The sequence below is a fragment of the Oryx dammah genome, unplaced genomic scaffold, assembly GCF_014754425.2.
Source record: "Oryx dammah isolate SB20612 unplaced genomic scaffold, SCBI_Odam_1.1 HiC_scaffold_28, whole genome shotgun sequence".
NCBI lineage: Eukaryota > Metazoa > Chordata > Mammalia > Artiodactyla > Bovidae > Oryx > Oryx dammah.
The window spans coordinates 11,544,879-11,614,031 of NW_024070212.1; the positions used below are offsets into that span (position 1 = coordinate 11,544,879).

The 69,153-nt window shown below is 38.7% G+C and overlaps 2 protein-coding genes and 1 pseudogene across 2 annotated transcripts; 1 reads left to right on the forward strand and 2 right to left on the reverse strand.

Moving 5' to 3' along the window:
- Nucleotides 1-26,687: 26,687 nt before the first annotated feature.
- LOC120855442 lies at nucleotides 26,688-27,618 on the reverse strand (annotated as a pseudogene).
- A 14,381-nt stretch (nucleotides 27,619-41,999) lies between these two features.
- Nucleotides 42,000-42,875, forward strand: LOC120855646 (serine/arginine-rich splicing factor 7-like). Its single transcript, XM_040230188.1, has one exon. It carries the CDS (start codon nucleotides 42,100-42,102, stop codon nucleotides 42,814-42,816), a length of 717 nt encoding a protein of 238 aa, XP_040086122.1. The 5' UTR covers nucleotides 42,000-42,099; the 3' UTR covers nucleotides 42,817-42,875.
- An 11,818-nt stretch (nucleotides 42,876-54,693) lies between these two features.
- Nucleotides 54,694-58,020, reverse strand: LOC120855647 (T-cell surface glycoprotein CD1b-2-like). The gene is made up of 6 exons (XM_040230189.1): nucleotides 57,954-58,020; nucleotides 57,440-57,706; nucleotides 56,500-56,778; nucleotides 56,001-56,279; nucleotides 55,405-55,498; nucleotides 54,694-54,782 (listed from the first exon to the last, which is right to left on the reverse strand). The coding sequence occupies exons 1-6, from the start codon at nucleotides 58,012-58,014 to the stop codon at nucleotides 54,761-54,763; spliced, it is 1,002 nt and encodes a 333-aa protein (XP_040086123.1). The 5' UTR covers nucleotides 58,015-58,020; the 3' UTR covers nucleotides 54,694-54,760.
- Nucleotides 58,021-69,153: the final 11,133 nt, after the last annotated feature.

Sequence of the window (69,153 nt, forward strand, 5' to 3'; positions counted from 1 at the left end):
CAATTATTTTAATTTGCCTCTACACAGTCAGAAAACACGAGCAGAGCGACATTTTTCTGATTCACCCTTGCGTATGCCTGAACAAACTGCTGTTTGGGTTAAATGGCTTGATCAATGGCAGCCAGAAATACTTAAGTTCCTAGGCAAGGGATATTGTCTTGTCATTTTAGATGATGGAACCGAACAGTGCATCCCACTCAGAAGAGTCAGAAGACGGGCAGGCCTTGCTCCACACCCCCTGACCAGTAACAGCACTAAAATGGAAATTGCAACAGATGACATTGAAAGACGGCAAGAAAATGAAACGTCCCCGACGCAATGTGCCTTTTCCGACCTGGGCACAAATGAAAAATCTGTTAAGACGAGCTGAGGATGCTCTATTGATGACCAACAGTGAGGTAACACCGGAAAAAACTGTCACTGGCCATGATGGCCGTTTTAACCTGTGCTTCTGGGGTAAGTAGTAATTACACCTATTGGGCTTATATCCCCAACCCGCTTCTTTTACAAGTGGTGGATTGGACAAAATTATCTCCTGTGGTTTCCACAAATGATAGCTTACATTTTCCTGCCCCCTGGTCAGATTTAGGACCACGAATAAAAGAAGGAAAGACAGTTAACTTAACACTTAAGTATCCAGTGCTCCCCATCTGTTTCAGCACCCTCCCTTTGTGTCTCCATCTGTATCCACAATGGTGGGCTTACTCTTTCTCAAATGGCTCTTTCCGTCTTGGAATGTTCACTACCATGACCTTTGTTCTCAACTGGACAGAGACTACCTACCATGGACAAATAGCCAACTTCACTCACTTTCTATTTAGGCCTTCTGAGCCTCCTTGTGACAACGTATCTTGGAAGAAAAAAATCGTCTGTGCCGGAAATGGACTGGTCCACCTGTAGAAGAAGGTTTGGAAAAGTCTCTGTTCATGCCGACATGACTTTTGTAGATTGGAGGCCTCATGGACTCTTTGTGAATAGCTCAGAATCACAAGAAAATAATAACACGTGCCAATGGTATAATGTTTCAGCACCACATTTTAACAGAACACAAACAGGACTCTGGCATCAACACAATGAACTTTTGAACTGGTACAACAGAGGTCTTTCACCTTCCAGACCCCAGATAATCAGTCCAGTCCTGGGGCCTGAACACTGGCATCTTTGGAAAATTCCTGCTTGCTTGTCTCAGTTTAGCGTCTTGTATGCTTATGCACATGTTCCCATTCCACAAAATTATACTATTGAGTATAATTATACCGGTTATGTTCGAGCTTGTGTAAATGTGCCATATCTTTTTGCCATTGGACAGTTTAGGAGTAATGGCTCAATTCTATCCTGCACTGAGTGTTGTTTGTATACCTGTTTAAATCATAGTGTGCCAATTAATGTTATTAAAGACAGTGATTTTTAGTCCGGCAAAGGACTGACTTATGGGTTCCAGTTAAGCTCTCTGAACCCTGGTCAGATTCCATGTTATTGTCTTTTATTCTGAGAGAATCCCTAAAAAGAAGCAAACACTTTATTGGCTGGATCATAGCTGCTATAGTGGGTATTATTTCAGTCGTAACCATTGGTACAGTTTCTGGAATGGAATTGTATAATTCTGTTCAAAATCATGATTTCATTACTGCCTGGAAAAAGGATTCTCATGATCTCTGGGTCCAGCAAGCTCAGATAGATCAACAAATACAAATACGCTTAGATGACCTACAAGCTGCCCTTGTGTATGTGGGGGATGATCTACATGCTTTACAGGTACAATTGCAGTTGCGGTGTCACTGGAATTTCACTACTTTCTGTTTGACCAATATGCCGTACGATGCCACTAAATATCCTTGAGAACAAATACAGTTACATCTTTTAGGTTCAAAATCAAACAGTAGTCTAGATACAGAAAAACTGAAGCAACAAATCACGTCTACCTTCAACAACATTCCCCCTGTGTTATATAACACTGACTTCTATAATACACTATCCGCTAGTACTTCCTTTCTAAATCCAAAAGATTGGGTACCCCATACCATGGCTTCTTATGCACTGATCTTTTTTTATTGTTTGTTATTGTTCCTATAGGATTCCAAACATTATGTGCTCGAGCCACCGCCACCCAAAAAGCAAGAGTAAAAATGGCGGCAACAGTCCTTGCTCTTAAGGAAAAAGGGAGGAAATGTGGAGGAGCTGGAAGGCTTTGAGCAAATACTGAGAATGTTTTTGCTCCTCTCACGATGAAGGTTGGAAGCTGGAACGAGCATAATAAAGGGTTATGAGCGTTCACCGAGTGCCTGAGGCTGGGAACAGATAACGAAGGGTTATACGCCCGGCCTTGAGGCAATCGAAGGCTTCCTTCTGACCACCTGTTTCTGGGAGCAAGGACTATTGTTTCATGATAAGACTCCCTTTAGAGTTTTGCGAAAGCTATGTTATGTCTTGGGCAGTGGGAACTGTATTTTATGCTTGAATGCTTTGATGTTTATCGAGAAAGGCTAGTGCAAGTCTGCTTTATGCTCTGTTCCCTGAGACCATAAAACTGCGCAGCTGGATAATACACTTTGTCAGTCCACTAGAGGCTGTTCCTGAGTGTTCTTCTCAGAGCGCGGTTTGCCGACCTTACATGGCCCCATCACTTGACAGCAAATAAATGGGGAAAAATGGAAACAGTGACAGATTTCATTTTCTTGGGCTCCAAAATCACTGTGGACAATGACTGCAGCCACAAAATTAAGACACTTGCCCTTGGAAGAAAAGCAATGAGAAACCTAGACAGCGTATTGAAAAGAATAGACATCACCTTGAAAACAAAGGTCTGTATTGCCAAAGTTATGGTTTTTCCAGTAGTCATATACAGATGTGAGATTTGGACCATAAAGAAAGCTGAGTGCCTGAGAATTGATGCTTTCAAACTGTGGTGCCGAAGAAGACTCTTGAGAGACCCTTGGACAGCAAAGAGATCAAACCAGTGTATCTTAAAGGAAACCAAACTTGAATATTCATTGGAAGGATGGATGCTGAGCTGAAGCTCCTATACTTTGGCCACTTGATGTGAAGAGTCGATTCATTGGAAAAGACCCTGATGCTGGGAAAGATTGAGAGCAAGAGGAGGAGAAAGGGGCAACACAGGATGAGATGATTGGATGGCATCACTGATTAAATGGACATGAGTTTGAGCAAACTCCAGATCTGTGATGAACAGGGAAGCCTGGTGTGCTGCAGTCCATGAGGTCACAAAGAGTCGGACAGGACTGAGAGACTGAACAACAACGACAATGTACAGATGTAAGAGTTGGACTGTTCAGAAGGTTGAGTGACAAAGAATTGGTGTTTTCTAACTGAAGGGCTGAATAAGACTCTTGAGAATTCCTTGGACTGCAAGGAGATCAAACCAGTCAGTCTTAAAGGAAGTCAACCCTGAATATTCATTGGATAGACTGATGATGAAGCTGAAACTCCAACACTTTGGCCACCTGATGGAAGGAGCTGGTGAATTGGAAAAGACTCTGATGCTGGGAAAGATGGAAGGCAAAAGGAGAAGGGAGTGGCAGAGGATGACATGATTAGATAGCTTCACTGATTCAACGCACATGAATTTGAGCAATCTCCAGGAGACCGTGAAGGACACTGAAGCCTGGCATGCTGCAGTCCATGGGGTCACAAAGATTTGACACAATTTAGCTATTAAACACCAACATCAAATCCTAGCCATTGTTTCTGGAGTTTGAGTTTCAGGCTTCCCAAACTCCACAGATCTGGAGTTTGCTCAAACTCATGTCCATTTAATCAGTGATGCTATCCAATCATCTCATCCTGTGTTGCCCCTTTCTCCTCCTCTTGCCCTCAATCTTTCCCAGCATCAGGGTCTTTTCCAATGAATCGACTCTTCACATCAAGTGGCCGAAGTATAGGAGCTTCAGCTCAGCATCCATCCTTCCAATGAATATTCAAGGTTGGTTTCCTTTAGGATACACTGGTTTGATCTCTTTGCTGTCCAAGGGTCTCTCAAGAGTCTTCTTCAGCACCACAGTTTGAAAGCATCAATTCTCAGGCACTCAGCTTTCTTCATGGTCCATATGAATCCTGTTATCATACATTTATCATCAAGCTTCCCTTTACCTTCTGGTATGGCAAAGGTGTTCCAGACTCGTAGAAACTTATTGCTCCAAACTAGAAATCAGCCATTTCTCCAAGGTACTTTGGTTCCTTGCAGTGGGAAAATATTATGTGAAAGCCTTAATCTGAGTTCTTAGCCTTCATTTTAGTGTTTTTTAAGTGCCCAGGACCCTTTTTAAAGTCTTAATATTATGATTTTTTATTTATACTTGCAATTCAAGTTTAAAACTACAGAGTTTTACTCATTTACTCATCAACTTTTCCACATAGAAAAATTCTACTTTTCTGTGAATCAACACAATTATGTACTCACTTAAACCCACTATATGCTATATTCCATACTATCCACCTGTCTCACTACACACCATATCTCACCAGCCTACACACCCAAGATAGCTTTAGAATAACAATAAAAACACTACACACAAAAACAGGATTTGGGCCAGAGATCCACCAAGAGCAAGCTCTTCTCTCAAGGAACTTATAAGCAGAAAGAAAAGAAAAACAATAAGAACCATAGTGTTCTGGGTATGAGTAAAGTGGATCTATGCAAGATACCAGTCAAGGGAGGGTTACTTCCACTGTAGCACTAAGGAAGGCTTTCCGGAGAAACAAGCTGCTCAGCTAACCATTATAGCCAGAAACTCATCCAGGCCACGATGGAGACATTTTGTTAAAGATGCTCAGCAGCTCTGCAAATACAGTTATCTCAGCATAATTACAGTTAGTTCAATTTGAAAAATGATATTTCAGCAGAAGCAAAAAAAAAAGTTTTAAATAAGAAGTCAAAGGTGTGTCACCATGAAGTTGTGTACATTATTTCATTTATTCCAAGGTATGTTCTTTCTCACAAATCACATCTATGAAATCTAAGTGGATCCTGCTAGTGATATTGTCTCATAGCAATTTTCATTTATGTTTCTGCTAGGGTATAAATTATAATTTATCTTACAACCTACAGGAACAATGATTTGATCAAATATGATGATCATTTGATAAAATATGATGAGATTGATTCCTAGGCTGACAACTTGAGTTTCAGGGTTCCTGGATACTTATTTCAAATGGAAAAGGAGACATTCAGGTATCATGAGATATTCTGAGAAGACCTGTTAAGAACACAAGCAAAAAGTTGCTCTTCTTAACTGATATTTATCCACTGTTCATAGCAGCATTATTCACAACAGGCAAAAAGTGACTGTTGAATTAACCCAAGTATCTGTTGAGAGATCAACAGGTAAACAAAACAATCTTTAACAGGAAAGAAATTCTAATACAGATCACCACATGGATGAATTATGAGGACATAATGCTAAATGTAATAACCATTCACAAAAAGGCAAATGATTCCACTTCTAGAGGTACCTAGAGTGTAGAGATTCATATAGACAGAAAGTAGAATGGTGGTTGGCAGGGTCTGAGGGAGCAAGGATTAGGGAAAGTGGTTTAATGGGCATAGAATTCTAGTTTTTCAAGATGAAAAGAGTTCTAGAGATTGGCTGCATAAAATGTGAATGTACTTAAGACTACTAAAATACATGTGTAAAAATGGCTAATGCAGTAAATTTTCCATGATGTTATTTACTGCAATTTTTTAAAAATAAATTTATTTACAGATGGAAGTTGGGGAAAGTTTCTAGTGGAAATATTGAGGCTAAAAAGGCATAATATTAATGGATAAAACAGAGGGAAAAAATAAAACGATGGACAGAAAAGAAAGATTAAAAAATAAAAACTCACCAGCATCTCCAAAACACCCATTCTCTAGTTCTCCAGGCCTTCTTGCCCACCCGAGTGTCAACACCCACTTTTGTGCTTACCTGCTTTTGAGGATTGGACATCTCTGATTCCCTTTCTCATATTCCCAGATGTCATATTCTCACAGCCACTCACAGTCTGTTCTTCAGTTTATAGTCCTTCATTCTTACCTATTGCCTGCCTTAGTTCAGCTGTTTTCATTCCTCTGGCACTGGAGTCCCAGAAATGAATCTCAAACTCTCCCTCTGTCACTCTTTCTTCCCCCTCTCCTTCCCTCCCTCCTTAGCTCATCCATCAAGTTTCTCCCCTTCCTCAGGACTGCCCTCCATTCTTGAAGACCACCTCCTCCCATGCCCAGTCGGGCCCCAGTTCCTTCTCACCCCAGTACAGGATGATGTCCTGGTCTCCTCGACTGCTGTGCTTCACTCAGCAACTCAGGACAGCCGCCTCCCCAGCCGCCACATCCAGGGTTACTCGGAGATACCAAGTCCAGTCAGCACTGGGCATGATGTCTCCTTGCTGAGTGCCAGGCTGCTCCTGCTCACCCCTCATCCACCTCACCCGCACAGGTTTTGGGTAGAATCCTGAGACATGGCACACCAGCAGTAGGCGGCCAGGCCCAGGAGTGGGGCCACTGGACAGCCAGGCCTCAGGCTTCACTGGGGTAGGAAGGAGCAGTAAGAATGTCAGATTATGACTCTAATCCAGAGCCTGGGAATTCGGAAACCCAAAAATTTGGATAGTTGCCTCTTCCACTCCGATGGGAATCAGATCATTTATTGATTAAACACCTCTCAACGTAGGTGTTCTCCACTTTTGAATTTAAAGAAGGTGGTGGGAGGTAAAATAGAAAAGTCTTGGGGAGAGAACAAGACTAACCTTGCCTCTGCAGTTCTGCCTTCCCTGCATCGAGGACACCCAGGAGATATCGAGGACAGGCTTCTGAGATGAACGACTGACCTGAACCGAACTGATTGTGAACAGCGCTTCTATGTACCTCCATGTACAAATATTTCTTTGAACATCTGTTCTCAGTCGTTATGGGTATTACACCTAGAAGTGGAATTGCTAAATGAAACGATTACCTCAGTGTCTAATTTTGTGTAATATTCAGTTTTCCATAGCATCTGTACAATCTTATATTCCCACAAGCAATGTGTGAGGGATGGAATTTTAAATGAGTGGATAGATACATACATATATAATAAATGCATACTATATTAGGGGTAAAAATTAACATTTTAAAATACACATTATTAACTATTCAAAGTAAAAATAAACAAGGTAATAGAGAATTTTTAAATGCTTTTTGCAGTTCTCTTGAACATCTGACTTAGTAGAACACAGCTATATTTTCATATCTGCTCCCAAATACAATCTGATCTCCTATAGTCTCTGGAAAACAATATACACTCAAATAACATCTTCGTGTTGGTATAAAAATAGCTTTGAACTCATGTCAGGAGCAAGCAAGTGTCCCTGAACACACCTCAAGAACAACTTACCCAGATGTGGTACTTCTGTAGGGGATGTGTGAACGTATCATGTCTTCTAAGTTAGAATATTTCTAAAAAAGATTCATTTTAAATAACTATCTCATTACCCTGAGGTAACCAAAGGCAGAATGAGTACTTGATTCTTTCCATATATTTACCAGTTTTCGAGAGAATGAATTGCTTATACAGCTTCCTAGGAGAACAATGGGTAAGTTTTTGCATTATTGAACACTCATGAATTTCAGCATATTAAAAATATTTGAATCTATCCTGGTCATTGTTTTTCTTGAGGTTCAAACTGTCCCAGCTGTGACTTGGGAACCTTTTAAAGCCAGTCACTTATGAATCCTTTCAACATGCCTTTATCATTGAGCTTCCCTTTACCTTCTGGTACAGCAAAGTTGTTCCACACTCTTGTAGAAACCTCCTACCCCAAACTAGAAATTAGCCATTTCTTCAAAATGCTTTGGTGACTTTCAATGGGAAAATAATATGTGGAAACCATAATCTGAGTCCTAAGCATTGGTTTGGGGGATTTTCAAGTGGCTAGGACCTTTCTCTAAAGCTTAAATATTATGAGTTTTTTAAGTTATACTTGCAATAAATATATTTTATACTTTTATGTATACTTCAGGTTTAAAACTACAGAGTTTTATTTATCTATCTCATATCAACTACTCTTCTCCACAAAGAAAATCCTGGTTCCCAGGGAATCAACACAAATGTACTCACCTAATTTCACTATACGCTATACTCTATACTATCTCCCTGTCCCACTGTACACTCTATCTCACTAGCCTATATACACACGATAGTCTTAGAACAACAATAGAAACCCTACCACCAAAAATACGATGTGGGGTAATTTAAGATTTGTTTTCTTACCCTACAATGTATCCCCTGGAGACAAATAAGTTTTTATGCTTTAAATCACCCTGACTTCTGGTGTGTTACACACTTGATAAGCAGTTATGCTCCTTGTTGCATTTTGCTTTAATTTTTAGGAGTTAAAACTCCTGTTTGTTCAATCTATCATGTTATTAAATGTCTATGTGGAGCAGGACATCCGGAATGTCAGAGTTAGGAGCTCAGCAAGTCCTTTCTCCAAATATTGATAATAATAGTTGGACAAAATTTTCAAAATAACCAACTTTAGATTTCTAGAAAATCGCCAAAGATACGGAACAAAATCTATTCAAAGAACTACCTGAACCTCAGCAAGAACAATGGGAGGGGCAACTTAACATGGGGTTGTTTCCATGCTTTCCTTGACTTCTGGATACAGATATTTGGCAACCTCTTTGACCTCCAAACTCCTCCAAGAACCAAACACAATTTAAGCCCCACCCAAATCACTCACAAGCACCAGATCTCATCTTTATTGAATCTTCTTGTCATTAGCAAGCACTTGGTTTGCGATTTTAGGAAGCTATAGCTGATATAATGCTACATGTTAAACATATTTTTTACCTAGCAACCTGTTCTTAAAATGCCTCTGTTTTTCTCTCTTATAATTGACTCAAGGCCATGTTACTGAGTTCTGAGCAATGAAATGCAGTGTGCTGGAGTTGTAGCTTCGTCCAGGCATGACCATGTAGGCAATGGTGCTGATCATCTTGCCATGCAGTGCCATCCTGGAGGTCACCTATTAGGGAATGTTTAAAAGGAGGATTCCTACATGCTGTTTCTCATAAATCATCTGTTCCTTATCAGTGGAATGGCAAGCTGCTCCCAGGACTAAGGTCATTATATGAGACAGGCTTGAATCTCCTTCAGTAAACATTCTCTTTACAACAAAACTACTTAGTCTCGATCCTCTTTCTTGAGATATGGATTGTCTCCTGACCTTGTGACCAATATTAATCCCTTGTTCCCTTGGTAATGGTTGCTGTATGTTTGGTTTTCTGATCTTTATCATTGCCGAAAGAGATTTCTTGTACAACAGCCTATATATACTCACAGAAAGATCATCAAAGCACCTCTGCTCCATCAGAGCTTGGGTCCCCGTGTCTTTCTTTCTTTCTTTTTCTCCCTCTCTCTCTCTGGCTAATTCTTTGGAGCGTAGAAACCTGTGATGCTCACTCTCCTGCCCGAACTTCCAAGACCCCCTCAAGAGGGTGCCCTGTGCCTTTGTGAGTGATGCAAGCCCTGTGTCAAGGTCTTTATTGGTTCTCTGCATAAACCAGGGAATATCAGCCTCTTTCTCTCTTTCACTTTCTTATCCTCAACTCTGGACCATAAGGTTCCGGTGCACTAAAGGACCCCAACAGTCACCTCTTACAGATGGCAGATACAGGAAAAAGGGCTGTCTGGCCTACATGAGGTTTGCTGCATGAGAAATATACTTTGTTGTCTTTAGCCGCTAAGATTCTCAGATTTATTTATAACTGCAGCACAACTAGCTTTACTGGTTAATATTGTTACCAAAGCAAACTTGGTTCCACTTGTCCAACTCACAGTAAAATCAATCTACTGACATTGAGTGATGGTGAAGAAAAATGCAGCATTTATTGCAAGGTGCCCAGCATGGGACCAAGCAAGGAGAATGGGCAACTTATGCTTGAAAGACCTGAACTCACTGAAGGTTTTCAAGGAAAAATTTTTTAAAGACTGAATGAAGGAGAAGGTCTCGAGGTGCATGATCAGCTTGTGCACACCCTTCTGATGGGCTGATGATGAGGTAACTGGGTGGTATTTCAGCAGTTGAAATCATCAACCTCTGGTTCTAACTAGTCTGGGATTTACCTGTTGGTGGTCAGCCTGCAGTTAACTTCTCTCAACTGACAAAGGTTTTAGCACCTGCAAAATAGCAAACAGATATGGTTTGGAATATTATCTATGTCCTTGAGGAGGAATTAAAGGTTGTTGACTTTGTTTTGTAGCTAAACTATAATATTATCTTGTCATGCTTGACTATTTTCCTTTGTTTCTGCATTTCCTCACTTCTCCAATTAAATTTGCCCTTGGGAATTCAGAGAAGGCCTAGGAGGGGAAAGCTGTTCTACAGACAAAAAGCAGAGAACACTGGGTTTGTTCCCAGAAAGGCCTTGCAGGGTCCTGCTCAGTTGCCATATTATAGAACCCAGTAACTAGTATTCTTTCCCTTCTCCTGAATTCAGAACCACATGAGATACAGATATAGAGGATAAGATATGTCGATCAAATTGTCAATTTAATTTCTGATAAACTTCCTAGAGAATTTTCCTTAAGAGTGTAATCCAAGTAATCTTGCTGGCACTGAAAATTGAAGTGGCCTTACTCACTCTTATGAACCGTTTTTGTTCAAGCCCCCAAATCCATATGTTGAAGCCCTAACTTCCTGTGTGGCTATATTTAAAAATGAAGCCTCTAAGAAAGTATTGATATGAGGTTAAATAATGTCCCGAGTGTGGGAACTTTTAAGAAGAGACACCAGAGAACTCTCACCTTCTCTCTCTCCCTCTCTCTCTTTCCCTTTCTCTCTCTTTCTCCTATCCCCCACCCCCCACTCACCACATGCACTGAGGAAAGGACACATGAGGACATATCAAAAAGGTGGCTGTCCATAAGCAAGCCAAAGGAGAACCTTCACCAGACTTCTCAAGAATTCTGAAAAATGTCTGTGGTTTTATGTAACCCAGGTTGTGTGTTTTGCTATGCACCTAGACAGACTAATACACTCATCTAGTCCAGGCAATTCTGGAAAATCTCCAAGCCTGAGGGTCTGTTTCTGATCAAGTCAGGGGATGGAGGAGAGACCAGAGCTGACACTTCTGAGAGCAGCTTGGCTCCAGAGACAAAGAGCAGGAAGAAGCTGTTGAGACCTATCTCAAACCCAGTTTCTCTCCTGGAGTCACCAATGAACTAATTCACTCTATTGTCATGGGAAAGAATAGGAATAAGAAAAAAAATATATATATACATATATATATATATATTTAGGGGAAATAAGATGGTATCAGCTCTACCCCCTGACATGACAATGCCCATCCACTCATTCAAACAGAAACCTAGAAACCTGCATTTTGTGAAAATGTATCTCTCCTTTACTCCTCACAGTCACCATGGCATTTGTCTCCATAATCTATAAAATATGCCTATTCCTCTCCAACCTCACTATCATTTAGTTCTGCTTTCATCACATGTGACCCAGGTCAAGGCCACAACCCCTTATCTAGACAATGCAGTCCAAACCCTCTCTCTATCTTTTCAACACCATGGTCATCATTGCTACAAAAAAAAAAAAAAAAGCAAACTTCATCATGTCAACCTCATGCTATTAATAGCTCATTTAATTTCATAAAAAATAATCCAAACTCCTATATATGTCAGTTTTATACACAAAGGTTCATATATTAATGTATCATTACCCAACAAAAAGGGTTAAGGAGGTGAAAGGAGTGAGATGTGCAAGAAGGGAAACCAACAGACTATTTATATCAGGGAACATTTATGAACATGTATCCAAGAGTCTGAAATCTGTATGAAGTGCAACAGGGAAGAAGGAGGTGATTATATAAGCTCTCTAGACACACATGATCCCCAAAGAATAATCTGATATGGATGGGACATCCTGATTAAAGTCCAACCTGGGACTTCCCTGGTGATCCAGTGGTTAAGAACACACCTTGCAATGCAGGAGACATGGGTTCAATCCCTGGTCAGGGAACTTATATCCCACATCTTGCAGAGCAACTAAGTCACACACCACAACTAGAGAGTCCATGCACAGCAACAAAATACCCCACATGATGCAGTGAAGACTCACATGCCACAAGGAAGAACCGAGGTAGCCACATAAGTCAATAAATATTAAAAAGAATGCAACTTGCCTGAGGGTCCTTGCCCATCATGGCGGATCCCAGTGCTCTTCCTCTGTCACCAGCCTTCCCCAGGCTCCCTCTTCTCGCCCCATTGGTGCCTAGCCTCTAGTGTCCTCATGCTCACCTTTGCCTGAGCTCTTACTAGCCCTCCACCAAGCTTCCATCAGTGGGTTGTTTAACCACTAGAGATCACTGTCGTCAGCACTCCACTGTTGTGTGCCCACCCCACAGTGTCACACTCTACTCCATCATCCCCTCTGTGCCAGCAGAAACCTCACCCTCTGACCACTTCCCTGCTCAAGAAACCACACTGTCTCCCATAACACATGCCTTTTACTGCTCTTTCATTTCCCCATCAGCACTTCTTCAAGTGATTCCCTCCCCTTCCTGGCTCCCAGCAGCAGTCTCTGCTTCTGTTCTGGGTCCTCCTGCCTCTCACATCTACAGCAGTGGGAAGGGTACCACCCTGAGATCCAGGATAAACTTCTTACTAGAATACACTGATTACTGCCCAGGGTCTCAATTTCTCCCACTGTAAAATGACTGCACTAAAAGAATTTGACATTCTCCAATTCTGCTTCAACTCTAACATTTTTTGACTTGGTTTGTATTGACATTTACTTTTATTTACATAGTCTGTTCTTTCTCTACCTCCTGGACCTCTTTTCTATGGTTCTATGATATTCTCTATTTACCTTTAACCTGAGTTGCCTAGGTCTCTTCTTTCTTTTATCACCACTCTTCCCTATCCATTTATTGTAAGTGCTGCCCACCACCTTGGCTAAATTTTGAAACCTAAAGCATTGCCTTCGCACTGGACCTTAAGTCTTCCTTCTATAAATATATTAACAACAGGCAAAATGCCATTTTTGTAAAATAAAAGCCACGAAATGAACAAGAAAACACTACCACAACACAGAGATATATCAGGTAAGCTATAGCTTTGTAAATTATTAATACATGCATATGCTGACCTCACAAGATGAATAAAATCTTTAAGAAGGAACTCAAATAATACATTGAAAATAGGAGTGGAAAATGGAAGCTGACATTTAGGCTTCCCAGAGCATTGTCATGAGTTGGTTCCCAAGACTTATGTCTATGGTAACCACATGAGTGAGTAGGTAATGTCTTGAGATCACCCCCCTCCCAAAAGGCAAGTTGTCATGGGACTTTTCGGGGCTTCCCAGGTAGGGCTAGTAGTAAAGAACCCACCTGCCAATGTACAAAACACAAGAGATGTGTGTTTGACCCTGGGTTGGGAAGATCCCCTGGAGGAGGGCATGGCAACCCACTCCAGTATTCTTCCCTAGAGAATCCCACGGACAGAGGAACCTCAAGGGCTACAGTCTGTAAGGTCACAAAAAGTTGGACACAACTGAAGTAACTTAGCATGCACGCATGCATGGGACTTTTTACTACACCCTCAGTGAAACTGGATTAGGAAAAAGGAAAATCCACCCATATGAACAAGGAAATAATAAGAAAACTTATGGCTTCCTTATGCTCTGCCTAGAAAAATTTTAAATTATTCTTATGAAAGTTCTTAATCACAGGTTTGGTAACATGAGTTTGGCATTGAAAATATCCATTTAATTTTTAATGCCCAATCTAAGAATTTAATATCTTCCCCATCCAGAGATCAAACCCAGGTCTTTATGTCTCCTACATTGGCAGGCAGGTTCTTTACCACTGGTGCCACCTGGGAAGCCCATATGTCACTATACACTTGCCCAAATCCACAGAATGCACAGGTGACACTAGAGGTAAGGAACCTGCCTGCCGATACGGGAGACAGAAAAGATGTGGGTTCGACCTCTGGGTTGGGAAGATGCCCTGGTGGAGGGCATGGCAACCCACTCCAGTTTTCTTGCCTGGAGAATCTCGTGGACAGAGGAGCCTGGCGGGCTACAGCTCATGGGTATGCAAAGAGGTGGACACGATTGAAGCGACTGAGCATGCACAGAATGCACAAAACATTTTCTAAACAACCAATTAAAAAAGAAAATCTATTCTGATCAACTGATGCTAGACAACAGACTGAATTACCTTGCCATGCTCTTTAAGTAAGATGATAATTTTTAAATTTTCTTATTTCTTTGGCTGATATATTACTTCTGGTACTTTTTCAGCATTTTTAAAAAACTGAAGTACAGTTCACATAAAACTGTATATAAATCACAGGCGTATGATATAGTGATTCAGAATTTTTATATGTTATACTTCATTTGTAGTTATTATAAGATATTGGCTATACTCTCTGTGTTGTACAATATATCCTTGTTTGTCACCTTTTAAAATAAAAAGTTATTGTCATTTCTGTTGTGTCTTTTAAATAAGTATTTAATAGCTAATTCTTTTAAAGTTTTCAGACTGTTCACTTGGCAAAAGTAAACACAGAACTGAATTCTAGGGATCCATGACCAACACAATCTTTTTTTCTAATATATGCTGTCCTTGCTTTATGCAATTTCAATATATAAAGGTTTCAGTTACCATGGTTTATTTAAATAATGCCAAATCCCCAACAACGTGGCTCAAATTTCAGTTGCCACAATACATTAAATACTAGTAATTGAATAAAGCACAAACTGTACTAGTAGCTCTTCATTCTATGAAAGACAGTGGAAATAATAAATGTGCAATCAGTAACCAATGACATCAATGATCAATCACAACACTTCTTTCAAAGCTTGCCAGTGACTATTAATTCCATGCAGATAGCAAATTGTGTACAGTTGGCGCTTGAATAATGTGATTTGAGCTACATGAGTCCACTTATAGGTAATTTTTTTCTTCAGTTAATATAGTCTACAGTACTACATAATCAGAGGTCAGTTGAATCTGCAATGTAGAACTGTGGTTTTGGAGGGCCAACTGTGAAGTTATATATGGATTTTCAACTGCAGAAAGAGTTGGCCTCCTAACTCCAGATTGTTTTGGAGTCAACTGTACCTACATTATTTCTTTGTATTCCAATAATAAATCCATGTGACATTTATACGGACAAAAAGAGAAAAAGGGAATCAGCCAACATAGATGAAATGAAAATGCCATTAATGAGATTTGAATTGAATCTAAATGAGACCATAGGAGATATAGCAGTCCTGGCGAATGTTGATACCACCCCTGGTTGTGAAATTATAGATATGAACCTAAAGGAACTTAATGAAGGCAAACTTATGAACAGAAATGAGGAAAATAATTGTCTCAAAAGGATGAAGGTGTCCCAGATTAAGTGATGCCTACAGAAAATTTCACATTTGAGGAACCCTCAATGTATCAAAAAGTCAGTGTTAATTGGAAACTGATCCATTCTTAGAAAGAATTATGAAATTTCACCAAGGCCTAGAAAAGATATTCCATATCTATAAGTGATATGATGAGAATAAGGCAAGCAATGCTAAAATCGCTCTAAATAAATATTTACAAGAAAATAAAACCTTTAAATTCTGGACATTTCTATCATTTTCAGTGTTGCTGTTGTTGTTCACTCATTCAGTCACGTCCAAGTCTTTGAAACCCCATGGACTGCAGCATATCAGGCTTTCCTGTCCTTCACTATATCCCAGAGTTTGCTCAGACTCATGCTCATTGAGTTGGTGATGCCATTCAACCATCTCATCATCTGCTGCCTTCTTCTCCTTTTCCCTTCAATCCTTACCAACCTCAGGGGTCTTTTTCACCTGAGTTGGCTTTTATCACGTGGCCAAAGTCCTGGAGCTTCAGCTTCAGCATCAGTGCTTCCAATGAATATTCAGCGTTGATTTCCTTTAGGATTGACTTTTGATCAAATCCTCTAGGATTTGACTTTTGACTTCAAATCAATAAGGATTTCCTTTTGATCTCCTTGTTGTCCACGGGACTCTCAAGAGTCTTCTCCAGCATCACAGTCTCTTTTCAGTGTTTTCACTATTTTTCTCGGTTTCAGTGTTTTCAGTGACAGTGTGCTAAAGTAATACTAGTGTTACTATTTTTTTCAACTTCTCTATACAGTTGACCCTTAAACACCATGGTTTTAAACTATGTGAGTCTGCGTTTACATGAATTCTTTTCAATAAATATATACTACAGCACTACACTATCCACAGATATTGAACCACACAGATACAGAGGGCCAGCCTCTGCACAGTTTTACACAGATTTCATGACCTCAACCCCCACATTGTTCAAGGATCAACTGTGTATTCATAACCAACAATAAGAAAAATTTTAATGCTTTGACAAAAAATTTTAAAGGTGATGGAATGATCCTAATTTTCCCATTGATAATTTAAGTCTTTTTGCTTGGTTTCACCTTGCCATGATCATTTTTTAGAGTCCCACACTATCATACAAAGAAAAAACTGATTTTACATTGTAAAATTTAGACTCAATATTTAAAAATTAATATTTATTAGCATTCATAATATCTTCTTTTGGACATATCATTTTATTTTTTCTTTAAAGAATGCCTTAATCCCCTGAAGTTTGGGAGGAATTAAGTGCATTGGATTAGGATTATAATATCATTTTCTTTACAGTATCAATTTACTGAATATAAAGCCAAACAACTACTAAGTCCATCAATTTAAAGGATATTTTTAGAAGTATACATTTGTCCTGTTTTCTAAAACCCATAATTTTATCCATATCTTCAAAATTTCCTAAGAAGTATTGAAGATTACCACAAATTGAATTCTTAATCCCATGATGACATTAGCACCTCATCTTATATTTAAAAATGATTTTCATTTTATATTTATTTACATTTTAAATACATTCAAGTGCTTTTTGGAAACTGAAAATGATAGCACCATTCTTGTATGATATTTTTATAACTATTTAAAAATAAACTTTTACTATATCTTTTGCTATCAAAATTTTAAAATAAATGTGCATAGATCAAACTATATAGAATGCCATCAAAAATTTTTAAGTATTTTAAGATGCTTGTCAATTATATTTTCCACGCAGGGTGGTACTATCATATACCTGATGTTTCAAATCATTTTTGTCTGTATTCAGCTTTTGTAGCTATGTATGATTTATATAATTCCTTTCCAATCATCTTATGTACTAAGCTAGCTGTTCAACACACACACACACAAAAAAAAAAGTTTTATGTATTTATAAATATATAAATCTAATAATTATGTTTTACCTGGCTCATATCTGAGATTCTATCATCAAATCTTAGTGGAAAAGAGTGAGCATTTCTTATCTTTTTTAAAAGTGCTTGATTTGGACTTCCCTGGTGTTCCAGTGGTTAAGACTCTGGGCACCCAAAGCGAGGTGCCTGGGTTCAATCCCTGGTCAGAGAACTAGGTCCCACATGCCAAAACTAAGACTTAATACAGCCAAATAAACAAATATTTTAAAAATTGCTTGATCTATAACATCTACCATAATTTCAATTGATCATTTCATACTTTATTCCCTAAATAATGTGCTACTATATTATTTGTTGTAAATGTTAGTCTTCTGCATAAATGTTCTATCATACTGATAGTGTTGGCATAATTTATGTAATGTCTGCCAAATGAAGAGAATGCTAGTACATTTTCTTGGATGTGCTCTGAACGATTGATTTTGTCCTATCAAGCATTCAGTCATGAATATGATGTATTCATTTACAGCATGTTGATATTTTCAAAATAGTCATAGTCCCACAGCACTTATAGTTTCATAATTGATCATATTTCATTTTTGAATATTTATTATGTATTCAAACATTGTCCTTTTGCTATTAACATGATAACTCTGCTGATCATCTACTCATTTCCTTTATTAGATAATTTTTTCACCACTAAAAGATTTTCAGTATAAATTTTAAAATAATAATAAAGCAATACATATAGGATTTTAGAAAACAGAATCTAGTTATTTTTCACCAATTGAAAAAATTGTGTCAATTGATGTTTTAGAACCTCATATCTTTCCTTTATATATATATATACACACACATAATGACTATACTCACTGTAGTCACTATACTGAGTGGTGAACACCACTAAGCCATAAAAAGGAATGAAATAATGCCATTTGCAGCAACATGGAAGGAATTAGAGATTGCCATACTAAGTGAAGTAAGTCAGAAAAAAGAAAATCAAACATCATATGATATCACTTACATGTGGAATCTAAAAATGACTGAAATGAATGTATCTGCAAGCAGAAACAGAATCATGGACATAGAGAACAAACTGTAGCTGACAAGATGGAGAGATGGAGTGGGAGGTCGGAGTTACCAGATGTAAGATTTTATTTAGAGAGAGCTCTCCATTCTATGTATAAAACAAGGTCCTACTACATAGCCCAGAGATCTATATTCAATATCTTATAATATTTTTAATATTGCATATATGTATAACTGAATCACTTTTTTGTACTGCAATAATTAACACAACATTGTAAATCAACTGTACTTCAATTTTAAAAAGGAGGAAGAATTTTTTATATTTTTTAAAAAGCATCCTATCTTTTCTTAATCTTTTTACTGAGCATTCAAAAATGTACCCAATCATACAGTTCATTGATATATCACAAATAGAACACATCTATATTATGCAATTCAGATCAACAAGTAGAATATCACTAGTACCTAGGAAGATTCCATATGTCACTCCTTACTGCATCTCTCATTCCTAAACATAACCACTATTTTGACTTTTAACATCATAATTAGTTTTTCTCTCCCACTGTAATGTCTTCTGCCTAAAGAATATGCTTCAACATTTCCTTTTCTGATAACAAATTGCTTCAATTTGCTCTTGTCTAAAAATAAGAACAGTATTTACCTTCAGTTTTGATGGATAGTCTCATTGACTACAGAATTCTAGATTTTCAATTTCATTGTCTTAGAACTCTGAAGAGTATTGCATGCAATTCTGGCCTCCATTGTTTTCTTTGAGAAGTCAGATGCTAGTTTAGTGATAGAAAACCAGTCTCTAGTCTCTGGCTATTATTAAAATATTTTCTTTGTTTTTGGTTTTCAGTAGTTTTACTGTGATGTACGTGGTATGATTATACACAGGAGGTGATGAATAGATTCACAGATTAGATCTGGTAGATGAGTGCCTAAAGAAGTTTGGATGGAACTTTGTAACATTGTAGAGAGGCAGAGACTGAAACCATCCCAAGGAAAAAGAAATGCAAGAAGGCAAAGTGGTTGTCTGAGGAGGCTTTACAAATACCTGAAGAAAGAAGAGAAGTGAAAGGTAAGGGATACAGGGAAAGATATACTCAACTGAATGCAGAGTTCCAGAGAATAGCTAGCAGAGACAAGAAGGCCTTCTTAAAAGACCAATGCAAAAATTAGAGAAAAACAATAGAATGAGAAAGATTAGAGAGCTCTTCAAGAAAATTGGAGGTAACAAGGGAACATTTCATGCAAGGATCAGCATGATAAAATAGAGAAATGATAAGGACCTAACAGAAGCAGAAGATATTAAGAAGCAGTGAGAAGAATACACAGAAAAACTATACAAAAAAGACCTTGATGACCCAGATAACCATGATGGTGTGATCACTCATCTACAGCCAGACATCCTGGAATGTGAAGTCAAGTGGGCCTTAGGAAGCATCACTACGAACAAAGCTAGTGGAGGTGATGGAATTACCTGAGTTATTAGCTGAGTTATTTCAAATCCTAAAAGATGATGCTGTGAAAGTGCTGCACTCAATATGCCAGCAAATTTGGAAAACAGCAGTGTCCACATGACTGGAAAATGTCAGTTTTCATTCCAGTCCCAAAGAAAAGCAATGCCAAAGAAAGCTGTATGCAGATCAAGAAGAAACAGTTAGAAATCGATATGGAACAATGGACTGGTTCAAAATTGGGAAAGGAGAGTGAAAAGGCTGTATATTGTCACTCTGCTTATTTAACTTCTATGCAGAGTACATCATGCAAAATGCCAGGCTGGATGAATCACAAGTTGGAATCCAGATTTCCAGGTGAAATGTCAACAACCTCAGATATGTAGATGATACCACTCTAATGGCAGAAAATGAAGAGGAACTAAGGAGTCTCTAGATGAAAGGGAAAGAGGAGAGTGAGAAAGCTGGCTTAAAATTCAACTTTCAAAATACTAAGATCATGGCATCTGGACCTATCTCTTCATGGCAAATAGAAGGGAGAAAAGTGGAAGCAGTGACAGATTTTATTTTCTTGGACTCCAATCACTGCAGACAGTGAGTACAACCATCAAACTAAAAACCACTTGCTCCTTGGAAGGAAAACTATAACAAATCTGGACAGTGTGTTGCAAAGAAGAGACATTACTCTACCAACAAAGGTCCATATAGTCAGTCTGTATGATTTTTCCAGTAGTCATGTACAGATGTGAGAGCTGGACCATAAAGAAGACTGAGTGCTGAAGAATTGATGCTTTCAAACTGTGGTGCTGGACAAGACTTGTGAGAATTCCTTCGACTGCAAGGAGGTCAAAAACTGTTAATCCTAAAGAAAATCAGCCTTGAGCATTCATTGGAAGGACTGATGCTGAAGTTGAAGCTTTAACACTTTGGCTACCAGATGAGAAGAGCCAACTCATTGGAAAAGACCCGAAGGCCGGGAAAGATTGAGTGCAGGAGGACACGGGGGTGACACAGAATAAGATGGTTGGATAGCATCATTGACTCAACACCAACTCCAGGAGCTAGTGGAGGACAGAGGAGCCTAAACTTCTACAGTCCATGGGGTTGCAGATGATTGGATATGACTTACTGACTGGACAGCAACACTTGTTATGACATTTTTGTTGTTGTTGTTCACTTTCTCCTTCTTCATTGGAATTCTTGATCCCATTTTTCTATTTTGGGGAGTTCTCAACCATTATTTCATCTCTACCATTTTTCTCCATCTCTTCAGTCACTTTGTGACCAGCTGTGCATATTTTGACCTTTATATGGTATTTCCTCAGCTGCATACTTTGTCTTTTCTGTATTTTCTACCCTTTGTTCCTTCAAAATTCATTCTAGACATATTCTTCTAATCTATCTTCCAGTTCACTAATTCCATCTTTAGTGAGGTCTTATCTGATATTATATTCATCCATTTTTTAGCTACTATCATTTTATTTTTCAATTACAGAATTTTCATTTGCTTCTCTCTTATAACTTCCATTTAGCTGCCAAAACTCTCAATCTTGTTTTTACCTTCTTGAATGTGTTAAGCCTACTCATTTTAAAGTCTGGGCCTGATTACTTCATTATCTAGGATGCCAGTAAACCTGTATCTGTTGTCTGTATTGTTCTCTGTATTGTTCTAAAGAAAATTTATTCATTTTGCTGTGTCTCAATGTTTCTCAGTATTTGGGTTTTGTTTTTGTTTTATTTTTTTAATCTAAATGTATTTATTTTAATTGGAGGTTAATTACTTTACAATATTGTATTGGTTTTGCCATACATCAACATGAAACCGGCATAGGTATACACGTGTTCCCCATCCTGAACCCCCCTCCCTCCTGCCTCCCCATACCATCCCTCTGGGTCATCTCAGTGCACCAGCCCCAAGCATCCAGTATCATGCATCGAACCTGGACTGGCGATTCATTTCATATATGATATTATACTCGTTTTTGTTTTAAATTTTGTTTTTTAGTGTTGATCATTTACACTTCAAAAGTATACAGAAATCTCGGGCTTAGGAAAATATTACCTTCCCCCCAAATCATTTGTGGGTATTGACAATACAAAATCACCTTATTAATTTCAGAAATTATAATAAGCTGAAACTTGGTTACAGTCTCTGCAGAGCTACACTCCTTCTGATCTACACTGACTTCAGATGCAGCCCTTTAAGACTGTAACCCAAAGTTCAGGCCATGATACATTTAAAGATTTGCAAGTCTGTTGAAAGCTTTGATGAGCTTCTCCGTGTGTTTTCTGTTTGTTTTTCTAAGAAAGAAATGGAAAATTTTATTCAAGCCAAATTTGAGGATTATAACCCAGAAAAAAGTTCTCAGAAAGTTCTGAGAGTTGTTTCACCCATTAGAAGTCAAGGCACAGTTACAGAAGATTTGGGAGACAAAAGAATGTGGATTAAATGATGTATCATTAACAGTTTACATGATCCAGATCTAAGTGTCATCCTGGTGGGACATGTGACCCTTACAAGATCAAGAAGGAAAGAACACTTGCTGAGTACTGTGGAGTAAAATGCATATTTTATGGCAAGACAAGAGATATTTAAACATAAAAATTTGTCTCTGACTTTTGGTGTCCTACTGTGCATTGTATACGTGCATTATATATTGACCAAATATTGTCCATTGTCAGAAATACGTGCTCAACTGTAAAAAGCAATATTCTCCTAACATCAATAAACAACTCCTCAAAATATAACTTTTTCAGTGTTTTCAGCACTCTCATGGAATCAGAAGATGCTCGTAATGGAAAAGCAGCCCAACTATAAGACTCGTTCTGTGAATTTCTGTTTTCTCCTAGATATTAAGCCAGTGATTTATTTCTCCTTTGTTAGTTCCTCAATGTCTTGAGGCAGATTTTATTTCATATTTTCTTGTTTTTTTTTTTTTTTTTTTTACTTCTCTTTGACAAAAGAGTTGGTTCAAATTGGATAGTCCACCATTCCTAGAAGCAGAAGGCCTCTGAAAAAAGTGAGTGTTAGTCACTTAGCCATGTCTGACACTTTGTGACCCTATGCACTGTAGCCTGCAAGGCTCCACCGTTCATGAAATTCTCCGGACAAGAATACTGGAGTGTAGTCATTCCCTTCTCCAGGGCATCTTCCTGACCCAGGGATAGAGCCCAGGTTTCCTGCACTGAAGGCAGATTCTTTACTGTCTGAGCCACCAGAGAAGCCTTTAAATTGTTTATTAATAAAACTTACCATCTTTCAATGTGTACACCTCAATTTCTGTCTCAGAAATCCAGGAAACAGAGCTGGAACAAACAAGTTGAGACTCTATAATGGGAAGTGACCCCTGAACTTCTATATAAAATGTGTGAATTCAAGGTGAATTTCTTCACAAGTCTCCTTTACTGTGAAGCCAGTTCAAAATAACAGAGTAAAGGAACCAAATTTGGGATATCTTATCTAAGCTCCCCACCTAGTCCAAACTGAAAACAAGGGCAAAAACTGGTACCAATGTTTTAAAATAGCCCATATCTAAGTGTCTCTGGATTCTTTAACAGATTCTTTGCCTCAGTCATTCATCCAGAGGCAACCTGATTGAAGGTCATTGTTCATAGAATCTCATGCACATTTTCTTAAGATTTGCTTTGTGGCCTGTGTTTTCAACACCGACTTTGTGAGGTCTGTGTGTTTATCTAAGGCTTAGCAAGTAAATCTCTACTTCCATAGAAATGCACCCTTGCTCTAGCAGATGCTGTGGAGCCACCAGTGTACCCCCTTCAAGATAAGCAGGCATGTTTTCTCAGTCTCAGGGAGTGTCGGCTGCTGACAGCTCACAGGCATGCTCCTCTCCAGGAACTGCCTTCACTGGAAGAGGTGCTTTGGCCAAGGGAGCATCCCTCCCCTGCAGAAAGAACATGTCAAATATGTGAGTAAAATGTACGTCACATCACCTAGCTTTAGGAAGTCTCTGAAGGGTCCTCCTACCTCCAGAAGTCTCTGTGAGTTTGATTAGATCCTCTACTGAATGTGCAGCACAGTTCAGCCTCACCCTCTCCTCAGTCCTGCTGTTGCTGAGAGCACCCCCAGCAAGCCTCCTGCACGCACCTGAGTGTGTTTCCTTAGAAACTGACCTAGGACACTCATCTGTATGAAAAATAGCCACTTGGACAAAACCATCCTAAGTAGCAGCAACCTAGCACAGTAAGCCTCAAGTGGACACTAGAAGCAAAGTCCTTCTAGAACCTGTCCAGGCCACAACAATAAAAAGGCTACACAGCATACAAAAATCTCTATGTTGGGAATGGATAAAGAAAAAGTGAAAGTGAAGTCGCTCAGTCGTGTCTGACTCTTTGCGACCCCATGGACTATAGAATACCAGGCTCCTCTGTCCGTGGGATTTTTGAGGCAATAGTAGTGGAGTGGATTGTCATTTCCTTCTCCAGGGGATCTTCCCAACCCAGGGGTCAAACCTGGATCTCCCTCATTGCAGACAGCCGCTTTACCATCTGAGCCACCAGGGAAGGCTTGTAGCCCATATATACAGTGGAATATTGCTCAGCCAATTTAAAAAAAAAAAAAAAGGAGCAAAATAATGTAATTTGTAGCAACAGGGATGGACCCGAGACTGTCATACTGAGTGAAATATCAGACAGAGAGACAGCATACAATGTTGCTTGTATATGAAATCTAAAAAATGGCAAAAATGAACATATTTCCAAGATGCAAATAGAGTCACAGATGTAGAAAACAAACTTATTGTCACCAAGTGAAAGGGGAAGGAATAATCTGGGAGATTGGGATTGACATATACATATTGCTAAGAATACACAGAAGAACTGCACAAAAAAGATCTTCATGACCAAGATAATCACGATGGTGTGATCACTCACCTAGAGCCAGACATCCTGGAATATGAAGTCAAGTGGGCCTTAGAAAGCATCACTACGAACAAAGCTAGTGGAGGGGATGGAATTCCAGTTGAGCTATTTCAAATCCTAAAAGATGATGCTGTGAAAGTGCTGCACTCAATATGCCAGCAAATTTGGAAAACTCAGCAGTGGCCACAGGACTGGAAAAGGTCAGTTTCAATCCAGTCCCAAAGAAAGGCAATGCCAAAGAATGCTCAAACTACCACACAATTGCACTCATCTCACACACTAGTAAAGTAATGCTCAAAATTCTCCAAGCCAGGTTTCAGCAATACGTGAACCATGAACTTCCAGATGTTCAAGCTGGTTTTAGAAAAGGCAGAGGAACCAGAGAACAAATTGCCAACATCTGCTGGATCATGGAAAAGGCAAGAGAGTTTCAGAAAAACATCTATTTCTACTTTATTGACTATGCCAAAGCCGTTGACTGTATTTATCACAATAAACTATGGAAAATTCTGAAAGAGATGGGAATACCAGACCACGTGACCTTCTTCTTGAGAAATCTGTATGCAGGTCAGGAAGCAACAGTTAGAACTGGACATGGAACAACAGACTGGTTCCAAGTAGCAAAAGGAGTACATCAAGGCTGTATATTGTCACCCTGCTTATTTAACTTATATGCAGAGTACATCATGAGAAATGCTGGGCTGGAAGAAGCACAAGCTGGAATCAAGATTGCTGGGAGAAATATCAATAACCTCAGATATGCAGATGACACCACCCTTATGGCAGAAAGTGAAGAGGAACTAAAAAGCCTCTTGATGAGAGTGAAGGTGGAGAATGAAAAAGTTGGCTTAAAGCTCAACATTCAGAAAATGAAGATCATGGCATCTGGTCCCATCACTTCATGGGAAATAGATGGGGAAACAGTGGAAACAATGTCAGACTTTATTTTTGGGGGCTCCAAAGTCGCTGCAGATGGTGATTGCAGCCATGAAATCAAAAGATGCTTACCCCTTGGAAGAAAACTTATGACCAACCTAAATAGCATATTCAAAAGCAGAGACATTACTTTGCTGACTAAGGTCCGTCTAGTCAAGGCTATGGTTTTTCCTGTGGTCATGTATGGATGTGAGAGTTGGACTGTCAAGAAAGCTGAGCACCAAAGAATTGATGCTTTTGAACTGTGGTGTTGGAGAAGACTCTTGAGAGTCCCTTGGACTGCAAGGAGATCCAACCAGTCCATTCTAAAGGAGATCAGCCCTGGGTGTTCTTTGGAAGGAATGATGCTAAAGCTGAAACTCCAGTATTTTGACCACCTCATGCGAAGAGCTGACTCATTGGAAAAGACTCTGATGCTGGGAGAGATTGGGGGCAGGTGGAGAAGGGCACGGCAGAGAATGAGATGGGTGGATGGCATCACTGACTCAATGGACGTGAGACTGAGTGAACTCTGGGAGTTGGTGATGGACAGGGAGGCCTGGCGTGCTGCAATTCATGGGATCGCACAGAGTCGGACACGACTGAGCGACTGAACTGAACCGAACTGAACCTTCATTAATTCTCTTCTGAATTAAACTTATTATCCTAAACCATGGACATCCATTGACCATCCATTTTATTTAAAATGAGTGAAACTGTGTGCTTAAATGTTATTCCAACTTTGTTTATAAGTTACAGAATTTTCTTTGTTTTAAGTTGCAGCTCTTCTCTGAGTTCAACACAGAGATATTCCTTTTTCTATTTTGGATTTATCTCAATGAGATGAATTATGAAATATTTCTCTCTACCATTTTCCCAGAAGTTCACAATGATATCTGTCATGTTTCTTTTCATATAAATTTTGGAATGACTACTTGCATTTTCTCCTTTGCCTTAGAAAACATATAGATAAAAGTAAAATGAGATAAAGGTAACATAGATGTTATTGTGAAAAATTTAATTTAGCCTTAGCAAAAAATTTTTTTTGATCAAAGTTGTCAACCTTTTCTTTTTTAGGCGGACAAAGTCTTGTTTTATTGAATAAGTGATCTGCATAATTTCCAAGGTCATTGTGTACAAACAAGAAGGGTAGAACCTATTTCTTGGTCTCTTCCTCCTTGGACAGAACGTTGATGATTTCCTCCTTCTTGACCTGGAGCCCCTCTTCAAAGACCTTTCTGCTTCTCTAGCTGTAGATCTGAAAGGCCTAAGCATGGTGGGCCTGAAGCTTCTTACAAGCATTGTCCCCCTTCAGCTTATGGATATGTTCTGTGAAAACACACTTGATTTTGAATATATTACCCATCACTTTCAGGCAGAGGCTGTGATACATATGGCAGTCATTATTCTTAGATTTGTGGTATTTCCTGAGTAGCCTGTGCGCAATTCTCACCCTTCTCATCCTCTTCATCTAGGTTTCCTTATTCAGCATTGGATACCCTTTCACATACCTATGCCCATATACCTACCCTTTCAGCAGCCCAAGGTGTTTCATCCAGCTTCAAGCATCAGCTTCGGGATCTGCTGATGGGAGTTGGCACCGGATATTTCATTAGTCTCAATGGGGTCCAACCAGCTCTGTTTCTTGCATTGGAGCACACAGAAGCCTGAGCATGATCGTGGCTCTGGCCACAGTGGCAAAAGGAAAGCCAAAGTTATCAACCTTTCATTGATATTCAGGCAACATCCTAGATTAGTTAGGATCAAGTTCTACTGTAAATGACAGAAAATTCAGATTAACAGAATCTTTAAAAACATGCAGTTATATTTCTTGTGAAAAGACGAGAAGCAGGCAGTTCAGTGTTGTTATGACATTTCATTGTGTGTGGGGGCATGGGGTTTTGCTTTTTTTGTTTTCTTTAGGTCTTTACCATGCTTGGTCCTCATTCCAAGGGTCATCCTGTTCTCTGAAATGATTCAGGAGTTTCTTTTATCAAATTCTCCTTTTAGTCAGCATAAGGAAAAAGGAATACGCCAAGCATACTCACCCCACACTGCCTTAGTTCCACTTTGCGGTAGCTGTACATTACGTTGAATAGACCCCAGGCACATGACCACAGCCAGCTAAAAGGTTGCCTAAGAGGTGCAGTCTTATTCTGCTGGCTATAATTGGGAGCTGATTTATTCTAGTTCAGTTCAGTTCAGTCGCTCAGTCGTGCCCGACTATTTGTGACCCCATGAATCACAGCACGCCAGGCCTCCCTGTCCATCACCAACTCCTGGAGTTCACTCAGACTCACGTCCATCAAGTCAGTGATGCCATCCAGCCATCTCATCCTCTGTCGTCCCCTTCTCCTCCTGCCCCCAATCCCTCCCAGCATCAGAGTCTTTTCCAGTGAGTCAACTCTTCACATGAGGTGGTCAAAGTACTGGAGTTCAGCTTGAGCATCATTCCTTCCAAAGAAATCCCAGGGTTGATTTCCGTCAGAATAGACTGGTTGGATCTCCTTGCAGTCCAAGGGACTCTCAAGAGTCTTCTCCAACACCACAGTTCAAAAGCATCAATTCTTCAGTGCTCAGCCTTCTTCACAGTCCAACTCTCACATCCATACATGACCACTGGAAAAACCATAGCCTTGACTAGACGGACTTTAGTTGGCAAAGTAATGTCTCTGCTTTTGAATATACTATCTAGGTTGGTCATAACTTTTCTTCCAAGGAATAAGCGTATTTAATTTCATGGCTGCAATCACCATCTGCAGTGATTCTGGAGCCCAAAAAATTAAAGTCTGACACTGTTTCCACTGTTTCCCCATCTATTTCCCATGAAGTGATGGGACCAGATGCCATGATCTTCGTTTTCTGAATGTTGAGCTTTAGGCCAACTTTTTCGCTCTACTCTTTCACTTTCATCAAGAGGCTTTTTAATTCCTTTTCACTTTCTGCCATAAGGGTGGTGTCATCTGCATATCTTAGGTTATTGATATTTCTCCCGGCAATCTTGATTCCAGCTTGTGTTTCTTCCAGTCCAGTGTGTCTCATGATGTACTCTGCATAGAAGTTAAATAAGCAGGGTGACAATATACAGCCTTGACGTACTCCTTTTCCTATTTGGAACCAGTCTGTTGTTCCATGTCCAGTTCTAACTGTTGCTTCCTGACCTGCATACAGATTTCTCAAGAGGCAGGTTAAGTGGTCTGGTATTCCCATCTCTTTCACAATTTTCCATAGTTTCTTGTGATCCACACAGTCAAAGGCTTTGGCATAGTCAATAAAGCAGAAATAGATGTTTTTCTGAAACTGTCTTGCTTTTTCCATAATCCAGCAGATGTTGGCAATTTGATTTCTGGTTCTTCTGCCAGAGGAACTACAAAATAGATTCTTGGAGATAATCACTAGTCTCTTCCATAAAACCCCATTTGGCACTATCTCTCTATTTAGGTACTAAATGTATAGTTAGTAACTTAAATAGGTCATCTGGAAATATCACTGTTCAAAAACCGTGGATGTTTGTCTCAGGACAATTTATACCCAAATTAGGGCTCATACTCACTTTAAATATTTCTCTTTCTAAAGTCTTTGGCATTGTCTATGAAGTGCAATTGGTTGCATTAGAGTTGGACAGAGTTGAGGAAGGTCAAGAAAAGCCTCTGTATTAGAGCAGAACCAAATTATGTTTCAAGAAAAATATTGATCCTCACTACAGATACTATCAGTCTCCTGGAAGCAAACCTGAGATTCAAACAACTGTCCTGGAGTAAGTATCTAAAAGCCACAAAAATTTCCAATTGCAAATTCCATCTGTATTATTATTAATCCACCAATTATTAATGTTATTTCTCTGCATTTAACATAATATAAACTGTTGTACACAGGTGCATGTTAGAGTGCATAACCTAAAAGTCTGTGCTGATAAAAAAACATAATTCAAATTATTTCAACATAAACAATATTTATGGGACTTACAGTCTACTCACTCATATAGGTTATGCAAAACTTGGCATTGAGTTTTCCAGAACATCAGAGAGCTGCTCCCATGGACCAGATCGTGCATGGTGTGTAAAAATATTTGCCCTTTTTTTTTTTCAGGCTGACATGATTACCCTACTTTAAGAAACCTAAACATGCCTGTGAACCTCATGAAATTTACTCAAAGAATATTCCTTGATAACATATTTTACTATACCAAATAGTTTCTCCTCTACGAGAACTAGTGAGAGAAATTTCCTTGTGGCCTCAGGACCAAGAAAGGTGAGGAGGTTTTGTGCATGTTTTTGTAAGTAATTTTCAATTATTTTTAGATATAAAAAGTTATTATGCATTTAAGCATGAGTTTGTAAGCTGTTTGATGATGTGGAGGCCTTTAAAGTGAAACAAGTGTTAGTCGCTCAGTTGTGTCTGACTCGTTGTGACTCTGTGGACTGTAGCCCGCCAGGCTCCTCTGTCCACGGAATTCTCCAAGCAAGAATACTGGATTGAGTAGCCATTCCCTTCTCAAGGGAAATTTCATCATGCAGGGAACAAACCCATATCTCCTGTATTTCAGACAGATTCTTTACTCTCTGAGCCTAACAATTCTAATTTTTGAATAACTAAGATGCTGAAGCTGTTTTAATCTCTATTGCCACCCAGTGGTAAAATATAGAAAGTTTTCTCTATCTGTATCTTTGCTGATTACAAAAACCTTGACATTTTCAACCAGTGTTTTGATATGGCAGATATTTTGATTCTGTTCTTAGACATACAAGTACTTTTTACAATATTATATATTTTTCCCTGAGAAGAAACTACTCATGGTGTAAACCCATCACCCTCTTTCATTAAATATTTTACAAAGTTTATTTTTCTGTGCTGTGTTTTGCCTTTGAAATCTTAAGTACAGATTCTTGAGTTAATCATCCTCCTCCATTATGGTCTCATGAACATCATTTATTCCAGCAGTCTTTCTCTGTGAAATATTTGATTCATCTGTTTATCCCCATAGCCTTATCTTTCCCACATTCTAATATATAAATATGTTATCCCATTAGATATTCTTATAAAATGTACTATATTTGATATGTACAACTTTAATTTCCACAAATGGTATTACGATGTATATACTTCACCTATTAATATTATTTCATTTAGCACTCTTCTAAAGATCTTCCCGTACTACTCTGTGTTGAGTCTGTTGTCTCTACTTGCTACCTAGAATCCCATAATAGAGATGAACATATATAATGCTTCCAACACTTCACTACCATAAAAACTCTGAGATAAAGATCTCTACATATGTTTCCTCTTTAGTTCAGTTCAGTCGCTCAGTCATGTCCGACTCTGTGACCCCATGAATCACAGCACACCAGGCCTCCCTGTCCATCACCAACTCCCAGAGTTCACTCAGACTCACATCCATCGAGTCGGTGATGCCATCCAGCCATCTCATCCTTGGTTGTCCCTTTCTCCTCCTGCCCCCAATCCCTCCCAGCATCAGAGTTTTTTCCAATGAGTCAACTCTTCTCATGAGGTGGCCAAAGTACTGGAGTTTCAGCTTCAGCATCATTCCTTCCAAAGAAATCCCAGGGTTGATCTCCTTCAGAATGGACTGGTTGGATCTCCTTGCAGTCCTAGGGACTCTCAAGAGTCTTCTCCAACACCACAGTTCAAAAGCATCAATTCTTCAGTGCTCAGCCTTCTTCACAGTCCAACTCTCACATCCATACATGACCACTGGAAAAAACATAGCCTTGACTAGACAGACCTTAGTCCACAAAGTAATGTCTCTGCTTTTGAATATACTATCTAGGTTGCTCATAACTTTCCTTTCAAGGAGTAAGCGTCTTTTGATTTCGTGGCTGCAGTTACTATCTGCAGTGATTTTGGAGCCCCTAAAAATAAAGTCTGACATTGTTTCCACTGTTTCCCCATCTATTTCCCATGAAGTGATGGGACCAGATGCCATGATCTTCATTTTCTGAATGTTAAGCTTTAAGCCATTTTTTCACTCTCCTCTTTCACTCATCAAGAGGCTTTTTAGTTCCTCTTCACTTTCTGCCATAAGGGTGGTGTTATCTGCATATCTGAGGTTATTGATATTTCTCTCGGCAATCTTGATTCCAGCTTGTATTTCTTCCAGTTCAGCATTTCTCATGATGTACTCTGCATAGAAGTTAAATAAGCAGGGTGACAATATACAGCCTTGACGTACTCCTTTTCTTATTTGAAACCAGTCTGTTGTTCCATGTCCAGTTCTAACTATTGTTTCCTGACCTGCATACAGATTTCTCAAGAGGCAGGTCAGGTGGTCTGGTATTCCCATCACTCTCAGAATTTTCCACAGTTTATTGTGATCCACACAGTCAAAGGCTTTGGCATAGTCAATAAAGTAGAAATAGATGTTTTTCTGGAACTCTCTTGCTTTTTCCATGACCTGGATAAATATTTTCCATTACTCATAATCAGAAGTAGGATTTCAGTGTCAATATGAATGTCATTAGACAAGTTACTACAGCAAACTCTCCAGAATTACCTCATCACCATCAGTTTATGGGAATTTACACTTACTGGGTTGGCCAAAATATTCCTTCAGAATTTCCATGAAAATAAAAACCCAAACATATTTTGGTCAACTTAATTATTTCACATTTCTGCAAACACTGGGCTGCTGCAGTTTTTTAATTTTGCAAATTAAATGGTATAAAATGAGATTTTATCTTAATTTGCATTTCTATAGCTATTAAAGTTCAACTCTAATTTCAACAAAAGTATTATATGTGTTCTTTATTAATATAATTCATTCAGCACTCTTTTAAAAGCTTCCCATATTATTCTCTGTATATATGTACAAAATATATATATGCATTTTTTTTCAAAATTTCAAATACTTCCCTCAAGTTTTTGCCCACTAATTTTGTTGGATATATATGTTATCCTTGGAAGAAAAGTTATGACCCACCTAGATAGCATATTCAAAAGCAGAGACATTACTTTGCTGACTAAGGTCTGTCTAGTCAAGGCTATGGTTTTTCCAGTGATCATGTATGGATGTGAGTTGGACTGTGAAGAAGGCTGAGCGCCGAAGAATTGATGCTTTTGAACTGTGGTGTTGGAGAAGACTCTTGAGAGTCCCTTGGACTGCAAGGAGATCCAACCAGTCCATTCTGAAGGAGATCAGCCCTGGGATTTCTTTGGAAGGAATGATGCTAAAACTGAAGCTCCAGTACTTTGGCCACCTCATGAGAAGAGTTGACTCATTGGAAAAGACTCTGATGCTGGGAGGGATCGGGGGCAGGAGGAGAAGGGGACAACAGAGGAGGAGATGGCTGGATGGTATCACTGACTCGATGGATGTGAGTCTGAGTGAACTCTGGGAGTTGGTGATGGACAGGGAGGCCTGGTGTGCTGCGATTCATGGGATCACAAAGAGTCGGACACGACTGAGCGACTGAAGTGAACTGAACTGAACTGAGGAGAAAGTCTTAATTTTAGAAAGCAAAATTTAACAATTTTTACTTTTAAATTAATCCTTTTGGGTGGTGGGGGAAGGGGAAGAAATATCAATATACCTTGTGGCACAGAAGAAATAATATGCAAACGGGGCACCCTTATGTTACCCCCCTCCTCCTGGGCATACCCTTTCCTATCCCCCAAGAAGTGGCAAACCCAGGGCCACTGCCCAGCAGGACCTAAGTTAGTTACAGGCTCTGATAGGAACTAAGCCCTTAGGAGTCAAGGCTGGGAAGGAGAGACACCAGCACTTAGGCCCCCTTAAGTGTCCGCTAGTTAACTGGTCATGTATTTGGCAAGGGAGGAACAACCCACCATAGGCCAGTTCTCCCAAGGCTCTAGAGTTTCAAGTCTGAAAAGCTAATTTAAGAAATAATTCTGCATTAATAGTATAGCCCGAATATTCTGCCATATTATAGACAATTAACTTTCTAGTATTCTCTTTTGCATTTAAGAATTTATTCCATTGTGAATAAAACTTCAATATTCTATTTCCAAAATGATTTAGACCTACATAGTCATTTATTATTCCACATGATATAAAAAAATAAGTTTATTAAGTACCTAGAAAAATTCACCTGGAATTTTAACTAGGAATTTACTGAAGTTATAGAATAATTTAAAGAAAGAAAATTGTAATTCCTTGTAATAATAACTTCTTCCATTCAAATTCTATTAATTGGAAATACTCTCATGATCTTTATAGTTTTTAGAATTTCTCTGCAAAATACTGTTATATTCTCTCTTTATCTGATTTTTAGCTATTTTATAGTTTTTGATGTTACTATAGATGGTAAAGAAAGAAAGTGAATTCACTCACCGATTCTTTGTGACCCCATGGACTGGAGCCTACCAGACTTCTCCATCCATGGATGGCATCTTACTGTATTTGTTTATTACTTTTTTTTAAAGTTTGTTTATTTTTAACATTTATTTTGTGTCTACATTCCTTGCTAAATTTTCATGTTAGCTCTAATGATTCACTTTTTATTCCATTAGTTTTATAGGTAGAAATTTTATCATCTGAAAGAATACCAATTCTCTAGAAATCATTTCAGTTTATATTTGTTCATTTTTAGATAATTCCTGAGTTCTTTTTATTCCCAATATTTTACTTACACATAATCACATAATCTTCAAATAATACTTTTTAATTTTAATTTTATTTATATTGAATTATAGTTGATGTACAATGTCATACAAGTGATAGGTATACAATATAGTGATTCACATTTTTTTTCATTTCCATTCCATTTACCTATTTATTTATTTATTTATTTACTGGCCACACCTGGGGGCATGTAAGATCCTTCTTCCCTAACCAGGGATCAAACCCATCTCCCTAGTAATGGAAATAAACACTTAACCACTGGACTGCCAGGAAAGTCCCCATTTCCTTTAAAGGTTAAATTCCATTTATAAAATATACAAAATTTACACAGTTACATTTATGAAATGTATAAACTCAATTTATGAAGTAGTGGCTATATTCTTTGTGTTGTACAATATATTTTTGTAGCTTATATTTTTAATTTATTTATTTTAAATGAAGCAAAGATGAATATTTTTCATGATAAAAGGTAAAATTCACAAAGAAGATAAACATCATCAACCATTAGACACCTTAACAACAAAGAAACAGATACATAAACCAAAAATCAGAAGAAACATAAAGAAAAGGAAAAAATATAATTATAGTGAAACATTAACATTTCTCTGAGAATATTTTATCAAGTGCAGAAAAGATAAGAATAGGAGCATCTTGTATGATGTCATTAATAATTCAAATATAATAGATTTATATTTAATTAACTTATATTAATCATATCCTACACAAATATATTTAAAATTTTGTATCTCATACATTGTTATTAGATGTACATAGGATATTTAGAAAAATTGGCAAAAAGATAAGCATTACTAAATTTCAAAAACAATTCATTTGTGTGTGTGTGATTCAGTTATACATATATACATTTGCTATTTTTGAAATTATTTTCCATTATAGGTTATTACAAGATATTGCCTATAGTTACTTGAGCCATACAACAAACCTTTTTGGTTTGTTGCATATCTATTTTTTTAAACTAGAAATCTAGCATTCTAATCATACTAAGTCAAACAAGTGGAGTCAAAATATCATTAATTTTTAGTTAGGGAAAAATTCATAAGTTTTGCAAAATATATGTATTATAATTATTATTTATATATATGCATAAAAAGCTTTTTTACTATGCTTGATAAAGGACTAAGAAACAACATTAAAAAAAGAGAGAGAGAGCTGTATAAATTGGAAAACTTGAACTAAATGAAATGGGAGCACTGAATATGAAATTTAAAAAGTGAAACAAACTAGATAAAGGTAAAAGATCCTCATACAGTCCAGTTGCTTTTAAAAATGTCTGCTTACTAGAAACATATCTGGAGCTCTGGCAAAAAAAATAAAAGAAAGCCATACCTGAGCAATTGTATTTTTTTTTAAATTCCAAGATAATTCTGATATGCATCTGGATTTTGAAAAGTGATTACAGGTTTTTCTTTTAAATGGTAGTTTTGGTGATATAAAGTTATGTAATTTTTCTGTTGACCATGATACAATGGTATTAAGTGAATAATAATTACATAATCACAATAGTAAAAGATGTTTATCAGTTTTCACAATCAATAGCCAAACAAAAAATAAAAGATAAGAACAATTGCGAGCCATAACAGGAACATGATTAGCCTAACAATATAAAATAATTACATACAATTTGGGGGATCAAGCAGAGTGATGTGGTAAGTGTAAATGCATACAACCATACTTTTCATCTGCTCACCCAGTCTATGTCTTTTGGTTGGTGCATTTAATCCATTTACATTTAAGGAAATTATCAATATATGATTCTATTACCACCTCCTTAATTGTCTTGGGTTCATTTTCTGTAGGTAGGTCTTTTCCTTATATTGTTTTCTACCTAGACAAACTCTTTTCGCATTTGTTGTAAAGCTGGTTTGGTGGTGCTGAATTCTCTTAACTTTTGCTTGTCTGGTAAGCTTTTGACTCCTCCATAAAATCTGAAGGAGAGTCTTGCTAGGTAGAGTATTCTTGGTTGTAAGATCTTCCCTTTCATCACTTTAAATATGTCATGCCATTCCCTTCTGGCTTGTACAGTTTCTGTTGAGAAGTCAATTGATAGCCTGATGGGAGTTCCCTTGTATGTTATTTGTCATTTTTCCTTTGCTGCTTTAAATATTTTATCTCTGTCCTTAATTTTTGTTAGTTTGATGACTATGTATCTGGGTATGTTCCTCCTTTGATTTATCCTGCTTAGGACTCTCTGTGCTTCTTGGACTTGGTCAATTATTTCCTTAACCATGTTAGAGAAGTTTTCAGCTATTATCTCTTCAAGTATTCTATCAGGTCCTTTCTCTCTCTCTTCTGCTTCTGGAATCCCTACAATGTGAATATTCATGCATTTAATGTTGTTCAAGAGGTCTCTAAGGTTGTCTTCATTATTTTTCATTCTTTTTTCTATATTCTGTTCTGCAGCAGTGATTTCTACCATTCTGTCCTCCAGGTCATTTATCTGTGCTTCTGCCTCAGTTTTTCTGCTATGGATTCTTTCTAGTGTTTTATTGATCTGTTTATTCTTTAGTTCTTGTAGTTTTTGATAAACATTTCTTGCATCTTCTCAATCCTGGCCTGCTTTCTTTTTCTGAGATCCTAAATCATATTCACTATCATTATTCTCCCCAGGTCGGTAGGTCCCCAATATGCTACTGGAGATCAGTGGAGATATAACTCCAGAAAGAATGACGAGATGGACCAAAAGCAAAAACAATACACAGTTGTGGCTGTGACAAGTGATGGAAGTAAAGCCTGATGCTGTAAAGAGCAATATTACATAGGAACCTGGAATGTTAGATCCATGAATCAAGGCAAATTGGAAGCAGTCAACCAGGAGATGGCAAGAGTGAATGTCAACATTTTAGGAACCAGTGAACTAAAATGGTCTGGAATGGCTGAATTTAACTCAGATGACCACTATGTCTACTACTGTGGGCAACAATCCGTTAGAAGAAATGGAGTAGCCATCATAGTCAACAGAAGAGTCCTAAATGCAGTACTTGGATGCAAGCCAAAAAAAAAATAAAATAAATAGAATGATATCTGTTCATTAGCAAGGCAAACCATTCAATATCACAGTAATCCAAGTCTATGCCCCAACCAGGAATGCTGAAAAACCTGAAATTGAACAGTTCTATGAAGACCTACAAGACCTTCTAGAACTAACACCAAAAACAGATGTCCTCTTCACTATAGGGGACTGGAATGCAAAGGTAGGAAGTCAAGAGATCTGGAGTAACAGGCAAATTTGACCTTGGAGTACAAATGAAGCAGGTCAAAGGCTAACAGAGTTTTGCCAAGAGAATTGGTCATAGCAAACACCCTTTTCCAACAAAACAAGAGACGACTCTACACATGGACATCACCAGATGGTCAATACCGAAATTAGATTGATTATATTCTTTGCAGTCAAGGATGGAAAAGCTCTATACAGTCAGCAAAAAGAAGGCCAGGAGCTGACTGTGGCTCAGATCAGGAACTCCTTATTGCCAAATTCAGACTTAAATTGAAGAAAGTAGGGAAAACCACTAGACTATTCAGGTATGACCTAAATCAAATCCTTTACAACTATACAGTGAAAGTGACAAATAGATTCAAAGGACTAGATTTGATAGACAGAGTGCCTGAAGAACTACGAACTGAGGTCCACGACATTGTACAGGAGGCAGTGATCAAGACCATCCCCAAGAAAAAGAAATGCAAAAAGGCAAAATGTTTGTCTGAGGAGGCCTTACAAACAGCTATGAAAAGAAGAAAAGGAAAGATATGCCCATTTGAATGCAGAGTTCCAAAGAACATCAAGGAGAGATAAGAAAGACTTCCTCAGTGATCAATGAAAAGAAATAGAGGATCCTGCTGTGATTTATGTCGGAGAGTGTTTTGCCTATGTTTTCCTCTAGGAGTTTTATAGTTTCTAGTCTTACGTTTAAATCTTTAATCCATTTTGAGTTTAGTTTTGTGTATGGCGTTAGAAAGTGATCTAGTTTCATTCTTTTAAAAGTGATTGACCAGTTTTCCCAGCACCGTTTGTTAAAGAGATTGTTTTTAATCCATTGTATATTCTTGCCTCCTTTGTCAAAGATAAGGTGTCCATAGGTGTGTGGATTTATCTCTGGGCTTTCTATTCTGTTCCACTGATCTAGATTTCTGTCTTTGTGCCAGTACAATACTGTCTTGATGACTGTGGCTTTGTAGTAGAGCCTGAAGTCAGGCAGATTGATTCCTCCAGTTCTATTCTTCTTTCTCAAGATTGCTTTGGCTATTCGAGGTTTTTTGTATTTCCATACAAATTGTGAAATTATTTGTTCTAGCTCTGTGAAAAGTACCTTTGGTAGCTTGATAGGGATTGCATTGAATCTATAGATTGCTTTGGGTAGTATACTCATTTTCACTATATTGATTCTTCCAATCCATGAACATGGTATATTTCTCCATCTATTAGTGTCCTCTTTGATTTCTTTCATCAGTGTTTTATAGTTTTCTATATATAGGTCTTTAGATTCTTTAGGTAAATATATTCCTAAGTATTTTATTCTTTTCATTGCAATGGTGAATGGAATTGTTTCCTTAGTTTCTCTTTCTATTTTCTCATTATTAGTGTATAGGAAGGCAAGGGATTTCTGTGTGTTGATTTTATACCCTGCAACTTTACTATATTCATTGATTAGTTCTAGTAGTTTTCTGGTGGAGTCTTTAGGGTTTTCTATGTAGAGGATCATGTCATCTGCAAACAGTGAGAGTTTTACTTCTTCTTTTCCAATTTGGATTCCTTTTCTTTCTTTTTCTGCTCTGATTGCTGTGGCCCAAACTTCCAGAACTATGTTGAATAGTAGCGGTGAAAGTGGGCACCCTTGTCTTGTTCCTGACTTTAGGGGAAATGCTTTCAATTTTTCACCATTGAGGATAATGTTTGCTGTGGGTTTGTTATATATAGCTTTTATTATGTGGAGGTTTGTTCCTTCTATTCCTACTTTCTGGAGAGTTTTTATCATAAATGGATGTTGAATTTTGTCAAAGGCTTTCTCTGCATCTATTGAGATAATCATATGGCTTTTATTTTTCAATTTTTTAATGTGGTGAATTACATTGATTGATTTGCGGATGTTGAAGAATCCTTGCATCCCTGGGATAAAGCCCACTTGGTCATGGTGTATGATCTTTTAAATGTGTTGTTGGATTCTGATTGCTGGAATTTTGTTAAGGATTTTTGCATCTATGTTCATCAGTGATATTGGCCTGTAGATTTCTTTTTTTGTGGCATCTTTGTCAGGTTTTGGTATTAGGGTAATAGTGGCCTCATAGAATGAGTTTGGAAGTTTACCTTCCTCTGCAATTTTCTGGAAGAGTTTGAGTAGGATAGGTGTTAGCTCTTCTCAAAATTTTTGGTAGAATTCAGCTGTGAAGCCGTCTGGACCTGGGCTTTTGTTTACTGGAAGATTTCTGATTACAGTTTCAATTTCCGTGCTTGTGATGAGTCTGTTAAGATTTTCTATTTCTTCCTGGTTCAGTTTTGGAAAGTTGGACTTTTCTAATAATTTGTCCATTTCTTCCAGGTTGTCCATTTTATCGGCATATAATTGCTGATAGTAGTCTCTTATGATCCTTTGTATTTCTGTGTTGTCTTTTGTGATCTCTCCATTTTCATTTCTAATTTTATTGATTTGATTTTTCTCCCTTTGTTTCTTGATGAGTCTGGCTAATGGTTTGTCAATTTTATTTATCCTTTCAAAGAACCAGCTTTTTGCTTTGTTGATTTTTGCTATGGTCTCTTTTGTTTCTTTCGCATTTATTTCTGCCCTAATTTTTAAGATTTCTTTCCTTCTACTAACTCTGGGGTTCTCCATTTCTTCCTTTTCTAGTTGCTTTAGGTGTAGACTTAGGTTATTTATTTGACTTTTTTCTTGTTTCTTGAGGTATGCCTGTATTGCTATGAACTTTCCTCTTAGCACTGCTTTTATAGTGTCCCACAGGGTTTTGTGTTGTTGAGTTTTCATTTTCATTCGTTTCTATGCATATTTTGATTTCTTTTTTGATTCCTTCTGTGATTTGTTGGTTATTCAGAAGCATGTTGTTAAGCCTCCATATCTTGGAATTTGTAATAGTTTTTCTCTTATAATTGAGATCTAATCTTAGTGCATTATGGTCAGAAAAGATGCTTGGAATGATTTCATTTTTTTTTTTAATTTATCAAGGTTAGATTTATGGCCCAGGGTTATGTGAGACAGCAAAAGAGACACAGATGTATAAAACAGACTTTTGGACTCTGAGGGAGAGGGAGAGGGTGGGATGATTTGGGAGAATGGCATTGAAACATGTATACTATCATGTAAGAAACGAATTGCCAGTCTATGATTGATGCAGGATACAGGATGCTTGGGGCTGGTGCATGGGGAAGATCCAGAGAGATGATATGCGGTGGGAGGTGGGAGGGGGGTTCAGGATTGGGAACGCATGTACACCCGTGGTGGATTCATGTTAACGTATGGCAAAACCAATACAGTATTGTAAAGCAAAATAAAGTAAAAATAAAATTTTTTTAAAAAATAGAGTTAGAGAACAAAAAAAGAAAAGAAAAGAAATAGAGGAAAACAATAGAATGGAAAAGATTAGACATCTCTTCAAGAAAATTAGAGATACCAAGGGAATATTTCATGCAAAGATGGGCTCGATAAAGGACAGAAATGGTACACACCTAAGAGAAGCAGAAGATATTAAGAAGAGCTGGTAACAATACACAGAAGAAGGTTTCAAAACAGATCTTCATGACCCAGATAATCATGATGGTGTGATCACTCATCTAGAGCCAGACATCCTAGAATGTGAAGTCAAGTAGGCCTTAGGAAACATCACTGCAAACAAAGCTAGTGGAGGTGATGGAATTCCAGTTGAGCTATTTCAAATCCTAAAAGATGATGCTGTGAAACTGTTGCACTCAATATGCCAGCAAATTTGGAAAACTCAGCGTGACCACAAGACTGGAAAAGGTCAGTTTCATTCCAACACCAAAGAAATGTAATGCCAAAGAATGTCCAAACTGCCACACAATTGTGCTCATCTCACACACTACTAAAGTAATGCTCAAAATTCTCCAAGCCAGGTTTCAACAGTACATGAACTGTGAACTTCCAGATGTTCAAGCTGGTTTCAGAAAAGGCAGAGGAACCAGAGATCAAAATTCCAACATCTGCTGGATCATCGAAAAAGCAAGAGAGTTCCGAGAGTTGCTTTATTGACTATGCCAAAGCCTTTGACTGTATGGATCACAACAAACTGGAAAATTCTTCAAGAGATGGGAATACCAGACCACCCGACCTTCCTCCTGAGAAATCTGTATGCAGGTCAAGAAGCAACACTTAGAACTGGACATGGAACACATGGCTGGTTCCATATTGGGAAAGGAGTCCCTCAAGGCTGTATATTGTCACCCTGCTTATTTAACTTAAATGCAGAGTACATCATGAGAAATGCCAGACTGAATGAAGCACAAGCTGAATTCAAGATTGCTGGGAGAAATATCAATACCCTCAGATAAACAGATGACACCACCCTTAGTGGTAGAAAGTGAAAAAGAACTAAAGAGTCTCTTGATGTAAGTGAAAGAGGGGAGTGAAAAAGTTGGCTTAAAACTAATATCATGGCATCTGGTCCCATCACTTCATGACAAATAGATGAGGAAACAGTGGAAACAGTGGCTGACTTTATTTTTCTGGGCTCCAAAATCACTGCAGATGGTGACTGCAGCCATGAAATTAAAAGATGCTTGTTCCTTGAAAGAAAAGCTATGACCAATCTAGACAGCATACTAAAAAGCAGAGACATTACTTTACCAACAAAGATCCATCTAGTCAAAACTATGGTTTTTCCAGAGTGCCGCCGGGACCGTTGGCGTGTGAGGCGGTTTGGTTGGTTTTGTATTGATCGTTCTCTGGGCGCTGCGAGCTGAAAGAGCCCAGCTCGCAGGCCAGTCATCATGTCGCACTACGGGCGGTACGGAGGAGAAACCAAGGTGTATGTTGGTAACCTGGGAACTGGTGCTGGCAAAGGAGAGTTAGAAAGGGCTTTCAGTTATTATGGGCCTTTGAGAACTGTGTGGATTGCCAGAAATCCTCCAGGATTTGCTTTTGTGGAATTTGAAGACCCTAGAGATGCAGAAGATGCAGTTCGAGGCCTGGATGGAAAAGTTATTTGTGGTTCCCGAGTGAGAGTTGAACTATCAACAGGCATGCCTCGGAGATCTCGATTTGATAGACCACCTGCCCGACGTCCCTTTGATCTCAATGATAGATGCTATGAGTGTGGCGAAAAGGGACATTATGCTTATGATTGTCATCGCTATAGCCGCCGAAGAAGAAGCAGGTCACGGTCTAGATCACATTCGAGATCCAGAGGTAGACGATACTCTCGCTCACGCAGCAGGAGCAGGGGAAGGAGGTCAAGATCAGCATCTCCTCGGCGATCAAGATCTGTGTCTCTTTGTAGATCAAGATCAGCTTCACTCAGACGATCTAGGTCTGGTTCTATAAAAGGATCGAGGTATTTCCAATCCCGGTCCAGGTCGAGATCAAGATCCAGGTCTCTTTCACGGCCTAGAAGCAGCCGATCAAAGTCCAGGTCTCCATCTCCAAAAAGAAGTCGTTCTCCATCAGGAAGTCCGAGAAGAAGTGCAAGTCCTGAAAGAGTGGACTGAAGTGCTCAAGTTCACCTTTTAGGGAAAAGTTATTTTGTTTACATTATTATAAGGGATTCGTGATAACCAAGATGAAGAGACAGAGGAATACCCAACAGGTAAAGGAGCAGGAGAAATGCCCACCAAACCAGACAAAAGAGGAAGAGATAGGGAATCTACCTGAGAAAGAATTCCGAATATTGATAGTGAAAATGATCCAAAATCTTGAAGTCAAAATGGAATCACAGATAAATACCCTAGAGACAAGGATTGAGAAGATGCAAGAAAGGTTCAACAAGGACCTAGAAGAAATAAAAAAGAGTCAATATACAATGAATAATGCAATAAATGAGATCAGAAACACTCTGGAGGCAACAAATAATAGAATAACGGAGGCAGAAGATAGGATTAGTGGAATAGAAGACAGAATGGTAGAAATAAATGAATCAGAGAGGAAAAAAGAAAAACGAATTAAAAGAAATGAGGACAATCTCAGAGACCTCCAGGACAATATGAAACACTCCAACATTCGAATTATAGGAGTCCCAGAAGAAGAAGACAAAGAGAAAGACCATGAGAAAATCCTTGAGGAGATAATAGTTGAAAACTTCCCTAAAATGGGGAAGGAAATAATCACCCAAGTCCAAGAAACCCAGAGAGTCCCAAATAGGATAAAACCAAGGCGAAACACCCCAAGACACATATTAATCAAATTAACAAAGATCAAACACAAAGAACAACTATTAAAAGCAGCAAGGGAAAAACAACAAATAACACACAAGGGGATTCCCATAAGGATAACAGCTGATCTCTCAATAGAAACTCTTCAGGCCAGGAGGGAATGGCAAGACATACTTAAAGTGATGAAAGAAAATAACCTACAGCCCAGATTACTATACCCAGCAAGGATCTCATTCAAATACGAAGGAGAAATCAAAAGCTTTACAGACAAGCAAAAGCTGAGAGAATTCAGCACCACCAAACCAGCTCTCCAACAAATTCTAAAGGATATTCTCTAGACAGGAAACACAAAAAGGGAGTATAAAACCGAACCCAAAATAATAAAACAAATGGCAACGGGATCATACTTATCAATAATTACCTTAAACGTAAATGGATTGAATGCCCCAACCAAAAGGCAAAGACTGGCCGATTGGATACAAAAACAAGAACCCTCTATATGCTGCTTACAAGTAGACCCACCTCAAAACAAGGGACACATACAGACTGAAAGTGAAGGGTTGGAAAAAGATATTCCATGCAAATAGAGACCAAAAGAAAGCAGGAGTGGCAATACTCATATCCTATAAAATAGACTTTAAAACAAAGGATGTGAAAAGAGACAAAGAAGGCCACTACATAATGATCAAAGGATCAATCCAAGAAGAAGATATAACAATTATAAATATATATGCACCCAATATAGGAGCACCGCAATATGTAGGACAAATGCTAACAAGTATGAAAGGGGAAATTAACAACAACACAATAATAGTGGGAGACTTTAGTACCCCACTCACACATATGGACAGATCAACTAAACAGAAAATTAACAAAGAAACGCAAACTTTAAATGATACATTAGACCAGTTAGACCTAATTGATATCTATAGGACATTTCACCCCAAAACAATGAATTTCACCTTTTTCTCAAGTGCTCATGGAACCTTCTCAAGGGTAGATCACATCCTGGGCCATAAATATAACCTTGATAAATTCAAAAAAATCGAAATCATTCCAAGCATCTTTTCTGACCATAATGCACTAAGATTAGATCTCAATTACAGGAGGAAACCTATTAAAAATTCCAACATATGGAGGCTGAACAACACGCTTCTGAATAACCAACAAATCACAGAAGAAATCAAAAAAGAAATCAAAATATGCATAGAAACTAATGAAATGAAAACACAACAACCCAAAACCTGTGGGACACTATAAAAGCAGTGCTAAGAGGAAAGTTCATAGCAATACAGGCATACCTCAAGAAACAAGAAAAAAGTCAAATAAATAACCTAACTCTACACCTAAAGCAACTAGAAAAGGAAGAATTAGGGAACCCCAGAGATAGCAGAAGGAAAGAAATCTTAAAAATTAGGGCAGAAATAAATGCAAAAGAAACAAAAGAGACCATAGCAAAAATCAACAAAGCCAAAAGCTGGTTCTTTGAAAGGATAAATAAAATTGACAGACCATTAGCCAGACTCATCAAGAAACAAAGAGAGAAAAATCAAATCAATAAAATTAGAAATGAAAATGGAGAGATCACAACAGACAACACAGAAATACAAAGGATCATAAGAGACTACTATCAGCAATTATATGCCAATAAAATGGACAACCTGGAAGAAATGGACAAATTCTTAGAAAAATACAATTTTCCAAAACTAAACCAGGAAGAAATAGACAATCTTAACAGACCCATCACAAGCACGGAAATTGAAACTGTAATCAGAAATCTTCCAGCAAACAAAAGCCCAGGTCCAGACGGCTTCACAGCTGAATTTTACCAAAAATTTCGAGAAGAGTTAACACCTATCCTACTCAAACTCTTCCAGAAAATTGCAGAGGAAGGGAAACTTCCAAACTCATTCTATGAGGCCACCATCACCCTAATACCAAAACCTGACAAAGATACTACAAAAAAGGAAAACTACAGGCCAATATCACTGATGAACATAGATGCAAAAATCCTCAACAAAATTCTAGCAATCAGAATCCAACAACACATTAAAAAGATCGTACACCATGACCAAGTGGGCTTTATCCCAGGGATGCAAGGATTCTTCAACATCCGCAAATCAATCAATGTAATTCACCACATTAAAAAATTGAAAAATAAAAACCGTATGATTATCTCAATAGATGCAGAGAAGGCCTTTGACAAAATTCAACATCCATTTATGATAAAAACTCTCCAGAAAGCATGAATAGAAGGAACATACCTCAATATAATAAAAGCTATATATGACAAACCCACAGCAAACATTATCCTCAATGGTGAAAAATTGAAAGCATTTCCCCTAAAGTCAGGAACAAGACAAGGGTGCCCACTTTCACCACTACTATTCAACATAGTTCTGCAAGTTCTGGCCACAGCAATCAGAGCAGAAAAAGAAAGAAAAGGAATCCAAATTGGAAAAGAAGAAGTAAAACTCTCACTGTTTGCAGATGACATGATCCTCTACATAGAAAACACTAAAGACTCTACCAGAAAATTACTAGAGCTAATTAATGAATATAGTAAAGTTGCAGGATATAAAATCAACACACAGAAATCCCTTGTATTCCTATACACTAATAATGAGAAAGTAGAAGAAGAAATTAAGGAAACAATTCCATTCACCATTGCAACAAAAAGAATAAAATACTTAGGAATATATCTACCTAAAGAAACTAAAGACCTATATACAGAAAACTTTAAAACACTGATGAAAGAAATCAAAGAGGACACTAATAGATGGAGAAATATGCCATGCTCATGGATTGGAAGAATCAATATAGTGAAAATGAGTATATTACCCAACGCAATTTACAAATTCAATGCAATCCCTATCAAGATACCGGCGATATTTTTCACAGAACTAGAACAAATAATTTCAAGATTTGTATGGAAATACAAAAAACCACGAATAGCCAAAGCAATCTTGAGAAAGAAGAATGGAACTGGAGGAATCAATTTGCCTGACTTCAGGCTCTACTACAAAGCCACAGTCATCAAGACAGTATGGTATTGGCACAAAGACAGACATACAGATCAATGGAACAAAATAGAAAGCCCAGAGATAAATCCACATACATATGGACACCTTATCTTTGACAAAGGAGGCAAGAATATACAATGGAGTAAAGACAATCTCTTTAACAAGTGGTCCTGGGAAAACTGGTCAACCACTTGTAAAAGAATGAAACTAGATCACTTTCTAACACCGCACACAAAGATAAACTCAAAATGGATTAAAGATCTAAATGTAAGACCAGAAACTATAAACCTCTTAGAGGAGAACATAGGCAAAACACTCTCCGACATAAACCACAGCAGGATCCTCTATGATCCACCTCCCAGGATTCTGGAAATAAAAGCAAAAATAAACAAATGGGATCTAATTAAAATTAAAAGCTTCTGCACAACAAAGGAAAACATAAGCAAAGTGAAAAGACAGCCTTCCGAATGGGAGAAAATAATAGCAAATGAAGCAACTGACAAACAACTAATCTCAAAAATATACAAGCAACTCCTGCAGCTCAATTCCAGAAAAATAAACGACCCAATAAAAAAATGGGCCAAAGAACTAAATAGACATTTCTCCAAAGAAGACATACGGATGGCTAACAAACACATGAAAAGATGCTCAACATCACTCATTATTAGAGAAATGCAAATCAAAACCACAATGAGGTACCACTTCACACCAGTTAGAATGTCTGCGATCCAAAAATCTGCAAGCAATAAATGCTGGAGAGGGTGTGGAGAGAAGGGAACCCTCCTACCCTGTTGGTGGGAATGCAAACTAGTACAGCCACTATGGAGAACAGTGTGGAGATTCCTTAAAAAATTGCAAATAGAAATGCCTTATGACCCAGCAATCCCACTGTTGGGCATACACACAGAGGAAACCAGAATTGAAAGAGACACAGGTACCCCAATGTTCATTGCAGCACTGTTTATAATAGCCAGGACATGGAAACAACCTAGATGTCCATCAGTAGATGAAGGGATAAGAAAGCTGTGGTACATATACACAATGGAGTATTACTCAGCCATTAAAAAGAATACATTTGAATCAGTTCTGATGAGATGGATGAAACTGGAGCCGATTATACAGAGTGAAGTGAGCCAGAAAGAAAAACACCAATACAGTATACTAACACATATATATGGAATTTAGGAAGATGACAATGATGACCCTGTATGCAGGACAGCAAAAAAGACACAGATGTGTATAACGGACTTTTGGACTCAGAGGGAGAGGGAGAGGGTGTGATGATTTGGGAGAATGGCATTGAAACATGTATAATATCATGTAAGAATCGAAATGCCAGTCTATGTCTGATGCAGGATATGACACGCTTGGGGCTGATGCGCGGGGATGACCCAGAGAGATGCTGTGGGGAGGGGGGTGGGAGGGGGGTTCATGTTTGGGAACGCATGTACACCTGTGGTGGATTCATGTCAATCTATGCCAAAACCAATACAGAATTGTAAAGTAAAAATTAAAAATAAATAAATAAATTAAAAAAAATAAAAATAAAAGGCTGGAGTGGCTATGACAATTTCTTAAAGTAAGACAACAATGAAAAAAAAAAAACCCTATGGTTTTTCCAGTAGTCATATATGCATGTGAGAGTTGGACTATAAAGAAAGCTGAGTGCTGAAGAATTGATGCTTTTGAACTGTGGTGTTGGGGAAGACTCTTGAGAGTCCCTTGGACTTCAAGGAGATCCAACCAGTCAATCCTAAAGAACATCAACCGTGAACATTCACTGGAAGGACTGATTTTGAAGCTGAAACTCCAGTACTTTGGCCACCAGATGAGAAGAGCCAACTCACTGACAAAGATCCTGATGCTGGTAAAGATTGAAAAGAAAAGGAGAAGAAGGCAGCAGAGGGTGAGATGGTTGGATGGCATCACTGATGCAATGGACATGATTTTTAGTTAACTCCAGGAGTTGGTGATGGACAGGAAAGCCTGGTGCACTGCAGTCCATGGGGTGGCAAAGAGTCAGACATGACTGAGCAACTGAACTGAACTGATAATTATTCTGAATTCTTTTTTTCTGTAAGATTGCCTATCTCTACTTCATTTAGTTGTTTTTCTATAGTTTTGTATTATCCCTTCACCTGGGATGTAACTTTCTGCTTTTTCATGCTGATTAACGTTCTGTAATGTGGTTTGTTTTAGTTGCTGTGGGATTGTGGTTATTCATGCTTCTTCTTTCTGCCCTCTGATGGAGGAGGCTAAGAGGCTTATGTAAGCTTCTTGATAGGAGGGACTGGTGGTGAGAAACACTGGATCTTGCTCTGATGGGAAGGATCTTGCTCAGTAAAGCTTTAATCCAATTATCTGCTGATGAGTGTGGTTGCACTCCTTCCCTGATTTCCACCCCGCCCCCCCCCCCCCCCGAGGTGACTAGCCCTCAGTCTACAAGCTCTATGGTCAGGTTAATGGTGACCTCCAAGAGTGTTTATGCCAAAAGAGACCTTCCCAAACAGGTGCTGCCAATTCCCCTGTCTCTGTAGTGTGCCCCTGCTAACCCACACTTCTACAGGAGGTCCTCAAATACTAGCAGATAGTTTTGCTCCAGTTTCCTGTGGAGTCACTGCTCCTTTCCTCTGAGACTTGGTGCACACAAGGTTTTATTTGTGCCCTCCAAGCCTGAAGTCTGTTTCCCACAGTCCTATGGAAGTCTTCTAATAAAATTCTGCTGTGCTTCAAGGTCAGATTCCCTGGGGATTCCCAGTCCCCTTACTGGGTCCTCAGGCTGGGAAGCCTGACATGGGGATCTGAACCTTCACAACAGTGGGAGAACTTCTTTGGTATTGTTGTTCTCCAGTTTGTGGGTCACCCACCCATTGGATATGGGATTTGATTTTATTGTGATTGTGCCCATTCTACCATCTCACTGTGACTTCTTCTTTGTCTTTGTTGTTCATTAGTTGTGATTTTGGTACTCTTGCAGGAGAAGATGAGTACATGTTCATCTACTCCATCATCTTGAACCAGAAGAAATAATACTTTTTGTTTAATTTCTCTTTTGATCCCTCCTTATTTTCCTTACCTTGCTGGATTAACTAGGACTCTTAATATTCTATTGAATGGTGAAGATTAAAGCAGGCAGACAACTTGTAGTTGATTTTCACTGGAATGCTTTTAAACATTCACAATTGAATTTACCTCATGTAGGCTATGTGTATTAATAGCTACATTTGACAATACAGTGGAAGTTTCCTTTCATTCTGAGTTAGTAATGTTTTATCAGAATGGACATTTAAAGGTATCAAATGCTTTTTCTATAACTTTGGAGATGATTATATGGTTATATTTCCTTAATTTTTTAAAGAAAGTGATTCTATCAAGCGATTTTTTTATTGGTAAATAATTTTTCCATTTGCTGGATAAATGCCACTTCACGTAGTGCTGGTTTCTGCTTGCAAGTATTTTATATGAATCTATATAGAGATAGTTTCTAAATAAATGTGAATAAATGAGATTTGCTATTAGCTACTAGTTTAATATTTGTTTGTTTTTTTTCCTGGAAAAAATCTTGCTGGCTTTGATATAATGAAAATATTGCCTCCTAAAATCAGTTGCAATCATTTTCCATCTTTTTCTCTACCTAGAACAATGTGCATGAAGTACTATTACCTGCCATTCCTTGTAGTCTGGACTTAGGACCTGCACAACTAGTAAAAACGTTAACTCCTTGTTTATTTTCCTTAACAGTTACTTATATGTTCATATTTTCTTCCTTTACTGGGAGTTTTTAAAAATAAAATTTTATCTATAACAAATGCATTGATATAAATTATACACAGTATTTTCTTATTTTAACTTCTGTATTATGCAGTAATATGTCTACTTTTCTAAAACTTATTACTCTTTTCATTAGCTCTGAGAGAGGTTGTAGTGTTTTTATTAATTTTCTCAAGCAGTGTGTTCCTTAAGTGTTGTGCCACCTTTATCTATTTTTTGTTTTTCTTTATTTTTTTTCACTTTTCTATGGTAAAATTTTTATTGATCATGTTCCTATAGCTTCCTCAATTAAAATCTTAGCTTATATTCTTGCTTTTGGTCTCTCTGATTTACAAATAAATAACTTTTAATCTGTTAATCCTTCTATATGTATCACTTTAAAATCATGTATGAACTTCTACATGAACTTATTTTTTTTTAATGTAGAAAAAGATGTGCACCCACCTATGCAAAAACAATGCATAGTAATAAGACTGCAAAAACTAAAACTTAGTGACCACTGTTTAAAAATCCAGAAAAGCAAAAAGTAGAAAGGTATGAGTGAAGATGGTCCATCTCTAAGTTCCATATTAAACACTGAGGCACTGAATGTATGAATCACCACAGAAAATTGAACAAAGCATAAATCAGTCACTTCTGAAACTTATAGACCACAACAAATATCAGATTGACCAAAGAATGTTTCTAGATACCAAACTAGAGTCATATAAAAAGTAGATTTCAAAGCAAAAATGGCTAATACTAATTTCCTAGAAACATGATATACATTGGTTTTTCCTTCATTCTTGCTCAAATTCCTCCTAATCTGTTTTCCTGCCTATGATGAAACATATTTTTGTGTGCAGCTTTGGCCAGGGATCTTTTAAGAAGACATTCTCTTTCCTATGCTTCCCAGAATTGTAAATTCCTGCACTCACAAATTCTATTTAATCCTTCTTTGCAGCACTAATATATTTCCTATAAACTTGAAGCTTTCTGTTGACTTGATCAGTTAAGCTTCCTATCACATGTGAGAATATGAAAAAGATTTTTTTTAATTCACCACAAACAAAATAATCAATAACTAAAGAATACATAATTAAATGATTATAAATAATAACCATAAATATTTATAAATGTGTTGATGCAATGATACGTTAAATCTTCTCTCATTTACAAAGGTGACTACAGCCATCTGGTCACATGCCTGGGGGGCGCCCCCCCGGTTCATGTTTGGGAACGCATGTACACCTGTGGTGGATTCATGTCAATCTATGCCAAAACCAATACAGAATTGTAAAGTAAAAATTAAAAAATAAATAAATAAATAAATAAAATAAAGAATCTTATACATGCCATTATATATGAAACGAATCACCAGTCCAGGTTCGATGCATGATACTGGATGCTTGGGGCTGGTGCACTGGGACGACCCAGAGGGAGGGTATGGGGAGGGAGGAGGGAGGGGGGTTCAGGATGGGGAACACATGTATACCTATGGTGGATTCATGTTGATGTATGGCAAAACCAATTCAATATTGTAAAGTAATTAACCTCCAATTAAAATAATAAATTTATATTAAAAAAGAAATTTAGAACAAAATTAAACTCTAATTAATAAAATACTAACATACACTTTTACTATTCAACACAATTTCACACTTTAACATCTCATCTTCCAACTTGTTCAAGTTACTTTTCTATCAAGTATCAGGAGATAGACCTTAGGTGGGTGGGCCACAATAATTCAGAATTTTACATGTTTTCACAATGGAGCCCGTTTGTCATCCTTCACTTACTCACTTCAGTGGTCTGCCTACTAATTTGGACAATACAGCCAACTCTTCCCAACTGTGAAATGCCAGGTTTTTCAACTTCTATTTTCTTCCCAGTATAATTACAAACCTGCCTCACATTTTTAAAATTAATAATATATTTTATTGGATGATAAGCACTTTACAATATTATAATGGTTTTTGCCATACACCAACATGAATCAGCCATGGGGGCACATGGGTCCCCCCATCCTGGACCCCCTTACCCCCTCCCCCCACCACCCCATCCCTGTGAGTTGTCCCAGAGCACTGGTTTTGAGAGCCCTGCTTCATGCACCAAACTTGCACCAGTCATCTATTTTACATATGGCAATATACATGTTTCAGTGCTATTCTCTCAAATCATCCCACCTTCACCTTCTCCCAAAGATTCCAAAAGTCTGTTCTTTATATTGGTGACTCTTTTGGTCCCTTACATAAAGGATTGTCAATATCATCTTTCTAAATTCCATATTATGCATTAATATACAGTATTTTTATTTCTTTTTCTGACTCACTTCATTCTGTATAATAGGCTCCAATTTCATCCACCTCATTAGAACTAACTCAAATGCATTCCTTTTTATAACTGAGTAATATTCCATTGTGTATATGTACCACAATTTCCTTATCATTCATCCGCTGATAGACATCTAGGTTGCTTCCATGTCCTAGCTACTGTAAACAGTTCTGCAGTGAACAGTGGGGTACATGTGTCTCTTTCATTTCTGGTTTCCTCAGTATGCATGCTCAGCGGTAGGACTGCTAGGTCACATGGCAGTTCTATTTCCAATTTCTTAAGGAATCTCCACACTGTTCTCCATAGTGCCTATATCAGTTTACATTCCCACCAACAGTGTAAAGGGCTCTCTTTTCTCCACACCCTCCCCAGCTTTTGTTTCTAAACTTTTTGATGGCAGCCATTCTGACTGTCATGAAATGATCCTGGAATGGATTGCCATTTCCTCCTCCTGGGAGAGACATTTTGATGATGACCATTCTGACTGGAGTGAGATGATACTATATTGTGGTTTTGATTTGCACTTCCCTAATAAATCACTGCAGAGGGTGATTGCAACCATGAAATTAAAAGATGCTTCCTCCTTGGAAGGGAAGTTATGACCAACTTAGATAGCATATTAAAAAGCAGAGACATTACTTTGCCAACAAAGGTCCGCCTAGTCAAGGCTATGGTTTGTCCAGTGGTCATGTAAGGATGTAAGAATTGGACTGTACAGAAAGCTGAGCACAGCAGAATTGATGCTTTTGAACTGTGGTGTTGGAGAAGACTCTTGAGAGTCTCTTGGAGTGCAAGGAGATCCAACCAGTCCATTCTGAAGGAGATCAACCCTGGGATTTCTTTGGAAGGAATGATGCTAAAGCTCAAACTCCAATACTTTGGCCACCTCATGCGAAGAGTTGACTCCTTGGAAAAGACTCTGATGCTGGGAGGGACTGGGGACAGGAGGAGAAGGGGACGACAGAGGATGAGATGGCTGGATGGCATCACCAACTCGATGGATGTGAGTTTGGGTGAACTCCGGGAGTTGGTGATGGACAGGGAGGCCTGGTGTGCTGCAGTTCATGGGGTCACAAAGAGTCGGACATGACTGAGCAAATGAACTGAACTGAACTGAACTGAACTGATGGCAAAGTTGTTCCAGCGTCTTGAAGAATCTTTCTGGGCCAACTAGAAATCAGCCATTTCTTCATGGTACTTTGGTTCCTTTAGTGTGAAAATATGTCAGAGCCATAATGATAGCACTGAGTGTTGGTTTTGTGGCTTTTTAAGTAGTCAGGACATTTTTTAAACCTAAATATTATGATTTTTAATTATACTTGCAATTCAAGTTTAAGATAACAGAGTTTAATATTACATCTACCTCATATCAACTTCTCTAGACAGAAAATCTTGGTTCCAAGTGACTTAACACAACTATATAATCACCTAAACTATATACTACCCACCTGTCCCACTGTATACTATATTTCACTAGCCTATACAAACATGATAGTCTTACAATAACAGTAATAACTCTACCACCAGAAATAAGTTTTTGACAGGGATCCACTGAGAACAAGCCATTCTCTCAAGGAACTCATAAGTAGAAGGAAAAGAAAAGAACTGCAGTGTTCTGGGTACAGAGTAAGGTGAATCTCTGCACGGTACCAGTCAAGGGAGAGTTACTTCCACTCTAACAGTAAGGAAGGCTATCTGGAGAAACAAGCTGCTCAGCTGACCCTCATAGTTAGAAAATCATCCAAATAAAGAGAGTAAAATTATGTTAAAAATGCTCAGCAACTCTGCAAATACAATTACCTCAGCATAACTATAGTTAGTTCAATTTGAAACAATGATATTTCAGCAGAAGCAAAAAAAAAAAATAGAAGTCAAAGGCATGTCACCATGGAGTTGTGTACATCATTTCATTTATTCCAAGGTATATTCTTTCTCACAAATCATATCTATCAAATCTGAGTGGATACTGCTAGTGATATTGTCTCATAATAACAATTTTCATTTATGTTTCTGCTAGGGTATAAATGATGATTTATCTTACAACCTACAGAAACAATGATTTGATTAAATGTGATGATTATTTGATGAAATATAATGAGACTGACTAACAGGCTGACAACTTGAGTTTCAGGGTTCCTGGATACTATTCCAAATGGAAAAGGAGACATGGTCAGGGCTCACAAGATATTCTGATGTGACCTGTTAAGAACACAAGCAAAAAAATGCTCAACTTAAGAGATATTTGTACACTATGTTCATAGCAGCATTATTCACAACAGCTAAAATGTGAATTCACCCCAGTGTCTACTGAGAGATGAACAGGTAAACAAAACAAAATTTAAAAGGAAAGAAATTCTAATACACGACACCACATGAATGAATTATGAGGACATAATGCTAGGTGGAACAAGCCATTCACAAAGACAAATGATTTCATTTCTATGAGGTACCTAGAGAAGACAGATTCATATAGATAGAAAATAGAATGGTGGTTGGCAGGGTCTGAGGGAGAAAGGATTGGGGAAAGTGCTTTAATGGGAATAGACTTCTAGTTTATCAAGATGAAAAGAATTCTAAGGATTGGCTTCATAAATGTGAATGTACTTAACTATACGTGTAAAAATGGCTAATGCAGTCAATTTTCCATGATGTATTTTACTGCAATTTTTAAAAATAAATTTACCTACAAATGGGAGTTGGGGACAAAAGGGAAATGTTCTAGCAGAAATTTTGAGACTAAAGAGATGTAATATTAATAGATAAAAAGGAGGGAAAGAATAAAAGGATGGACAGAAAAAAAAATTTTAAACTGAAAACTCACCAGCGTCTCCAAAACCATAATGCAAGGCATATCGAAAAGATCAAGGAGGGCACTATTATTGCCACAAGTATCAAGCTAATGGATGTGGGGTGTCCTGGCAATTGGGAGAAGACAAAAGAATGTCACTTCAAAACCATTCTCTAGTTCTCCAGGCCTTCTTGCCCATCTGAGTGTCAGCACCATCATTAACTGCTTCTGATGCATGGGCATCTCGGGTTCCCTTTCTCAGATTCCCAGAGGTCTTATACTCACACCCACCCTTAATCTCTCCTTCTTGCTGAATCCCACTGAGACTACAGTGGGACTATTACTGCAGTAGTGAAGACTACTTCATTTTTATCTATTGTACAGATTAGGTCAGCTATTTTCATACCTCTGGCACTGTAGTCCTAGAAATAAACCTCAAACTCTGTCCCTCTGACTTCTCTCTTTCTGTCTCCCTGATTCTCTTTCCTCCCTGCCTATCCTCCCTCCATGCCTGTCTTCTTCCCTCCATCCTTCTCTCATCCATCAAATCCCTCCCCTTCCTGTGTCCCCCTCTCTGTTCTTGAGGACCATTTCCTCCCATTCCATGTCGGGCCGCAGTTCCTTCTCACCCCAGTAGAGAATGATGTCCTGGTCTCCTAGACTGCTGTGCTTCACTCGGCAACTCAGGCCAGCCGCCTCCCCAGCTGCCACATTTAGGGTTACTCGGAGATACAAAGTCCAGTCAGCATTGGGCATGATGTCTCCTTGCTGAGTGCCAGGCTGCTCCTGCTCACCCCTCATCCACCTCACACGCACAGTTTTTGGGTAGAATCCTGAGACATGGCACACCAGCAGTAGGCGGCCAGGCCCAGGAGTAGGGCCACTGGACAGCCAGGCCTCAGGCTTCACTGGGGTAGGAAGGAGCAGTAAGAATGTCAGATTATGACTCTAATCCAGAGCATGGGGACTCAGAAATGCACAAATATGGACAGTTGCCTCTTCCACTCCTATGGGCACCAAATGACTTATTGATTAATCATTTCTCTATTTAGGTACTTCTCACTTTTGAATTTAAAGAAAGTGGTGGGAGGAGAAAAAGAAATATCTTAAAGAGAGCATAAGACTAACCTTGCCTCTGCAGTTCTGCCTTCCCTGCATCGAGGACACCCAGGAGATATCGAGGACAGGTTTCTGAGAGGAGTCTCTCAATGATATCGGAGATGCCTTGATACTGAGTCATGAGTGCACAAAACTTCTGCCCCCTGCTGCTGCTGTCTGGTGCAGGCACACAGGAATGATTCTGGATCCTCCAAACATCCAGTCCTCCTAAAGCTCCTCTCAAAGAGCTTTCTATGGCCTCCCCAGAATGCAGCTCACAGCCTGCTATGATCTGGATTACAAAAGGGTCTGTGTAAAGGAAAACTGAGACAAGTTATTAAAAAGCAAACAGGAAAGAAAGAGATGAGAAAAAGGCATAGGTATTTTTATTTTAGTGGCGACAAGTTGAGAGGTGAAATAATTGACCTAAAACCAATTGCAGTAGTCAGGGCTTTTCAGAAAGAGCACTGGGGAGACGTATGCATATCATCAATGGTGGGGTTAGGCGGTTTTAAGGATGTAGAGTGGGCAAGAGGGGAGAGGGGCAATGTGTGATGGAGTCAGAAGTGCAGCATTCCACGGTGGAGGGAAGGGTTACATGTAGAGAAGGGATCGGGGGGCAGATGCTTGAGGACATCAATTGGAGGAGCAGAAAGTCACACTTAAGTTCACTCAAGCACAGAGTAGGAAAAGGAGGTTCTTCCTTGGGGTTTTAGAGAAGCAAGTTACATAGACAGAAACAAGAAATAACCACAAGAGTGGTCATGTACACAGAAGAGAACAAGAAACAGGAATAATCTCAGATACTGGGTGGAGGTATGGAGTCGGGCTTGAAGGCTAATCTGGACAAGCGTGTACATGCAGTTGGATAAAGAGGGGGGAAAGGAACCAACATCAGAGGCAGCAGTAGCCTGACACAAGAGAAAGAAAAGTCACTGGGAGTCTCTCCAGATGAGAGGAATATACTCACATTCCAACTGCAACTCACTGACTCGATCCTGCACTTCCTGAGTGAAGAAAATGAAGTGGGCTCGGAAAATGTCCTGCAGCTCAGTCATCTCCTCATCACTAAAGTTGCCCTTGGACCAGGGCTTCAGGAAGATGGCAGTTCCCGAGTCACTCTCCCAGCCATGAATCTGCAAGTCATCCAACCAGCCTGAGCCTAGATTTTGAGCCCATGTGCTGTTGACAAAGGTTGAAATCTGCTTGAGATGGAAGGAGGTTGGCCCCTGGAACACTAGTGGTGGAAAGAGAAGAATGAGGGGAAATGTGGAATCAGGATAGAATGAAACAGAACCCAGAGTCTGAACAACAACACAGAGCTTGAAGCAGTCCCCTGCCCCCAAAGCTTCTGGCTCCATCTCCAGCCTCCAGTAGAGGGGAGAGGGCTGGAGACAGCAGAGCCCAGACCCTTAGTGGTAGTTGTGGCATGCTTTATCCAGAACCCCTGCACCTGTGCTGAGAGCAGCCAGAGTTATTCTTACCATCCTCACTGTCACCACCTGGAAGGATAACTCCAAGTAACAGAAGTGGTAGAAGAGGCATTTCACTGGGAAGTAGAACTTCTGACTCTAGGAGCTGGTATTTGATCTCTAATTTCAGCATTTTTTTTTTTCAGTACTCTAAATTGACTTCCTCTCTTCCCCAACTGAAAAAGCTTTGACCCACATTGCACATCTCAGAAAAACTGTGCCTCCCACAGCTCTGAACTCCCACTCCACCTCATTTCCATTCTTTGGTCTTCATCTCCTTTATATGTACTAGCTTGGAAAATCTCCCTTGTGGTGCTGAAGAGTTATTTCACCTTCCCAATCCTTTATTTCCACATCTATTAAATAAGAGGGTAATACTAAACAATTGCTGAACTTCCAGTCTCTTTTAGTCTAGAAGTATTCCTTTGGATGGTCCACCTATCTCATTCTCTCATACAGCAAATATAGCACTAACAGTGAGGGATCAGTAACAGAGAGGTAGTGCAGGTGGTCTTGGAGAGAATACCAAATGGATCATTGTGAGTGGCCACAGTACCTTGGTGTACATTTAGAGAGACGTCCTCTGAGAATGGAGATGCACAGGAGAAAGGGAGATTCTGAGAACCCCAGCCCCCATTTCAGGGAGTCAGATACTGGAACAGTGAACCTATGCTCTCTATACCATTTTTATCATCACCATTAGTATCTCCTGCTTGGCTAATACTTGGCTAAAGGTACTGACAGACTCACTAGGACACGAAGATGATGTCCAGGAAGTATGGTACTCAGAGCTTGATCTTTACTCCACAATAATACCCATGGTACCAAAGGAAAACCTGAGTGGAAAAAAAAATTATTTCAAAATCTCAATTACTCCAATCAAGAAGATCAGTAAACAAGATCTTCCTTTACTGGTGAAATTAGACTGAGACGGTAGAGATAAAAAGGTGAAAATTTACCTCTGATTCCCTTAAGTTCCCTACAAAAATAAATACAACAAGTACCTTAAAGTCTACTCCAAGATCAAGGAAGACACACACCTCAGGTCCAGAAGTAAGATTTCTGCAAGCCTGAGGACACAGAGGACATTCCACTGAAGTACAAGGCAATTGCTCACGTGAGCAGTTATCTAATGGTTGCCTGAGGACAGCTACTGAGCAATCCTATACAGTCTGAGTGGCGGTCACAGTATCTAAAGAGTATTAAACCTACATACACATGAAGTATGGATGTGAGAATTTCTTGACAGACAGAAACGTTTAAGTGAAGTAAGTTAAGTGAAGTGGCACAGTCGTGTATGACTCTTTGTGACCCCGTGGACTGTAGACCACCAGGCTCCTCCATCCATGGGATTCTCCAGGCAAGAATGCTGGAGTAGGGTGCCATTTCCTTCTCCGGGCATTCTTGACCCAGGGATCGAACCCGGGTCTCCCGCATTGGAGGCAGATGCTTTAACCTCGGAGCCACCAGGGAAGCCACCAGGGGAAACGTTTAAGCCATGTAAGAAAACTAAAACCGACTTATTTCACAAAAGTAAGTGAAACTCAAGCTAGGTTTGTTTCACAAATGGCTCTGACAATCATAAAAGAAACAGAAGTCAACTACCTAAAAATGGCAAGATAAACTCTACTCTAGTAACCAATCATTGTAAAAATTAATAACTTCCTCATTTCTACTCTGTAAATCATTCTGTAATTTCATGCCTCTGAACTTCACATCAATCTTTTAATTTGAAATCTCCCTATTTGTGAATTGTTTTTATATCCACAATAAACTCTTACTAAATATTACTCACTCATTTGGTGCTTTTAATTTTTTCATTTCTGGATTCTGGGCATGTTGATAAACTAAACAAAGGAAACTCAAGCAACTATGTAGCCTCTGCTATAACTTTTGTTTTTAATGTTGTAATTTATACCATGTGCCAAAAGTTAACTTCTAGATGTCCAAGCTGGATTTAGAAAAGGTAGAAGAACCAGAGATCAAATTGTTAACATCTGCTGGAACACAGATAAAGGAAGGGAACTCAAAAAAAAAAAAAAAGGCATTAAAACTATATACCCATGGAGTATGGATGTGAGAATTTCCATCTGCATCACTGAGGGTTTCCCTTATAGCTCAGCTGGTATAGAATCCACTTGCAATGCAGGAGACCTGGGTTCGATCCCTGGGTTGGGAGGATCACCAGGAGAAGGGAAAAGCTACCCTCTCCAGTATTTTGGCCTATACAGTCCATGGGGTGGCAAAGGGTCGGACACGGCTGAGCGACTTTCACTTTCTGCTTCATTGACTATGCTAAAGCCTTTGACTGTGTGGATCACAATTTTTTGAAAATTCTTCAAGAGATGGTTTGAGAAACCTGTATGCAGGTCGAGAAGCAACAGGTAGAAAAGGACATGGAACAACAAACTGGTGAAAACTGGGAAAGGAGTACATCAAGCCTGTATGTTTTCAACCTGATTATTTAGTTTCTATGCAGAGTACATCATACAAAAATCCAGGCTGGATGAAGCGCAAGTTGTAATCAAGATTGTCAGGAGAAATATCAATAACCTAAGATGTGCAGATGACACTACCCTTATGGAAAAAGCAAAGTGCAACTAAAGAGTCTCTTGATAATGGTTAAATAGGAGTGTGAAAAGGCTGGCTTAAAACTCAATATTCAGAGGCGGTCCTAAGATGGCAGAGTAATAGGATGAGGAGACCACTTTCTCCCTCACAAATCCATCAAAAGAACATTTCAACACTGAGTAAACTTCACAAAACAACTTCTGAATGCTGGCAGAGGGCATCAGGCACCCAGAAAAGCAGATCATCGTCTTCAAAAACAGGTAAGAAAAATATAAAAGACGAAAAAAGAGACAAAAGAGATAAGGAGGGAGCTCTGTCCCGGGAAGGGAGTCTTAAAAAGAGAGAAGTTTCCAAACACCAGGAAACACTCTCGCTGCCGAGTCTGTGGCAAGCCTTGAAAGCACAGAGGGCAACATAACAGGGAGGAAAAATAAGCAAATAATTAAAACCAACAGATTACAAGCCCAATGGTAACTCCCCCAGTGGAGAAGCAGCTCAGACGCCTACATCTGCCACTAGCAAGCGAGGCTGGGCAGGGAGGCACCGGCTGCATTGCTTTTTAAGAATCAGGCCGGAATGCCCTGAGTGTAACCAGAGCAAACTAACTTGGGCTAGCAAAACAGACTGTGGTATAGCTACCACGCGAAAAGCTCTAACATAAGACAGCTCCAGGACTGCACACAGAACAAAGGATGGAACAGAGTTAGCTGGCTGCAGACCATCCCTCTCTGGTGACAGGCAGCCAGGGCATGAAGGGCCAGAAGGGGGCAATCACAGCCCCAGAGAGACATTACCAAACTGAAATCAAGCTTCTTTGCTAACTAAGACTTCTTGGGGTTCTGGACAGTCACCATCCGCCTAAGAAGGGGTGCCAGTTGTACACCCAGAAAACTGAGCAGCAGGGATGGGAAAGGCAATAAGTCACAGCGACTGCGTTTGCCAAACACCCGACATGCTCAGACCTGGGAAGGGCACAAAACGCAGGCCCAACCGAGTCTGTGCCTCTGAGGACTACCTGAGTGCCTGAGCCTGAGTGGCTGAGACTGGGGAGGTGCATGCAACCCAGGGCCAGCCTCAGATGGTTCCCGGTGGAGCAACCTAGAGCCTGAGTGGAGTGCGCCGTGAGCAGGGGCAGGCCCAGTGTGGCTGAGACACTAGGAACACACGCCAGTGTTATTTGTCTGCAGCATCCCTCCCTCTCCACAGCGTGACTGAACAAGTGAGCCTAAAAAAAAAAAAAGAAAAAAAGTGTCCACCACCACCCCCTTATGTCAGGGAAGAAAACAGACACTGAAGAGACCAGCAAACAGAAGAAGCTAAAACAGAGGGAACCACCTTGGAAGTGACAGGTGCAATAGATTAAAACCCTGTTGTTAGTACTGACTACAAAGGAAGGGGCCTATAGATCTTGAGAAATATAAGCTGGTTGAAGGAACTATCCGAAAATGAACTGACCCCACACTGCCCACAACAACACCAAAGAAAGTTTCAGATATACCTTTACTATTTTTACAATCATTCTTTTTTTGTTGTGTTTGTTTGGTTTTTCTTCTTTTCTTTTCCTTTTTTTATTTTAACATTTTTTAATTTTTAAGTTCTCTATTTCTCCTTTAACTTTTATTTTTATAACCTACTATTACTTTTCAAAAAAAAAAGACCCTATTTCTAAAGCAAATGCCATATATATATAGTGTGTGTGTGTGTGTGTGTGTGTGTGTAGTTGTTGTGGGCTTTTTTTCTTTTTAATAATTCTTGTGATTTTGTTTTTTTTTTCTTTTCTTTTTTCTTTTCTTTCTTCTTCTTCTTTTCTTTAATATTGTATTTTTGAAAATCCAACTTCTACTCTAGTTTTTTAATCTTTGCTTTTTGGTATTTGTTATCAATTTTGTACCTTTAAAAACCCAATCTTCAGTGCCCATTTTTACTTGAGAGTGAGATTACTGGCTTGACCGCTTTCTCCTCCTTTGGACTCTCCTTTTTCTCGACCAGGTTGTCTCTGTCTCCTCCCTCCCCCTTCTCTTCTCTACCCAACTCTGTGAATCTCTGTGTGTTCCAGACAGTGGAGAACACTTAGGGAACTGGTCATTGACTGGATCTGTGTCTCTCCTTTTCATTTCCCTCTTTTATCCTCCTTGCCACCTCTGTCTCCGTCCTCCCTCTTCTCTTTTCTATATAATTCCATGAACATCTCTGAGTGGTCCAGACAGTGGAGTGCACATGAGGAAGTGATCACTGGCTAGCTTGCTCAGTCCTCTTCTGACCCCACCTCATCTCATTCCAGTCACCTCTAACTACCCCCTCCCTCTTCTCATCTCAATGTAACTCAGTGAACCTCTCTGGCTGTCCCTCAATGTGGAGAAACTTTTCATCTCTAACCTAGATGTTTTATCATTGGTGCTGTGTAGATAGAGAAATCTTGAGGCTACTATAAAAATAAAACTGAAAACCAGAAGCAGAAGTCTTAAGTCCAAATCCTGAGAACATCAGAGAACTCCTGACTCCAGGGAACATTAATCGATAGGAGCTCATCAAACATCTCCATACCTACACTGAAACCAAGCACCACCCAAGGGCCAACAAGTTCCAGAGCAAGACATACCATGCAAATTCTCCAGCAACACAGGAACACACCCCTGAGCTTCAATATACAGGCGGCTCAAAGTTGCTACAAAACCATTGACATCTCATAACTCATTACTAGACACTTCATTGCACTCCAGGCAGAAGAAAGCCAGCTCCAGCCACCAGAACTCCAACACAAGCTTCCCTAACCAAGAAACCTTGACAAGCCACTGATACAACCCCACCCACAGTGAGGAAACTCCATAATAAAGAGAACTCCACAAACTGCCAGAATACAGAAAGGCCACCCCAAACGCAGCAATATAACCAAGATAAAGAGACAGACAATACCCAGCAGGTAAAGGAACATGATAAAGGCCCACCAAACCAAACAAAAGAGGAAGAGACAGGGAATCTGCCAGACAAAGAATTCCAAATAATGATAGTGAAAATGATCCAAAATCTTGAAATCAAAATGGAATCACAGATAAATAGCCTGGAGTCAAGGACTGAAAAGATGCAAGAAATGTTTAACAAGGACCTAGAAGAAATAAAAAAGAGTCAATATATAATGAATAATGCAATAAATGAGGTCAGAAACACTCTGGAGGCAACAAATAGTAGAAAAACGGAGGCAGAAGATGGGATTAGTGAAATAGGAGATAGAATGGTAGAAATAAATGAATCAGAGGAAAAAAGAAAAACGAATTAAAAGACATGACAATCTCAGAGTACTCCAGGACAATATCAAACGCTCCAACATTCGAATTATAGGAGTTCCAGAAGAAGAACACAAAAAGAAAGACCATGAGAAAATACTTGAGGAAATAATAGTTGAAAACTTCCCTAAAGTGGGGAAGGAAATAATCACCCAAATCCAAGAAACCCAGAGAGTCCCAAACAGGATAAACCCAAGGCGAAACACCCCAAGATACATATTAATCAAATTAACAAAGATCAAACATAAAGAACAAATATTAAAAGCAGCAAGGGAAAAACAACAAATAATACACAAGGGGATTCCCATAAGGATAACAGCTGATCTTTCAACAGAAACTCTTCAGGCCAGGAGGGAATGGCAAGACATACTTAAAGTGATGAAAGAAAATAAGCTACAGCCCAGATTACTGTACCCAGCAAGGATCTCATTCAAATATGAAGGAGAAATCAAAAGCTTTACAGACAAGCAAAAGCTGAGAGAATTCAGCACCACCAAACCAGCTCTTCAACAGTTGCTAAAGGATCTTCTCTAGACAGGAAACACAAAAAGGGTATATAAACCCGAACCCAAAACAATAAAGTAAATGGCAAAGGGATCACACTTATCAATAATTAACTTAAACGTAAATGGGTTGAATGCCCCAACCAAAAGGCAAAGAGTGGCTGAATGGATAGAAAAACAAACCCCTATATATGTTGTCTACAAGAGACCCACCTCAAAACAAGGGACACATACAGACTGAAAGTGAAGGGCTGGAAAAAGATATTCCACACAAATAGAGACCGAAAGAAAGCAGGAGTAGCTATACCCATATCAGATAAAATAGACTAAAACAAAGGATGTGAAAAGAGACGAAGAAGGCCACTACATAATGATCAAAGGATCAATCCAAGAAGAAGATATAACAATTATAAATATATATGCACCCAGCATAGGAGCACCACAATATGTGAGACAAATGCTAACAAGTATGAAAAGGGAAATTAACAATAACACAATAATAGTGGGAGACTTCAATACCCCACTCACACCAATGGACAGATCAACTAAACAGAAAATTAACAAAGAAATGCAAATTTTAAATGATACAATAGACCAGTTAGACCTAATTAATATAGATAGGACAATTCATCCTAAACAATAAATTTCACCTTTTTCTCAAGTGCTCACGGAAACTTCTCCAGGATAAATCACATCCTGGGCCATAAATCTAACCTTGATACATTCAAAAAAATTGAAATCATTCCAAGCATCTTTTCTGGCCATAATGCAGTAAGATTAGATCTCAATTATAGGAGAAAAAACTATTACAAATTCCAACAAATGGAGGCTGAAAAACACGCTTCTGAATAACCAACAAATCACAGAAGAAATCAAAATATGCATAGAAACAAATGAAAATGAAAACACAACAACCCAAAACCTGTGGGACACTATAAAAGTAGTGCTAAGAGGAAAGTTCACAGCAATACAGCATACCTCAAGAAACAAGAAAAAGTCAATAAATAACCTAACTCTACACCTAAAGCAACTAGAAAAAGAAGAAATGGAGAACCCCAGGGTTAGTAGAAGGAAAGAAATCTTTAAAATTAGGGCAGAAATAAATGCAAAAGAAACAAAAGAGACCATAGAAAAAATCAACAAAGCTAAAAGCTGGTTCTTTGAGGGAATAAATAAAATTGACAAACCATTAGCCAGACTCATCAAGAAACAAAGGGAGAAAAATCAAATCAATAAAATCATAACTGAAAATGGAGAGATCACAACAGAGAACACAGAAATACAAAGGATCATAAGAGACTACTATCAGCAATTATATGCCAATAAAATGGACAACGTGGAAGAAATGGGAAAATTCTTAGAAAAGTACAACTTTCCAAAACTAAACCAGGAAGAAATAGAAAATCTTAACAGACCCATCACAAGCACAGAAATTGAAACTGTAATCAGAAATCTTCCAGCAAATGAAAGTCCAGGTCCAGACGGCTTCAAAACTGAATTCTACCAAAAATTTAGAGAAGAGCTAACACCTCAGTTGAGTTCAGTTCAGTCGCTCAGTCGTGTCCAACTCTTTGCGACCCCATGAATCGCAGCACGCCAGGCCTCCCTGTCCATCACCAACTCCCAGAGTTCACTCAGACTCACGTCCATCGAGTCAGTGATGCCATCCACCCATCTCATCCTCTGTCGTCCCTTTCTCCTCCTGCCCCCAATCCAGCCCAGCATCAAAGTCTTTTGCAATGAGTCAACTCTTCGCATCAGGTGGCCAAGTACTGGAGTTTCAGCTTTAGCATCATTCCTTCCAAAGAAATCCCAGGGCTGATCTCCCTCAGAATGAACTGGTTGGATCTTCTTGCAGTCCAAGGGACCCTCAAGAGTCTTCTCCAACACCACAGTTCAAAAAGCATCAATTCTTTGGCACTCAGCCTTCTTCACAGTCCAACTCTCACATCCATACATGACTACTGGAAAACCATAGCCTTGACTAGACTGACCTTAGTCGGCAAAGTAATGTCTCTGCTTTTGAATATACTATCTAGGTTGCTCATAACTTTTCTTCCAAGGAGTAAGCGTCTTTTGATTTCATGGCTGCAATCACCATCTGCAGTCATTTTGGAGCCCCAAAAAATAAAGTCTGACACTGTTTCCACTGTTTCCCCATCTATTTCCCATGAAGTGATGGGACCAGATGCCATGATCTTCGTTTTCTGAATGTTGAGCTTTAAGCCAACTTTTTCACTCTCCTCTTTTACTTTCATCAAGAGGCTTTTTAGTGCCTCTTCACTTTCTGCCATAAGGGTGGTGTCATCTGCATATCTGAGGTAATTGAGATTTCTCCCGGCAATCTTGATTCCAGCTTGTGTTTCTTCCAGTCCAGTGTGTCTCATGATGTACTCTGCATAGAAGTTAAATAAGCAGGGTGACAATATACAGCCTTGACGTACTCCTTTTCCTATTTGGAACCAGTCTGTTGTTCCATGTCCAGTTCTAACTGTTGCTTCTTGGCCTGCATACAGATTTCTCAAGAGGCAGGTTAGGTGGTCTGGTATTCCCATCTCTTTCAGAATTTTCCACAGTTTCTTGTGATCCACAGAGTCAAAGGCTTTGGCATAGTCAATAAAGCAGAAATAGATGTTTTTCTGGAACTCTCTTGCTTTTTCCATGATTCAGCAGATGTTGGCAATTTGATCTCTGGTTCCTCTGCCTTTTCTAAAACCAGCTTGAACTTGAGGAAGCTCACAGTTCACATTGCTAAAGCCTGGCTTGGAGAATTTTGAGCTAACACTTATCCTACTCAAATTCTTCCAGAAAACTGCAGAGCAAGGTAAACTTCCAAACTCATTCTATGAGGCCACGATAACCTTAATACCAAAACCTGACAAAAAGGCCACACAAAAAAAGAAATCTACAGGCCAATATCACTGATGAACATAGATGCAAAAATCCTTAACAAAATTCTAGCAATCAGAATCCAACAACACATTAAAAAGATCATACACCAGGCGCTTTATCCCAGGGATGCAAGGATTCTTCAATATCCGCAATTCAATCAATGTAATTCACCACATTAACAAATCGAAAAATAAAAGCCATATGATTATCTCAATAGATGTAGAGAAAGCCTTTGACAAAATTCAACATACATTCATGATAAAAACTCTCCAGAAAGTAGGAATAGACAGAACATACCTCAACATAATAAAAGCTATATATGACAAACCCACAGCAAACATTATCCTCAATGGTGAAAAATTGAAAGCATTTCCCCTAAAGTCAGGAACAAGACAAGGGTGCCCACTTTCACCACTACTATTCAACATAGTTCTGCAAGTTCTGGCCACAGCAATCAGAGCAGAAAAAGAAAGAAAAGGAATCCAAATTGGAAAAGAAGAAGTAAAACTCTCGCTGCAGATGACATGATCCTCCACATAGAAAACCCTAAAGTCTCCACCAGAAAATTACTAGAGCTAGTCAATGAATATAGTAAAGTTACAGGATGTAAAATCAACACATAGAAATCCCATGTATTCCTATACACTAATACTAAGAAAGTAGAAAAAGAAATTAAAGAAACAATTCCATTCACCATTGCAACGAAAAGAATAAAATACTTAGGAATATGTTTACCTAAAGAAACTAAAGACCTATATATAGAAAACTATAAAACACTGATGAAGGAAATCAAAGAGGACACTAATAGATGGAGAAATACACAATGTTCATGGATTGGAAGAATCAATATAGTGAAAATGAATATATTACCCAAAGCAATTTACAAATTCAATGCAACCCCTATCAAGCTACCAGCGGTATTTTTCACAGAGCTAGAACAAATAATTTCATAATTTGTATAGAAATACAAAAAACCTCGAATAGCCAAAGCAATCTTGAGAAAGAAGAATGGAACTGGAGGAATCAACCTGCCTGACTTCAGGCTCTACCACAAAGCCACAGTCATCAAGACAGTATGGTATGGAACAAAGACAGAAATATAGATCAATGGAACAAAATAGAAAGCCCAGAGATAAATCCACACACCTATGGACACCTTATCTTTGACAAAAGAGGCAAGAATATACAATGGATTAAAGACAATCTTTTTAACAACTGGTGCTGGGAAAACTGGTCAACCACTTGTAAAAGAATGAAACTAGAACACTTTCTAATACCATTCACAAAAATAAACTAAAAATGGATTGAAGGTCTAAATGTAAGACAAGAAACTATAAAACTCCTAGAGGAAAACATAGGCAAAACACTCTCCGACATAAATCACAGCAGGATTCTCTATGATCCACCTCCCAGAATATTGGAAATGAAAGCAAAAACAAACAAATGGGATCTAATTAAAGCTTCTGCAAAACAAAGGAAACTATAAGCAAGGTGAAAGACAACCTTCAGAATGGGAGAAAATAATAGCAAATGAAGGAACTGACAAAGAACTAATCTCAAAAATATACAAGCAACCCCTACAGCTCAATTCCAGAAAAATAAATGACCCAATCAAAAAATGAACTAAAGAACTAAATAGACATTTCTCCAAAGAAGACATACAGATGGCTAACAAACACATGAAAAGATGCTCAACATCACTCATTATCAGAGAAATGCAAATCAAGACCAAAGTAAGGTACCATGTCACACCAGTCAGAATGGCTGCTGTCCAAAAGTCTACAAGCAATAAATGCTGGAGATGGTGTGGAGAAAAGGGAACCCTCATACACTGTTGGTGGGAATGCAAACTAGTACAGCCACTATGGAGAACAGTGTGGAGATTCCTTTAAAAACTGGAAATAGAACTGCCTTATGACCCAGCAATCCCACTGCTGGGCATACACACCGAGGAAACCAGAATTG

What these genes read in the sequence shown, in the direction of transcription:
- LOC120855646 (XM_040230188.1), top strand. Translation starts at nt 42,100, where the DNA reads ATGTCGCACTACGGGCGGTACGGAGGAGAAACCAAGGTGTATGTTGGT.
- LOC120855647 (XM_040230189.1), bottom strand. Translation starts at nt 58,014, where the DNA reads ATGCCTCTTCTACCACTTCTGTTACTTGGAGTTATCCTTCCAGGTGGT. An exon ending in GGCAGAACTGCAGAGGCAAG is followed by an intron (nt 56,280 to 56,499) that starts GTTAGTCTTATG and finishes TTCCTACCCCAG; the next exon opens with TGAAGCCTGAGGCCTGGCTG. An exon ending in TTATGGTTTTGGAGACGCTG is followed by an intron (nt 54,783 to 55,404) that starts GTGAGTTTTCAG and finishes TGTTCTTAACAG; the next exon opens with GTCACATCAGAATATCTTGT.